This window comes from Physcomitrium patens, chromosome 26, assembly GCF_059467195.1.
Source record: "Physcomitrium patens ecotype Gransden chromosome 26, ASM5946719v1, whole genome shotgun sequence".
NCBI classification, from domain to species: domain Eukaryota; kingdom Viridiplantae; phylum Streptophyta; class Bryopsida; order Funariales; family Funariaceae; genus Physcomitrium; species Physcomitrium patens.
Window position 1 is genome coordinate 10954622 of NC_143435.1, and position 72089 is coordinate 11026710.

Sequence of the window (72089 nt, forward strand, 5' to 3'; positions counted from 1 at the left end):
ATTATTGTTTCTTGTAGATGAATGAAAATTATTTCCAATTCTTTGAAGATGACATCTAAGAAAATAACTTCTAAAATTTTGATATAACTTTGTCTTCTAAATATAATGTCAAGTAATTTTTTTTTGCATATAATACCTTTTCTTTATTATCTTTGTTTTTTTTTAATTAACAGTAGACTTCTTTTTACAAAAATAATTCTTTTAATTTGAAAAAATTAGATAATATAAGTTTTTTTTAAACCTATTTAAAAGTTAATCTATTTAAAAGTTAATCAACTTAAATTTAGAGTAACAATATATTTATTACAAATAGTAATTCTTATTCTACCTAATTGATTAAGTAGAAATTAATTTCTTACAAATATTCATTCAAATCCTTCATTTTTGGTAAGCAAATTGCATATAATTTTTCCTTCAAGGCAAGCTATTTCTTTACATTTTGTATATTATACAATATTTGTAATCTCTTTCAAATAGCTTATGAATTAATTATACCAATAATATGAAGAATAATAGACTCTCATATTGTAGAGGTGATAATACAACATGTTCTAATATGATCTTATATAATAGAAACTATTGTACATGTATTGATCTGATTTTGACTTGTAGTAGAGAGTGTAGGTGCAACTATGGTATTTACAGCTATTGTGGACTCTTTAGAATATTTAGCAAGCAATGGAGCTGTCTATATCAACCTCTTTAAGTTTTTGTATATTAGAATCATTTGAACTCTATAGCTCCTTAGCATGTAGTTCAAAGCTCTTTCTAATTTTATAAAAATTTTCATATTTTTTATATGTAGATTCTTATTTTTACACTCCAAATGAAAAAGAATAAATAATAAAGAATGAAAAAAAAAACATTTTTTTCTCTCTTTAAATGACACTACCTATTCAAGTTACAAAAAAAAAAAAAAAAAAAAAAAAATCTACAATATTCTTTCAATATCATAACTTTAATACCATGTTCAAAATCAAACTCAATGAGCTCTAGTACTATATTCACTTGCCTTAATAAAGAATATATATGCTTTAAGAATTATGAGAATTGAATAAAAAATAAACTAATATATTTGTTAATTAGGCATGGATGCAAAAGTACCTACTGGATAAAACCCTAATTGTAAGGATGGACAATGATACCACTTGCTGAAACCTAATCCTAAATGGATAAATGTTGGATAAATAATACCAACAAGCATACATCTTGTCCATAGATATCTCCCTAGGAAGAGACTTAGATGCTTTTTCAAGCTTGGCATCCTCATGTAATTTGTAGTCTGTGAAAAATTACAATGTCGTACTTGCAAGACCTTATGTTAATGCCTTTTGGTGGCAATCATTGATGCATGGACATTGCCATTGTTGCAACACTACTTGTTGTGGGTTACTACAAACAAAACGATCTACCAAGCATATAATATGTGTGTAAACATCACAAGCTTATTACCTCAGTACATACAAGATATCTACACCTTTTCAAAAGTTATTGCTATTCTCCATTCTAATATGCTTATATACCAAAAATCTCATCAAAATTCCAAAAATGTAACTATAAACATCTAGAGATGATCATGATATAGGCATATCAACTCTGAAATTAGATGTACTAGTCTAGATGAGACTTAAGAGAGCTAAATCGTAGGGTTGCAAAGCATCTTAAAGAAGACATTATTCTCTATCTAGCAATCCTTTGTGTTCTCTCACTTTTGCACAACGCCCTTGCAAAAGTAAAACCTTCAAAAAATCCATAATTGCACCAAATTTAACAACCATGTGCACTTCAAAGCCTCAGCACTTATGGGCTTGTTTTAATCTTAAATACACCCTCAACGATCTAATTATTAGTGCATGGGTTGTTGAACCCAATTAGTTTGCAGATTAGTCTGGCAATGCCATCAAAATATTTCACCTCATTGTCGTGTCCTACAAAATTACATTTTTATGTAGTTTTGATATGTTCATTCATTTAGAATTTGTAGAACTTTATTAAGGAGTTGATGAATTTTCGAATAAAATAATAAAAAAAAGGACACAAGAACTTATTTTTACAAAAGAAAAGTATAAAAATTTAAGTTTATTGTGTATTAAAATAAATTATAAGAAAAAAAGTGTAATATAAATTTATATTATTAATTATTATAAAAAAAACTTATTTGATAAAGTAATATTTCAAAAAAAAATTATCTTTAGATTTATATACAAATTAAAATTCTACTTGTTAAATGAAGTAGACAATAGAAAGTTGAATAGAAAAAAATATTTAAATATAAAATAATATCAATATATTTAAGCATCAAGTCTACTAAACATATTGTAAGTATTAAGATTCCTATCGCTTTTAAATAGTTTCTCTATTACTTGGTTTTATTTGATTTTGTTTGATAGTTAGATTTTAATAAGCTTTAATATTATATTATGAAATATTCTATAAATTTTGTAAAAATTTCTTGCAATAATCTAATATTCTTCAAAACATTTACAATTATAACTGATTTTTTTAAAAGACTTTAATATTATAAATAAGAAACTAGAGATAAAAATTAATTATTTTAATTTAATAGCAATCTAATTTCAAAAGAATTTTATTTTTCGATTAATTATTTAGTAATTATTTTGATAAATATGTTTATCAATCTAATATGCTTTTTATCTTAATTTTTTATTTTTAATTATTAAAATATATTATATAATAAAATATAATATTTTTTTAATTATCTATATTTTTAATTTTATAACTTATTTTTTATTTTTTATGTTATAATTTAATACCTCTATTAGATAAAAAAGAGGAAAAAATATTATATTATAAAAGAATTTATTTTAAATCATAGTAGCAAATTACCTTACAATCAAAAATAATTGTTAAAGAGGTAGTAAAACTAATAAGTATTATTATTGAATTTTTGTAAAAAGATTTCTACTTACTTTGTAGGACCAAAAATAAGGCAAAATAAGGTAGATAAATAAAAATAGTATTATAAGAATTTTTAGGTAGAAATAAAGAGAATCCAATTAGCTAAAATTACTTTGATAAATTTTAGGTTGATAACCATTGTAAGTCCTACCAATGGATCTTAAATAATAAAACTATTAAAAATATAGTTAATAGTTATTAAAATAAAAAATATTAAGATGAGAAAGTCTTTTGATTATTTAAGTATTTATTAGAATATAGAACGATTTGTAAGTCACAATAGTCTTATTGGAATTTTTTTATAAAAATTAAGTCTTAATAAGTCTTAGATGCAATTATTTTGAGTTTATTTAATATTTTTTTTCTTATTATTGAATTAAAATGTTATGTTATTAAGACCAATGTCTATATTTGCCTCTATCTACATGTATCACATATAAAAACCTATAAAATATTAGGTAGTAGTTAGAAGAATCATTAAAAAAAAAAAAAAAAAAAAAAAAAAAAAAAAAAACATCATATTTTTTAATTATTTATATAAAACATAGGATTTTTAGTTGATTTAAATTTATTTTATTAATATAAATATGTAATAAAGTAAAAAATACATCACTAATTTGATGTTAGTATTATAAAAATAATATATAGAATTTAGAATTAATTTAAAATATTACAAGAAGTTTTAGAGTAATTTCTAAGATATTGTTAAAAATATTTTTTACCACTTTGATAGGCCATTATGAAGAAATAAATCAAGATTTTAAGATTTTTTGAGATTTCCAAGATAATTGGATGTTTTTTAATACCATAAAAGAGTCAAAAATATAAAATATTCATATTACTAATAAAAAAAGACCAACATTTAGTATAGTCCTTGTAAAAAAGAAGATATAGAAATTCTACGTAGGTTGTAGCACCTTGGATGTAAATACAAGAATAAGACCAAGGCCTTATGGCTTCTCTAAAATACTCAAATATACTACTTATAAGCCTTAAGAATTGCTCAAATCCTTAATCTCTTAAGCAAATTACTTTTAAAGATAAACTTATTTATTTAAATTTAAATTTTATTTATTTTTTATCTTTAAATCTTTTATAATTTATTTATATTAACTTATATTTAATTTTTTTAACAACATTAGAAAGATAATAAAATTAATTATCAAAAAAATATACTTTTATCTTTTAATTTAATTTTTATTGAATAAAATTCTAATAAATAGACTATAATTAGTTTTATAATATGCAATTGGTTGATTGTAATTCTTTCACTTCCTTTGTAATATTTGTCTTTTTTTGTTATTTACTTCTTCCACTTTATACTACCAATTACGAGAAATTCTTAATTAATGCCATCTTATAATTTGGATTAAGGAGCAAATTTTAGATTTATACCTACCAAGCACTAGTTATAAAATAAGATCAAAATTAGACCTTGAGGCACAAAACCACATACTTAAGGCATATAAAACTTTCTTTTGTTGTAAGATTTTATAGTAAAATTAATAATGTTTCTATGAAATTTAATTTTAAAGAATTTAATTACATTATGACTTTGTAAGAGTTTTATAAAGTTAGAGCTATTTTGAATGGCTCTATTTTGGTTCACATAAAAAAAACTAATTAATTAATTTTAATAATTTATATAGATTTTTTTGGTAGATCTACAAATGAAATTTGGTGGGTTTGACACCGTCCTGGCCTTTATGGCTGTTGAAGGTTCTAGGTTGAAGTTAGAGTTGTTTCTCTCTGTTATCAGGATCTACAGCATAATCTCCCAAATCACGGGCATGTCCATGTCTTTCTGCTTGGTATGGTTACCCATGTACTTCCCTTATGACGCTGGAACTCGCGATCATAACCAGTCATAGAAGAAGAAAATCTTCTTGGCTCCCGTAACCGCAATAGCTCGTGCCTTCCTCTTTCTCTGGCTCACCGCCATTGCACTCTTCTTCCCTCTCAAGACAAACTAGAAGTAGATTGCGTGCTTGCTTTTCTTCCCATTGCCAATCTTAGTCAATGTAGTGCATCTACCCTTCGCGACACAATCTGAGCTGCATCAAGTCGAGCAGCATCGACCTGATGTTACAACATGTGAAGGCCGTTGTATTTTCGAAAACCACTAGATATCACAAAACAACCTACATTGAGACGCACTGTGTCAAAATGTGCAGAGGAGGGTTGGCCTATTTTTGTGCCAGAATTTGATTGGGCCCAGTTTCACTTTAAAAATGAACAATTAAGATAGCTTATGAGGTTGAGGGGTAGTTTTGATATTATGACAAAAGTGAGGGGTAGATTTGCTATTATTAAGAATATAAGAGTATGAATGATATTTCAACATATTTCAGGGGTATGAGTGATATTTTTTCTATAATTAATATGAAATAAAGAAGAACAAACACAAAGTAAGTGAAAGAAATCCAATCAAACAATTACTTATTTCAACAAATTAATCATAATGTATTCTTTAGATTTTCATCCAATAAAAAGTAAAAAAATATTTGTTTATATAGGTAATTTTTCTATCTTTCTAATAGCTTAAAAAAACATATAAATCTAAGTATGAGTATGTTATGATAATTTAAAGATAAAATCTATAAAATAAAAAAATCATGTGAATATGTTTTATTGCAAGAATAATTTATTTAAAATATCAAATGTTCAAGCCTCACCAGGGCTCACAAGTAGTATATATAGATGTTTTAAAGGGGCTACAAGGCCTTAGTCTTATCTTCTAACCTACATTCATCATGCTACAATCTATAAAGAACATGTACACCTTCTTTTTTACAATTACTACATTAATTGCTAATCTTCCACCTTTTTTTTTTTTTTTTTTTTTTTTGCTACTTCTTTTAATAAAATATGACCAATCAAGGCTTTCAAGCTAATATGATGTTTTTAATACCTTCATGAAGTCAAAATATAAAAATGTGACTTCAAATTCTTTGATTAGAATAGCTTTTGTCCCATATATCAATGAAAAAAGTATAGCCTTTGTACAAATTTTGTAAGTAGTTTGCTAAGTCCAAAGAGTAAATATAATTTTAAGATCACAATCACATTTAGAATCCATTAATGATTTTTTTAATATCTAAAATAATATTTTTTTTTATCCTTTTTGTAAATTATTTGTACAAATATAATAAGAAATATTCTTTTATAGTTATTGGTAAATAATGTAGTTATTTTTTTTAAAGCCACATTAAAAAAATGAATATCATCATTATTTACAATAATTTTTAGACAAAAAAAAAACAAGCTATAGTGTTTTATACAAAAATATGGTAGTTTCTTTTGTGTATGATACCTTGATCATTTTTGCTTCTCTCTACTTGATGAAATATTTTATAGTTAAAATTACATATTACATTCTATATAAATATGTAGAATAAATAAGTCCAACATAATAAATACTTTACTTTTTAAATAAAACAAGTCAAATATAGATATTTAAAAAAAATAAAAGATTTAAACCATTGTGCACATATTGTTGGCAAATATTACAATATTTGATAAAAGACTCTTAATTAGTTAACTTTTTAGGCCAAAAATAATATGATCTAAAACATTTTAAATTTTTTAAATAACCTAATAGTATCTACCATAAGTACTTTAATGATAAGCTTTTAAAACAAGTGGTACATCTTTATATGTAAGACACTATCTTAATATACAACCAATTCTCCAAAAATATAATTTCTTAGATATAAGAAAAAAAATAAATACTTTTCATTATAATCTTTTGTTGTTAATTATTTGATAAGACATTAGATAGTTCTTAAGTATTCAAAAAAATTACAATTTATTTGTACCATGTAAGTGCCACCATAACATAGAATAAATAGGTACTAAGAAGTTTATTATTTATTTCGTAGACATTTATAGTTATAGATAATTTTTTAGAGATGATTGGCTTTTTTTATTTATTTTCTCATTTTATGTTACACTATATAATAAATTTTTGCTAAAAGCAATATCTATCTTGCTAATCTACTACTTAAATCTAATTTATTCAATATATATCGAAGATATGTGTCATCTAAAAAGAAGATGATTTTATTTATCAAAAGTGAATGGCAAAAACTTTTGATATAAAAAAATATAACTAAACATTCTCATTTTGTGATTGTGTAGTTGTGTTCAGCACTTGTCAATTTTTTTTATTAACAATGGCTATAGGAAGGATCATACTTTTACCATCTAAATAACACAAGACACTACCTATTGCCAATTTAGAGGCATCACAATAAACATAGAAAGATTGATCCCAATCAAATTATAACAAATAATAATAATAAGATAGCAATTTTTCCTTTAATTACATCAAAATCAAATTTAAGTTTAAAAGCTCATTCAAATTTGGTAGTCTTCTTCAATAAGTTAGTCAATGGAGCAATAAAATACGATATAACTTATTTAAGTCTTAATACCAACTCATGTATTTTTATTTTTTTATTTTTTTTATTCCATTTATAAGTGGTAATTTTGTATTAATTTTTATTTTTAGGATTGTATTATTTTTTCTTATTTAAAATGATATATTCCAAAAAAAAATTCTTTTCAATTGCAAAAAAAACCATTCTTGAATCAAAAGAAATTCTTACTTATTTAGAACATTCGAAGCATAATTGAAGGCTTCGAAGATGATCATTCTTTAATATTTTGTAATTAAATTCATCAATAAAAATTGATATGGATTTTTGAAGAAGGTTTAAGAATACATAGATTATGATTATTTGAAAAGCTAAGGGAACATTGTCTAAATCAAAAGGCATTACTCCATAAACAAAATGTCGTGAAACATGAGATAAATGTAGTTATGTGCCAATCTTTAGAAGTTTTTGATACTTAATTGTAATTAGACTATTTATCAATAAAATTATATAAGTCATGACATATTACATTATCTATTTGAGATATAATGAAAATAATAATATTATAAAGGTACAATATTATATTTTAAATATTCTTCTTATTTTATAATATAAGAATATATAAGATCTAAAAATCCTATTATTTCTATTTTTATCTTTTATACTTTGTAGTATTTATTTGACAATCAAGAAGAGAATTTATTAGAAATTTGGCAAAAGTATTTGATAAATTTTTTGCCAAGTATCATAAGACATTGTTGGCACAAAAATTCAAGTATAAATATGTAAGCATTATAGATAGATGACCTTTATTTTTAGAAGATATTATACAAAATATTTACTAATTATAATATTCTACCTATTCAATTCTATAATTATTTTTATTTTTTTCTAATATTTTAAAATATTTTTTTTAGAAATTATGTATTTTTAATAATTATCTTCTTATAATATATTATTAGAAACATCATTATTATATTTATAATTATTTAAAAAATCAATAAATTATATTGACTTTTGTACTTTACATTTTTATCATAACAACCATTCAAACTCATACTATACATAATACAAGATATTTTCATTTAATGTGCTGCACATATATATTGCTTAAATCCATATGAATTTACTTTATATTAATGAGGACCTTAAAAACGTCTCATTAACCTACCAATGCAAAAATCAATTTGAATTTAAAGATATAAATTTTATATATTATCATTCAACTGCACAAGTTTAAAATATTTTATTGGTTTTGAAAATAATACAATATATTAATGTAATAATTTAAAATAAAATCTATGTATAATAAATTAAATATTATAATCATACTATAATATAATATTATTAATCAGATAATTATCATTTAAAGATTCAAACTATATATATATATATATAAAAATACAAATACATATGTAATTAGTCTAAGATGGTTTAGATGTAAATAGTTAAGATTATTAGAATATATAGATCTGTTTAACAATAGTTTTTTAATTATATTAAGTAGAAGTATGTGATAATATATTATACATTCTATTTACAATTATAACCATCCATAAAAATCTATTGTTTTTTTACAATTTGAAAACTATTATATGTTTTTTAGGTGAATATATATTAATTTACAAGTTAATTATAAATACATCAGAATAAATTCATTATCTTGTTGTTGGAGAGAATAATATTATACTTAAACCACTTTAAAATAGTTCATTGCTAATTAAGAATTTAATTAATTTTATTTAATATAATAATATTTGATCATAAAAATATATAAGTAAATTATAGTATCCATTCTTTTTTAAATCAAAAAGACCAAGAAGAAAATATTGATAAAATAAATAATAACTTTAGATTTTATTTCTTATTTTCTTATTTTCTTGGTAATATTTACAATTGTCTTAAAGAAATAGAATATAATAGTAGATTTAAAAAATTATATTTTAATTTATTTGAAGAGTATCTCTAAGTATCTTTACTGTTGTTTACACTACCATATTACAATAATTTTAAATTATTGTTCTTATCACCATAGTTTTAAAATCTTTTATAACATCTTTTTTATTTTTAATTATGTAGTGTACTAGAAAATAATATTGAATACTAAAGAAGAATATACATATCTATCTATCTATCTATCTATATATATATATATATGTTAGTATACATATTGATTCTGATAGTTTTAAATTTGAAATAAAAAAATTTCATAGATTTTTGTATTGTGTATATACAATAGAAGATTGTGTTTATGATATTTATTAGAAACAAACACATAGTCCATTATTGTATAAAAAATTTATAATTTTTAAATTTACAATAAAATTTCACATAAAGAATTGAAGATATAACTTTTATTGACTTATTTATATGAATAAAATGCAAAATAAATATGTTATAATTTAATTTATGAATATACTAATAAATTAGTATTTAAGAATAAAAAAACATTAATTAAATTTTTCATAGGTATAATGCAAAATATTAATTCTAATGTTAAAAAGTATTTATAAAAATCTCAAAAATTGCTAAGAAAAAATATTGCAGATTTAATTCAAATACCTAAAATATAAAATAAAGTATATCTATCTTTTATACATATGATCTATGACGTTTTGTTGTATGAATTTTAATTTAAGACGTTTTTTTTAAAACATTAGATTTTTAGTTATTTTTTTAATTATAATTTTTTGAATCATTGAAAATATTACCAGCCATTATTAAATATTGAAGCTATAAAAGAAATTAAACAAGCTTTCATTTTACCAATATCATAAAACACTATATTTTTACAAAACTTCTGATTGTGAATAATCCGAAAATTCAGGCTCTATTTATTTTATTTTTAAATCACATGATTAAATTCAAGCATAAGTGCATTCAACTAATCTTTTAGGCATCTAACATGATTTGGTATAAAAATATTCAAAAAAAAACGTAAGTATAATTTAGATACTCCATTGTTTGTTATTTTTACTTTTATATATTTTAAAAAAGGAAATCTGAAACAATTAGGATAAGACAAAGGAGTACACTGTATTGTACACATTGAAGGAATTGAGGGAAACTCTATACTTAGAAGATAAGGTATGAAGTCACAACTATTAAATTATTTAATTGATTAACATTGAGAAGTCTTGTTTAGTTAATTCTATATTCAAAAAAATTAAACCAAAAGCCCTGAGAAAAAAAAAAAAGAAAAAAAAAAGAAAAAAAAAAAAGAAGAAGAAGATAAGATAAGATAAAATATGTTTTTTTTTTTTTTTTTTTTTTTTTTTTTTTTTTCCTATATAGCATATATAATGATATTTCTCAAAATTTCCACTAAACCAATTTTTTCTTTTAAAAATAATTAAAAATTAGTGTAATTTTTTTCTTACAATAACTGCTATTTTTTTAAAAAAAACTATTAAAATTAATAAAAATTATTTATACTTTTTGTAATTTTTGAAATTAAGATACAACTTGATATTTTTAGAATTATGATAAAATAATGATTTGATGTATTTTATAGCTTCTTTTTACTTTATACTATATTCAAAAGTCAAGCTTTTAAAAAGAAGGTTTTTTTTTTTTTTTTTTTTTTTTTTTACTAAGTAGGAATTTTGGAAAGGATTTTGAACCATGCCCTTTTAAAGTGGTCTTTTAGATAGAAAGACTCTCTAAATCATCTTTGATATCTTCTTGTTTATCTAAAAAACAATTTTTTCTTTAAAAGCCTTGAGTTTTGGAGATTTTGCAGCTTATGTAAAGTGAGAAGAAGCTATTGTATTTATCAAATTATTTGTTTTATTATAGTTCTAAATACTATAGTTTATATTTTAATTGTGAAAATTTTAGGAATCCTTTTTTAAATGATTTAATTTCTCTAATGGATATGTTAAGGAACTTTTAATACATCTTTTTAACTTTTCATAAAAATTACACTTTAAAGTAGACTTAATACAAATTTAAGGAGAAAAAAAAATTTACATTGTGTAGAAAAAAAAATGCATTCTAATTTTCTACAATAAGTATAATATGATCAACTTGCAATAAGATCAATATGATTTACACTAATTTGAGTATTGTAGATTTACAAAAGAAGAAAAAAACAATATAATTAATAAAAATAGTTTTTTAGAATAAAAGTCTAAAGAACCATTGCTTTTCGTAACTTATGTTCAAATGGGCTTTGCATCACCAGTGCACCACATATAGACCATCCAATGTAAGTGCTTGTATCTTGATCATTTTGAATTTTATATAGTTTGTGTCTTACACAAAAAAAATTTAAAAAATTATTATTATGTATGTAATTAGAAATTGTGTGTGTGCAAGAAAATAAAAATAAAAATAAATTTTATTATATTCAAAAAATTGTATATCTTATGAGATTATTAAGGAGGAGTATCTATGTAGTGAAAGGGAGGTGTGCACCCAACAATTCTCTTATTCTATCAATATTCCGTTTTATTCTCTACATCTATGCAAATACTCATCCTCTAATATGCGGAATTATTTATTTGAAGATGATAGTGTTTAAACAAGCTGCAGATCACCATATTTCCAGCCTGAAGTGGAGCATTGCAGATGGTGGTAATCTGAAGAGTTTCTGTCACTCGTAACAAAGACGTAACAATAGCATGATTTTAGGCAAACAATTTGTTAGTGCTCAAGTGAAGAATCTGTCTATAAATAGAGTGTTTGTGTACTATAAAAAAAAATCTCTTCATTAATAGTTTGAAATAATAAATAAAGATATCAAGACAGTATACCATACAAATTACAATGAGAAATAATATAAGTATAAAACCATTGATAGGGTATGTTTTACTGATGTGTGGGGTAGAACCTACTTAATAAAGTATAAGTATTGTCAAAATAATGTTTTCTTCAAATCACTTAATTACAACTTGAAATGCAAGCTTATCAGAAACAGATCATGCCATGTCAATACTTCAGGATTTCCAACTACATTAAATTTTAATTTGTAAGAAATATATTTTTAATGGGTTTGTTCTGAAAAAGTTTACATGATGTAAAATGATAAGGTATTTATAAATGTATATATATACACATGAAGATATATATATATATATATATATATATATATAAATCAATTAATACAATGCACGAAGTGATACAAAATTTATATTTTGAAACAGAAAACCAGCACAAAATTAAACTGAAATTTAAATCATGTACGTAGTTTTTATCTCAATGTTTAAACATATCTCAGTAATGTATGTTTAGGAATCATAATCAATGTGATTCATTCTCGATGATTTTTGTTTTATGTAATTTTGACTTCCAAAAAAACCAAAATTTCAAGAAACGAACATGTAAACAATGAATTAAAAAATTGGACTAATTCTAGAAATTAGTTTATATATTTTTTGTGATTTCTGAGATTAATAAAAATCCAAAGATATATGTATTTTTTTAATCTATGGAATATAAAAGTTTCAAACTATTACAAAATAAATATTTTTCTCAAAATATACTACTGCTGATTTTGATTTAATGATCAGTTTTACAGCAAACTTCTATGTGTTAACTGTAAAGGTCTTTATGTACAGATATAATTATGATTTTCATTTATATCTGTATACATATTTTTATAGTATCACTTGATTTTTATAGTCTTCTAGTTGAAGGTTCATAAATATTAAATATTAAAGGAACACTTAACTTTACTGGGTTATAAAAGAAAACCAACATAACAAATAGAAGGTTTTCAAGCTTTGCACTCTTCTTAAGAATAAAGAACTATAATTAGACAATAAATTCCAATATTTAAATCTTGTCAAAGTACCAAACAAAAAAAAGATAAAACTTAGAAATTGGATTAAGAAATATGCAATCCGTTTGGAAAAAAACATATTTGTTCTTGTTTTCTTTTTAAAATTTATACATATAAACAAATTATTTGAGCGAAATACATATTTTCACTAAATCTAACACATTGAACATCATATATTCTGATTGGTATGATATGAAAAGCATGACATGAAAACTGTAGACATGCACTAGCTAAGTGTTGTTTAATTATTGTGAGAAGAGACCACGATGGGATGTGGCAAAATACCCGGCGGTTGTCAATACCGTGAGTTATCATATACCCGGGGTTCCCTTGCCAGGTTGGCATCCACGCTGGCAGGGTTCCAACCATTGTTGTCGTCGATCGCCATGTCTTCGTCGTCAGTTTTCGTCGAGGGCTTTTTCTTCGTCCTTACTTCCTTCCTGCTGTGCTTCCCTTCCTTATTTTACTCCTTCCTGGGCTTCGATTGCTTTCTGTTGTGGTTGTGGGAGACTCGGACACGAGCCCCGCTCTTGCAAAAGGACTTTTGGACAAGCTCCGCCTCAGTCTGCGTCTCTCGCGCTGTGCCGGCTCCTCGCTCCCTTCCCACGAATCAAGTCGCACGCCTCGTGATGATTCACAGCTTGGCTAAATTCGACCACAGAGGGGCGGAGTAGCAGCAGGTGGCGAGACGCGGGGTGAATTTTTCCTCTGTATTTCGTGGGGTTTGCGTTGGTGCGAATCCTGGTGGCGTTGGCGGTGGCTTGTGAAGCGTTAGCAAGGTGATTAGGGTTGAGTGGTCAATGTTCAGAAGCGCTTGTGGAGGAGGCGGTGATTCTAAGGGCAGGATTTTGGGGACAAGCAGTCGGGGGAGTGGTACAGGATTCGACGGGAGCAGGTGCATATGTCTGTCGGTATTTTCCGTGCCGCCTGTAGATTCTTTCCATGTTTGTGAAATCGCAGTCTCGGAAGAGAGTGTATTACTGATTTTAAAAAGGAAATTTGTCAGGGAATTTGGTGCCGCTAGGGTTTTGGCTTAGAGGAATTCTGGTATGCTTGGCCAAGGGAAGGTGCGGCGCAATTTTGCCCATTTTTACGTTCGTAATTGGAAAGCATTAACGAGCACGGTCGTGTTTAATTGGATCTGCTGATTGTGCGCTGCATTTAGAAGTCATACAGTTACTCTCAATTCTGTAGAGGTTGAGTGTGTTTAACGTATCGCGAAATTCACAGAGAGTTGATGCAAGGTTGATATGAGTCAATGGGAATTGGGAATAGTTCCTGTGCACCAACAGATGATTACATTAGAAATCACCCGAATCACTGCCTCGAAATGGTATCGGAATCCAGAGTACCCAGAACCCCTACAAGTTACCAGCTTGGATTCTGATAATTTCAAAGCGTAATAATCTTTCGGCAAGATGGCGCAAACCCTTGCATATTTTACATTCAGTCTCTGAGGGTTCATATTTTGTGTCAGTTCTAATTCATCTGGAGAAACTTGTTTGTGGTGTTGATCAGGTGGGTGCTTCGCTTGAATTAGTGCCCAATCGTTAAGGAACAACTCTTTATTCCAAGTGTTACTAGGGAGCAGATCGCAGTGAACAAGGCCAACATGGACAACTCTTCTTGGCGTTCGTCCTTGGCGCATGATTCTCGTCAAAAAATAGTGAAAAGAATGTAAGCATGCGAACTGTGAACCGCATCCGTGTCGCATATACTCTCGTGTATGTACCCGCGTTGGTGTACTCTAGGATGTGAAATGGTCACTGTGATGAGCTAATTAGAGTGCAACAAGATGTGTACAATTTTGTTTTGAGTTATTTCAGGGCTAACGTGTTCCAGTAGGACGACATGTTGCACTGACCCTGACATGCGTAGATTCTTGTGGGCAGCATGTATGGACGTTTCCGTGGATGTGAGTGGTAAAATTCGGCTTTAGGTTGGTGCGTAAGTTCTAAAAAGTTGGTTGCTGTTCTATTTGACAGCATGGACACGTTGCAACGCCACATGCCAGTTGCAGGTCAAGACGGGGTCGAAGAACTGCTGAAGATCGCTTGGCGATTTGAAGAGAAGATCTTCCAAGCAGCAACGGATCAGGTATTTGAAAGAGAGTTGAGATAGAGTTTTGGTCAATGAACAGAGAGAGTTTGTGTCGTGTGTTGGTTTTGTATACTTGGGGATTATATACAGCAAGTGGGTATTTATGATGTTCAAGATGTATGCAGTCATCGATGACAGGGTGACTGAATACATGCGTGGTAAGGAGCAAACAGATGTTGACACAGTCTGATGTCTTTTTTATTTGCAGCAAGATTATCTTCGCAAGATCTCGCTGAAGATGCTGTCCCTTGAGACTAAGGCCAACGGCAATCCGCTCCAACGACCTCCGCCAGGAGCACAGGGAGCAACGGGAGCGCCTGGAGCACCGGGAACAGGTGGTTTGCAGATGCGAAGTGTAGCTGCTTTGGGTAACGGGGTCCAGCTCGGGGGCCAGAACCAGCAGCAGCAACAGCTCCAGCAGCGGCAACAGCAGCAGCAGCTTTTGACACAATCTTTGCAGGGCAACGGAGCCGGCGGCATTCAAACCCCTGCCACTGGGCTGACCTCTAATCTGTCCGCAATGACCGGTGTGCCTCAGAATCCTATGGCAGCCATGGCTGGTCAAGTCATGAATCCGACGATGATGAATAATCGCCTACAACAAATGCAACAGCAGCAGCGACAAGCTGTTCAACAGCAGCAAGTCTCGCAGCAGCAGCAGCAGGTATGCACATTCTACTGCTGTTTCTCCTCCTCGAGGGTATTGGTTGGTGTCATGGGCATGATTTTCCAGATTGAGAATCTTAATTGCGGTTGAGGATGTCCGAAGTCATTGGACTTATTCTTTGTAATAACTTCCATTTATCTAAATTTTTTTTTTTAGTGTTATTATGAATGGAATTACCGACGAGCACATCCGGGGGTTTACGGAGCATGCGTATAGTTGAGCGTGAGGTCGTTGTGAAGACTCATAGTCAGTCAAGTCTTGTCAGAACTGGAGTTTAGATTGCTTGTCGTGTATCAGGCAGTTGCATTTTATGGTTCGTTTACCGTTTGTAACGAGTTCAATGGGGCCGTGGAGTACATTTAGTTTTTTTGTGTTTTCCATCTGAGATGACTTCCAGACATAAGTTTTGAGGGTGTGGATGATTTTTGGTGTTTTTTTGTTTTTTTTTCGTTTTCATTTTCATTTCATTCCGCCATCTGTCGTTCATCATCGCAAACTGCGATTGGCGAATGGGTGTAAAACGGCTTTGTAGTGCTAATTCATAGGTCCACTTGCGAACGCATGCAACTTTGTGAGGCATGAAAGTGTGTAATAAAAGATGTGATAAGGCGTTTGAAGCTTGGTTCTGTTATTTAAAGCTGCAATGATGGTTGGCTGGATCAGAACAATCAACAACAACAAATTTTGTATCAGCAGCAGCAAAGGCTGCAGCAACACCAAGCTATGATGAAGCAGAAATTGCAACAGCAGTCACTTCTTCAGCACCAACAGCACCAATCGCTGCAGCAGCAGCAGCAACAACAACAGGTGAGATCGTCGCGTATTACATATTTTAATCTTTAGAAAAAGGCAGTAGCTGTAGTAAAGCCTTGAAAGGAGTTTGTTGTTTCAAGGTTAATCATTCCATAGGCACTGTTTGGTGGTTTCCATCTAGGAGCGTATCTTTCTTCTTCCTCCTCTTCTTTTTGGCTGTCTGTAAATCATAGTTTCATCCCGGTTAAGGAATCTTGTCAATCTTCACATCATTTTTTGTGTTTCTTTTAAACAACTGATGTAATGAAATATGCAAGTTTTTTGAGTTTAGAATATTTGGAAACGTTATTTGTTTCCTGGTCGATTACAATGACTTGAGAACGTATGGTACATGACGATGAATCATGGTTTGTGATAATAATATGCATTTGATCTTTCATTATTGCTATCTATGAATACAAATGATATATTTTATCAGGTTTCTTCTTTGCAACAACAGCAACAGCAACCTGTAAGTCAGCTCATGAATCAAAACAATGCAGCGCTGCAGCAGCAGCAGCAGCAGATGCTTCAACAGCAGATGATGCAATCCAAGCAGCAGCAAGCCCAGCTGCAAGTAAGTGTTATAGTTTGTTGTGCCATGCTTCCGTTCTTTGGTGGAGAAGATTCCCTGAGTGGTTGTAGTGGAACAATGACATTGATATTGTGGTATGCTGATAATCTGTTACCTAAATAGCAGCAGCAGCAGCAGCAGCAGCAGCAACAGCAGCAGCAACAACAGCAATCTCAGCAGCAGCAGGTTGCTACACCTACTCAATCGCAACAGTCGCAACAATCACAACCTATTGGTCAGCAGCCTGGACAGCAGGGTCAACTTGGACAGCAGCAGTCTGGGTCAAATCAACAACCGCAGCAGCGTATTGGACAGTCAGGTAGTTTAACCGTTTAGTCAGATTTTTCTGATTTGGTTGATGGACACTCATAGTATAATAACGTGGGTTGTTCTTTTATTTGCTTCGCTGTTTAGAAATGCCTGACTTTACCTTCTTAAAGTCTCAGTAGAAATCATCTGGCAATAAAGCGCATCATGGGTTCTTGAAGTGGAAGAGGAATGATATTATGTTCTGTGTGATAGCTCTATCTGGTGAGATAGTAGGAACCGTTTTAATTGCAGGTTTATTTTGACATTATGTCATTTAGCAGTTGAAATCGTACTAAAAAATGGGTTGCACAAAATGCAGGCGGCCTGCAGCAGCAGCAACAACAACAGCAGCAACAGCAGCAGCAGACAAACATGCTACTTCAAGCTCAACAACAGCGTGCCATTCCTGACACTTCTACAGGTGTAGCTGCATTCTTTCTTTTAGCCCATTAAGAAAACTAATCTTTCTTCACACGATGGCGATGGTAAAACTTGAATTTTTGTGAGACGCCAAGCTATGAGAATGCCGAGCTTTACAGTGATTGTGACCTTCATTGCAGGTTTCTTCTGCTTCAAGCATATGTATGGAATGCTTGTTCAGAGAATCTTTTTAGAGTCGTTTTTGTTGTTAGGGACTAATGGGGGAGGTTTGCGAACTTGGCTTGTTATTCATTGTTGTGTATCTACATGACTAGTGTTGGTTGATGAAATCTTAAGTGATTTTGATAGCTAAATTCTGATATTGACATATGCTGGAAAATTCCAATCTTTAATTGCAGCATCTGTTGAGTCATCAGCTCAATCTGGGCCTACAGGAGCTGCTGCAGGGAATGTAGATCAACGTGAACTTGTCTGGAACAAGGTACTTGTAAACTTGTGTGAACTTACTAGATGGGCGTTTGCAAGTAGTTAAAAGTGGGCTGTTTTGAGGCTTTGTTGCTGTTGTACGCACCTGCATTTTGTAAATAACATTTGGTTGGTGTGGTTGCACAGCTTCAACTTTTGAAGGATAAGTATCTGCAAGATATGACCGAGTTGTTTAGGATGCTTTCGACTCGTAGCACTCAGGTATTCAGTTTTTTCCCTTAGAATCCTATTCAACGAAGTCACCAAATTAAAATTTCAATTTTTCGTATCTATTAAGTAAAATTACGCATCATCAAGTAATGTTCAAGACATTAAAAAGTAATTATATTCCATCCATGTTAAGTGACACTGATGAAATGCCATCATAGGAATTTTAAATTTAGTTTTCACAATTACAATATCAGAAATAATTCCAATTCAATTTTTCTGAGGAATCGTATAATTTATGACTGAAGGCTTACATCTGTGTGGCAGCCTATGCCTGCTGAGCAATTGCAAAAGTTGAAGCATTACAAAGATGTCCTGCATCGAATGATCCCCTACCTGCGTGTTCCCAAAGACAGAGTACCTAAAGAGTTCAATCAAGATAAAGTGGATGCTTTTGAAAAGCAAATTGTGAGTATTATGGAAACTTTCAAGAAGAGACGGCAGCCCCAAGCACCCCTACCTGCTGGGCCTACTGTTTCCGGTCCGCCTCCTACACAACAGACACCAGCTCAGGCAGTCCCTGCTCAGCATCCTGACCAAGTTAGTATGGCGCAAGCATCACAGCAACAGCCATCTCAAATGGTAATTTGCAACCCAATCATACTGTTCAATTTGTGTACCCAACTGAGATTACTTGATGGGCATGTAGAGTAAACTTCAAATGTAACTTGAAGGTATTTTATCTAGTCGATTCCTATTTACTTATCCCTTGTTTTTATCTTATTTTCTTAATTGGCCCTGGATTGGACTTTGTGGCACCGGACATGTTTAGCTATGTTAAGTCTGTCTTTGGGGTACAGCTGCAGAATGGTCAACCACTTCAACAAATTCCAAGTAATAGCCAAGGAATTCAATTAGTTCAGCAGCAGCAGCAGCAGCAACAACAACAGCATCAGCAACAGCATCAGCAACTTCAGCAGCAGCAGCATCAACAGCAACTTCAGCATCAGCAGCAGCTTCTTTCACAGATGCAGCAAGAGAAGCAGGTTCAGCATCAGCTGGCTGGGATAGGTTCACAGGCTGCAGGAACCATGATCCAGCCCACTAATAATGCACTAACATCACTTCAACAAAATCCAGGGACCTTACAGCAGACGCTTGCAGGGGCCCCGTTGCAAACAACTGTGGTGCCTACATCACAGTCTGTTGGAGCTGCAATGCCCACAAGCAGTACAGGGTCAATGGGACAAAGTGCACTGACCAGCTTGTCGGCGAATCCCGTAAGTTTCTGTTAGAAAGTCTTCTGATATTTATTGGGTGTGGTACATTTGGCATGCATGTGTCGTGAGGCTGCTTTCTCTTCCCTCGCATATATATATATATATATATATATATATATACATATACATATATTTATAGAAAATAAAATATCATCATTATTATGTTTTTTATTCAAAAGTATTAGTTTTAGGATTCTCTTTTAATAGAGGGAAAAAAGAACGAAATTCTTGATGGAATTATCGCAATATTTGTAACCTTGCGCTTATCGTTTTTGCTTTATTTCACCCCTTGTAAAATGCAGACCATCAATTTAACGCCTGATGTCGCATGCTTTCAATGTTTTCCTTCTGCAGAATGTACCTGGCAATGCCTCGCAATCTGGTATGAACCTACCGCAGTCCGACGGAGTCAGTTCGCAATCTGGGGTGAATACTTATCAGCAAAGCCTCAATAATACATTACAGCAAAGTGTGGTCGGAGGGTTACAGCAGAATGGTAGCAGTGTTACTTCGTTGCCGAATCAAAATAATGCACTTCAGCAGCAGATTCTGAAGCAGCAGCAAGAGCAGCATCAGCAGCAGCTTCTGCAAGCCCAACATCAGCGCATGATCCAGCAGGTGCGTTTATTTCTAGTTTTTGGGAACCTTCTCTTCTAGGCACCATTCTGACACTCTTATAGATTGAGCTCTTTCGTGTAGTGCTAGTTGAGGTTTTTCAGTCCCATTCTGTGAAAATAATACAGGATCTGCAGCAACGGAATCTGCAGCAACAACAGCAGCAAATGTTGCAGCAACAGCAACAGCAGCGTCAGATTCAGCAAAATCACCAGAAGAACCAGGTTGCCCAGCTTCAAGCGTTGCAAGCCCAGCAGGTCCGTCAACATTGCTCTGTCTTTCTCTGATATAAGTATCTTTAACAATATTATTGTATTGATTGAGCGAGTATTAACGCTCCAAACGTATCTTGAAACTGTGTGTGATGTTGGATCTCTTTTCTTATTCGTTTGCACAGCAGCAGCAGCAGCAACAGCAACAGCAACTGCTAGATCCATATGCAGATGTGAAGATAGATGCTTCCCTTAAGGCTAAACAAGCTTCCGTCAAGCAGGTACATGCTGTTTCTTTCCCTGTATTCACAGGCTATTATTTAATGGAGGGGTTGTGCAATTTGAATTCCTACTTTTTGCTTAATTATCTTAACCCCATGCCAGCCCCCCGACGTGCGGCGTTTTGAAATAGTACGAAGACGTAGTTTAGGTCCTTTGATGCAAGGTAGATAGGTAGGCAGATATGAAGATGACAAATACACCGTTTTGTATTCTAAAAGCGATCACCTGTTCGAATATTTCGTGGTTTTCTTTTTTGCCTGGTCCTCCAAATATCACTATCACTTGATCAATCCTAAATTCAATACTGAGTGAACATCATTGCGTGTTATGTTATTTCTTCTCGAAACTTTGGGAGTTGGAAGACTTGCCCTTGGATAATTATGGCAGTATTTAGCACAATTTTTTCCGGATATGTTGGCTGTTTATGTCATGAAGCTCTTGGTGTCCAGGCATTGTTACAGCAGCAGCAGCAGCAGCAACAACAACAACAACAACAGCAGCAGCAGCAACAGCAACTTAAACAGAGGCATATCATGCAATTTCAGCAGCAACAGCAGTCTCAGAAGACTGGATCTCCTCAACTGGTGACTTCTCCTCAAATATCGCAAGTGATGTCGCCCCAACCTGATCAAGCTTTTAATGCCATGCAGATGCATAAGGTTCTATTTTTGGTTCTCTGCTCCTTGTTTGATGAAATTCTTGCGTAATTTTATATTACTTGTGTTGGAACTAGATCGATAAATTTAGACCAATTCTAGTGATAGCCGCTGGGGAGTGTAGGACTATTGAGAGCTTGTACAAGGAATATGTGAACCGCATCTTGTTTATCATGGAAGTTACCTAGTAACTGAATGATCCGAAGCGATACTGACGTCGCTTTCCGTTCGAAATTTGTGATGAACTCTCAGACGGGCACACCGCCACAATCATTTCGGATACCATCCCCTTCAGCACTTCCAACCACGCCAACTCAAGACGATGCAGATCATAAGGGTCTTACACCTGCCCCGAGCAGTGGAACACCAGGCACAGTACAGGCTTTCCAAACAGCTATTCGTAACACTCCTGGTATGTCCGGTTCAATCAATACTCCTGGTATGTCGGTGTCTCCACTAATGGAGAACACATTGTCCCCAAGCCCTGCCCAGTTACTGATGGTTCATGATGCTGCCCAAGCGTTTTCTCCTGGGACGCCACTTATGGATAAGACCAACTCAACGGAACCTCCGCTTGAGCGATTGAAGAGAAAGGTACAGTTTCCTCTTTAAACGTCGTCGTTGCTTTTCCATGTGTTGCTCAACTTGCTTTACTCTTCTCCCTTGTATCTTGAACGTATAATGATTGAGCAAAGCATATTCTCAGCCTCATTCTTCTTGATCTGAATAGTAAGTGCTGAACCTTCTCGCTTGCGATACATCTTCCAGGTTGACTCCATGCCAAGGGAAATCCTTAAGAAAGCGGTAAATGAGATGAATGATATGGTCAGCTGTGGAGATAAACTGGGAGCCTCTGCTCCAGGTACTGGTTCTCGCGCTGCAATCGGGGAAGATCTATCAGCTAAGACAAGATCAACGATGCAGGCCCGAGCTCTCTCACACGATAATTGCAATGTCTCAAAGAAGAGGCGACGTGTAGATTCCATAGCTCTAAACATGATATCTTCTGATGGAACAATCTCCAACACTCTGCACAGGTCTTGCTACAACACAGATGCTGAGAATCATATGGTTTCACATATCAACAGCCCTCTGGTGAAGGTTGAAATTCTTACTTATGATCTTCTACAATGGTAGTGTTGGGTTCCGTTTTGCGTGAATACTGTCTTTGTTTCTCCCTTGGTTTATGATTTTTCTTTTGATGCCGCAGAATGATAAATGCTACGGGTTTGGTTATTACTTTGTGTCAGATTACAGCTAGTTTGGAGGAGGAGATAAGGGACATCAATAGCCGCTTGATTGATACGGTTGTTGAAGTCAGCCCAGAGGCTACAGAGGAGAATGCTGCACAGGGCGGAAATGGCATTGTGCTTTCTTGTTGTTACAAGGGCAATGCCTTGAGTCCAAATATATCTTTTCTTCAATCTAAAGAATATGCCCTGGTAATTTCTCTAGCTAGTGGTTGTTTGTGATGAATGTCATCGATGTTTTAATAGTATTTTCTGTTTTTGCTGATTCGCGAACTATATTGGATACTTTCTGCGATGGGTAAGCCCTTGTCAATCAGGAATTAATCTTGTGAATAACAGGTATCAAGGGCATCTCTGTATTTGACAGTGCCACCTACGTACCCTGTACATTTTCCGGATATTTGGTTTGATCAATCAAACCCTCAAGCGAAGTAAGCCATCAATGTACCTGTTTTTTTGTCTCCATTTAATTCGCTCTCGTTAATATTTTCGGTTTCCACATTCTATTTTCCTCACTACAAATTATAAAGTTATAATTTGTCTTTATGATGGACATTTCAGAACTGGTACAGGATTTAAAGTACATCGTTGATAGCCATGTCATAGCATTTGGGAGCCGATGCCATGCAGATTATGTATCTATATATAGATATGTGCGTGCGTGCGCGCGCGCGCGTGAAGTATTGTAAGAATGTGCTGATGCGAAGTTCCGGGTTGCTGCAGTCACCATTGTTTCAAGGGAGCACGAGAGGAATTTATGAGGAACCTCCGTTGCTTGCCTCCACCCGTATCTCTTGCTTCCATTGCAACTAGCTGGGATGAGTGTGCTCGAAAATCATTAACTGAGTATGCTCATCAGCAAGGTGGTGGCAGCTTTACCACTGCATATGGTACATGGGAGACGACGGCTCATCAAATTGCATGCTAATCAATTTTTTGAAGCCATATTGGTCCTCCCTAGTTACTGAAACACTAAGTAAGCAAGGTGAGTGAGTTTTTGAGAACGTTTGGTATATTATTGTATAGCTATGGGAATGTTTGTTGCCTTTCCTATTTGTTAAGGTGTGGGAGAGTAATGGCCCATAGTATCCTATTGCATGCGTCTCAATATATCCTGAGGGATTTGCATTGATTTAGTTGTGATAGGGGTAGAATCATCAATTTTTTGTAGATAGCGTACCAGCAAGGGGCGCTGCTTGGAATCGCCAGTAGCCGTCTTGTTCTAGATTGCAAGTAAATGTACAAAGCTTTTCATAGTAGTTAAAAGGTTAATGATAATTATTAAATTCGAGAAGCCGTGGCTTGTCTGCAAGTTCTTTGGCGTACTGCATACTTTAGAGGCTGCCTCTAAAGCATATTTCAACTCCTCTTATATATATATATATATATATATATATATATATGTATACCACGTCAATGCGACAATCATGAATTATCTGCTCTGATTGAATTTAACAATCAACAACGCCGATTGATTTTCATGCTGCATTTTTGCAGTGAATTTTCAGGAACGTATCCTCAGCATATATGCGTTGATCCCCTATATGCTGTTCTTCCACTGCCCAGACGCGGTATTTACTTCACCTTGAAAGTAATGCCCTGCGTTTGTGTAGCGTTGTAAGATATCTTAGTTTGACCCATTCATTAGTACATTTGATAAGTTGAAACTTACAGCTTGAAGAAATGACACAAAAATCGACACAGATAACATCAAATTTATTAAAACAGTCAAAAACCTTTCTTGCTGAAAAACTTATTAGAATCAGAATTATTTATATAACCAATTTAGTTTTTTAAAGTTGAAAAGGAAAAAAGAGGTTTTAATTTAGAAGTGGTCCAAATATGTAAAAGAAATTTGAGCAGGGCCTTCAAACATGCCACCTGTAAGCATAGAATCGACTAAAATAACGTAATGCAGAATTTGCCAATTGCATTTGCAATTGGTTTAGAGACAATACATCTACACCTTTTATAATAGACAACGTGACATCTGAAAATAACAATCAACTTATTTTATGTCAACTTGTCAGTTAACTCTTATAAAACTATACATATAAAAACATTATTATGTATTATAACTTTTCAGAATAATATAATGTATTTGTGATTTTGGAAGTAATCTTTAAAAAAAGTCCTGGTGTTTAAAAAGAGTAAATATAAATAGACATATTGATGTTTATAATGTTTGAATTAAAAATATTATCTTATTTTAAAGCTTTGAAATTATTAATATACAAATAATGTATTATAGAACTAAATTATATTTTTATTTATTATCTTAATATTTCATCATTTTTAAATTTAACTTGTTATTAAAGTGAAGTTTAGATTTTTAAAGTATGTTTTTATTACTTTCATTTTAATTTTTTTGAATTCTCCTGTTTATTTTAAACATTAATTTGTTTGCCATTATTTTAAAATAACTCATTTCTTTTGGTGTTGAATACAAAATTATAGTCTTTAAATTTTCATGTTTAGTACTATAGTACATTCTTTTAAAGAATATATATATATATATATATATATATATACATCACAATTATTTAAAAAGAACTCTAATTAGATATTTACTCAAATCATCTTGCAACATGTATAATTTGCAACAAGAGATGATATTTTTTAGGAATTACAATTTCACCATCCTACAGATTTTTTTAAAACATGGTTTTAGATTATTTGTTTTGGAATATATATATATATATATATATATATACTCTTCTAGTCACATGGTGCAATATTATTAGTAAGAACATACTTGTATCTTTTCTGATCTTCCATACACATGAAATTTCTATTATAAAATTTGTCAATAGCTACACCAATTAATTTATTTTTCTTTCTAATAATCTTGTGAAATTACTTACTTTATTATTGTACAACAGTGAAGTTCATTTTTATTTTTTAAGTTTTTTTTGCTCAAGGTAGAAAACACAAATCTACCCACTAAAATGATGTTATAAAAAGGTTTCTTTTATTAGTTTTTTATTTTACATAATTTTTTTAGATAAACATTTGGCAAAAGACATCATGTTATATAAGTTATATTTTCATAAATTTACAAGCACGGTTAATATGAAATAAATAAATAAATTAATAGATTATATTAAATAAATCTATTGTGCATTTGAAAATAAATTATTAATTCAACAACTTTAGTACTACTTTTAGTACTACTTAAATTTACATTTAGATTTTTCTTTTACTTTTTTGAGAATCAATAAAAAAATCCCAAACTTACATGCTCTCACTTCTATTATCACTTGCTAAAGCATATTTTGTGTTTACACAATATGCTTCTTTTGTCTCATGTTTATGGCATCTAATGTGCCTAAGAAGCAAAAAATTGTCTTAAAAAAATTCCTATTTTGGTCCATTTAATTAACCGTAATTTCTTGACTCAATTATGATAACTAAATATGTGTTAAGAAGTGATTTTTATAAAAATTTAGAAGAAGAATTTAAAATTTTTATTAAAAAAATTAATGTATGTGGAAACACACACACACACATATATATATATATATATATATATATATATATATATATTTATATATATTCAAAAATTAAAATAGCAAAAATGATGTAAAGTCAAAATGAGGTTTTAAGTTTTTTAATCTTTATTACAAAATTGATAGAGATGAAATAAAATAAATTTTTAAATTAAATATTCATTAATAATTATATAAAAACAAAAATATAATAAATTATTTAAAAAAATAATTTTAATGATATTTTGTTTGAAGTTAAATACATTTATAAACTAATAAATAATACTATGCAAGTATCAAAGATAATTGTAGTATGCTTGGTTTTGACTTAAGGAACGTTAGAAACAGTATTTTATTTATTTTTATTCTGTGCAATATTTTTTACGTTGAGTTTTACTTCTAATGTTGAAGATTTGTATTATGTCTTCGTTTTCAATTTCAAAGATTAGAAGACAAATTTGTTCAAGATTCATAATATTTGTTCAATTATATGTTAACATAATCATGTCTTATTATAAAACTAAAAAAATTTATTTCACCATAAGATCAATTTTTAAAATTTTAATCCTATTGAATTGTGCAATTTGAAATTAGAATCGATGCCAAACCAGAAAACACCAACCACTTGAAATCCATATTCTTAATTAGAATTTGACACACACACACACTCAAATCCCAGTGAGCATGTGCATTGAGCCAAGCATTTTGCTCATTATCCCATAGTTTTGCAAACAGACTTTCTCATCGAAATGTGTATCTCGGTGTAACCCAAGAGTCACTTCCAGAGACTGGAGCTCTTGTTCTGGAGCTGCAAGTGAAGGAATGCAGCATTTGGGTGCGACCCACTTTGCTGTGTGTCTAGAATATGAAGGATGCTTTCCATCACTTGTGACTCCCTTCAAGAGCCAGGGAACTGTTTTCTTGAAGTGGGAGAATGAAGCTGTGGAAGATCCCAAGGAAAACTCAGAATCTTCACTGAACCTGCTCCTCACCTTGCAGTATCACAGCAAAATCAAAGATTGCTATCACAGAATGCACCGGCACCGAACTGGTACATTCATGTGTCGGTGAGCTACCAGCTTACATGCAGGGAAGCAAATCAACCACCAGAACCATGCCTGCAATGTGAATCCCACCTCTTCAACTACTAATTTATGCAATGCAGATGATGGAAGTCGGCCATCGTCAAATCCTTCTTTATGCTTCGAACCTGAAGACTCGTTCATTTCCTCATCAACAGCGTTAAGTCTGCTTTGTTTTAGTTCATCTTCCCAAGCATCTTAGAAAACAATTGCAAATTACACTAACACAACAGGCCTTCTTCAGGGAAGCAAATCGGTCTCCAGCATACACCGCCACAATTGAGCACCTATCACCACTCCATCGATTCTCTTCCAACAAGTCAAAAAGGATCCGAAAGTCTCGTCTAGGTCGAATGAATTGGTGTGTGAGTACCAGTGCCATCTCCACTCTTTCTCACTATATTCGCAAACCAGCATCAAGTTTGAGATTTGGTGCTTATTGTATAGTTTTCATTTAACAGAATTATAGAATATCATAAGTCTAATGTTCTCAATTCCTACTCAGGTCAATTTATTTTAAGTTTCAAATTGCTAGGGCTCTGGGGAACGTGTTCTACAAGTGTACCGTGCACCAGCGACAGAATTAAAACGCTTTTTAGTGTAGATCACACTATGTCTCCACAAGACTTCCGATTCTGCAAGGTATTTGGTTTCGTACTCTACACTCTTCTCACTTATTTATCTAAACCTTCTCGACTACCCATGGAACTGTACTCAGTATTAGTGTGGCATTGAAGTTTCTTACGAAATGGTGTTCATTGCAGCCAGGTTGAGAATCAAGAGGATTTTGGATAAAGCCAACTAGGCCTTCAGAAGGTCGTGGGAGAAGTGCTTCATACATTCTGAACCTTAAAACCTGTCTCCCCTTGAGATGTATTTCACGAAATTATGTCTTAGTGTCTTGCAAATCGATGTGTTCCTCAGGTGAGTTACTCCAACAATCAACATTAAAGTCGGGAGCCACTTGAAACAGCTTCCGGAAACAGTAAACTTCCAAACAGAGTCTCCCGGAGGGAGGGACACTGATGATAGTCATAGACAGTAGCGGTAACTGTAATTCCTATTTGGGTCAGTTTCGATCAATTTTGCAGACGAGACAAAGGATTGTGACGAGGCTACAATCCTGTTTTTCTTTCCACTCGGTTGGCGACGTGTTGGATTTAGAAGAGTATACAAAAATAAAAAATCTCTACACGTTGACAACTTAGTTGGTTAGTGGTTGCTTCAAACTGAAACGTCTCATAAAAGTGATGTTCTGAATGCTCCATACCATCTGGTTCCTTGCATCCAACGGTTCACAAACCAACTTTCTTTTTAAAGCTATTCTGGCCCCACTTGACCAGAAACCGTCCTATTTGTGATGTAGTAGTGAAGTGTCCAGGGCATTAGGCTGTAGGGTTCAGCTCTGAGGCTAGAGTAGAATTAATCGTGTTCCCAGGCATGCTGCCCTTGTGTCGCATTTCCTGCAAAATCTGCAACAGTTCTAAAGCTGATTAACATTGCGACATATTACAGCTCCCTCTTCACGTCATTGGCGTCTTATTCGTGTATTGCGATATCTGATGAGGACGTCTAGACTTCTCAAATCATGGCCTCCACTCGAGGCTCATAAGCTAAAGTTGTGAATCGACGCGCAAATCCTTGCACGAATGGACAACGCGGCAGCCATCTCCACATCCTTCGGCTCATACTGTACACCAGGACTCTTCGTCTAGCGATAGTAAAACAGATGAGGTCGCCATGCCCGAAGTATGTGAACAGTCTCGTTCCTGTACATCATTTGAGCCAATGCAAAGTGCGTTATTTAAGACGTACATGAGCACGTTGGTCTGCGTGTGCATGCAGCTGACAATGCTACTCTGCTCGAGATATTGTCCCAAAAATAACAAACCTCATCCTTTTCAATCTTGTGCAAAGGGATCCAGGGGAAGAAGAACAAGATGGACATACGGAGAAGGGTTTATCTACCAGAGATACTGATGACTTCCTCAAGAATTTTGTGTGGCATGGAGGTCAGCTTAAACCACTGGTTGTCGAACTGCCGCAGTGCCCAAATGGAGACTCGGGACATGAGGAAGTGCTCGCTCACCACCTCGACCATAAGTAAGCAGCCATTGCACTCACAGATTTGTGGTAGCATGAGCTGCGTATTTTGCAGGGCAGGCCCTTTCAGCTCTCTCCATTTCTCCTGCTGCAGGTCGTAGGCTAGAATTGCATCAAATCCTGCATGGTGTCGATATGATTCAGTTAGTCCCGGTAAGGTCTGCACTCCAATGTATGTCCCCTAAATGGTGTCAGTCTAATGTAGTGAGACAAGTAGATCAGTTGATTGAGAGCTGAGAGTCGGAGAATGATTGTTACCTGCACTGTAGAGGTAACCATTGCAATGGATAGCACTGGTTTGATATAGATGTTGCACAGGATGACTTTCAACGACTTTCCATGCTCGGGTAAGTGAACTGTAAACCTCGGTGACAAGATTCTTGCCCCAGCTTGCGGAGTTGCTTCCTGCTACCACCACCTTGTACTCTTTCGTCTTCGTGTCCATTACCATTCCTTCTCACCCACAGCCCATTTAATCAAATACAAAAAGCATCAAGGTCCCATTTTCTAAAAATATCTTATTGACTGATTTACCTAATATAAGAAATCACAGAGAAGTTCAATGCAACTACCACGTCGGATTTTTTTTTCTGGTGGAGGGATTTCTGGGAGACCACGCTTAGATTCTGGATTTTGGATCGTAACGTGAGATGGTTAAAAGTGCAATACCAGTGCGAAAATCCAGACCGCAATCTCCATGTACTCACAAAGAAACCATTTCCATTGCAGGCCACAAATGTATAGGGTTGCTATTGCCTGTAACCAAGTGTCAGAACCGTACCAACGATTGGGAATTTCCATGTGTTCCGCTTGGGAGGAAGCTCCACCCACGTTTTGCTGAGAGGGTTGCAAATGATCATCTTCTCACCCTGTCGCATGCAGAGCAGCCCACCAGCGGTAGCAACAACTCTTCCCTTGGAGCTGGGCAGAAATCCAAGCGGGAGATTACACCAGCTATCAGCCTGCGGATTGAAGGCCACACATTCACGCCCCTCTCCTCGAAATAGATACCACGCTGTCGAACTACGAATCCGTCGCGAGGTCTCCCACAGACTTGGGGAGTAGACAATGTTGTTAAAACTTTTGCAGACGCAACGGAGTTTAAGCAAACTTGAGACTGGAAGCCAGGCTAGAATGGACTCCAGTAAGTGGAATGGGAGGTTTCCCCAGATCTGGGGATCCATAGGCGCTGCAGGGTGTGTGGTGCCGCCTTGCTTCTGCTCAATTTCGATTGAAAGTTGCTTTTTCGATCTGCGTCGCTCCATTTTAGCGTTGTTTGTATTTCTCTCCACCGTTGTACTATCTGTTCTAATATTGTTGCAGTCTTTAGGATGTCCTGGAAGATCGCGGCTACTGCAACCGAGAGCTCGGTCCACCGCATCTTTCCAGGACGACAGGCCGCCGGAATTCATCGATGAAGCTCTGTTGCAATCGGCTACGTTAGAACAACTAATCTAGGGCCTGATGTGACATGAAAAATCCAGCAGCCTCATGATTTTTGTGACTATCCTCGTGGAAACCACGAAGCAATTGGAAAATCAGTGGTCAACATGAGACGCCTCCACAAATGATTCACCAGCCAGGCGCCCCCGGGCTTTTTCCTCCAGAGATTTCTCTTTCCTCTGCGGTTGAATATCAATAGAGGCACTTGCCAAAATCAACCTAAAACTACAGTGACATTGACTTGTAGGATCACGCACCCCTCATGTCTTGAAAATCCATGGTCTGAACATCCCTTGAGGACACTACTTTTCTGTTTCCGGCCTAAGAGACGCCTTTATTCGATGATTCTGCGACGTTGGTTGCAACCAAAAAATTTACCGCCAAGCCTGCACCAAAAGTAATTGAGGCAATTTTGAAGTGTCGGAGGGATAGAATAGGCGCAGACAGCTGATGAATACGTAAAAAAGCGCGCAGAAGTGAAACAAGTCAACAGCTCGGACATGGAGCCGCTTGAGGGTTCCTTCACCACACACCGGGACAGCCAAACTTTGCCGCGAACACCCACTAAGAGGCCCAAGATGCAGCAGCCATATCCATGGCTTGAGACGCAAGAGCTCAGGGGAAGCATTCCACAAAAATCAGATGGCTACAACGTTTCGAATTTCCGCAGCACCCAAAAACATGCATGCGCCCAAAATCTGCATGGAGCTCACCTTGACTGGCCGATGCCACGACCTCAGCAGCGAGGAAGCCAAAGCTCGCTGACAAGCCACGCTCACGGTACGGTCACATTCTCTTTCTCTGGTTTCCTCCTGCTCGAAGCAAATGAAGTCAAACTGAATGCTGCACCGGAAACAAGGGAAATGTCCGAATCGTATGAATCTGCACTAAATACCCCCACCAAATATCCACTTCCCTAGCAGTTCAACGAACCGGATTATTCTTCGTTCGACGAGAGGACAGCAGCTTCCGTGCACGGAGGACGCTGTTCTCAACCCACACCTCGCTCCAGGTCAAGACATGCAGCAGATTAAGCGAAGTCAAAATGCATGCTTGCTCACTCACTGCATAATCGTTGAGATCGATCAATGTGTGGCGACCTGACCAAGGCTGGATGGATGGAGGGGAAGGGGCGGGGGTGCGATGCGAACTCCGCGAGATGTCTCGTTGACGGTCAACGGAGCTATGCAAATAGTGAGAAGCGCACTCCGCGAGGGTGGATTGTCATGTAGGCTTGGTGACGAGAGTGTTACTGGCACAGCGTGGATGCTGATGATGATGCCGTGCTCTCCTGCGTTCCTTCGTTCCTTCGTTCCTGCCCCCCTCTCTACCGTTTTCTCCACGATACCCCTCCTTTTTTGCCATCGCCTCGCAGGCAGATCAACTCCCTACGGTATCATTCGTCTGTTACGTGGATTCCACGCCGCAGACCGACAGAAAACACCAACCTCCGCGAATCTGCTGTTGGCCAGAAACTCGTACAGAATATGGGTTCTACTCTCCTCATATAAACAGACGTACCATTACGACAGCTTAACCGACTCTCACACCCAATGCAGCGCACTGCTGCGAAACACTTTTTTCTCACAAGATACAAAAGCTCTATTCGGGTCTAGAGCAAGGCTGCTGCTGATGCTAATCACGGAATGGTGTCAGGCTAGAGACAATTCCCCGCAGCCTTGCTTTGACACGTTCACGGCACATTGTGTTGCACCGCACGCGGTGATCAATGCTTGAGGAATAGGACAGCATCGGACAACACAGTTAGGAGCAGAGTTTTTCTATATATATATATATATATACATTTATATTTACCGTGTTAATCCGGGTTCCTCCAGTCAGACCACACCCCTTTGATATCTGCATCTAATATTACCTTTAATGACGCTGGTCTTAACAAACTTTTCATTCTAGACTCATCCACCATGGGTAAGTAGACTTGTGTGTCATCAGCAAACAGAATGTGTAACGTGGGTTGAACAGTATGCAATGAGTTTATTATTCGACATCGATTTGTGAGCAGAAGGGCCAATAGATTGTGCACAGATTGCAAGCAGGAGGAGGGTGAAGAATCTCTTATCAGTGTAGCTGTGGAGAAAGTAAGCACTAAGGAAGGAAGCAAGGAAGGAAAGGGAAGGGACCACCAAAGGGGAGGGGAGGCTCACACGGGATAAGCTTTTCCACTGACTGGGTCCATTGTGGTCGTTGGGTTGTGGGTGACTTGTTGTAGATACAAGTCCTTTCTCCTTTCTTTCCTTGGGCTTTCCCCTTTCCCCTTGGCCATTGCCATTGCCCTTGTTGGGTCCCTCATAGATATCCACACATTGCAGCTCCCACACACACACATCTCCTCCTCACTTGTGCTCCCACTCTCATTCCATGCCTCCCCTTGTCCCCCCCCCCTCCTTGTTGACTTCTAAGGCTGCCTGCTACCCCTCAAGGTGGCACTTTTAGGGTTTTGAAAGCCACATCATCTGATGCATGCCTATGTATGTATGTATGTATGTATGTATGTATATATATATATCAAAGCAGAACCCATGAAAAGTGAGTCTCTCTGTGTGTGTAGTGTGGAGGAAAATTGTTGGTTTTGATGGGTCAATAGAAGTTGGAGACTTACTCTGGTGCAAGAATTCTGACAAGTTGTCAACATACTTCAACAGTGTTGTCACCATCTTTGCCATGCACCCCCTCCAAGGTGTTCAAGCTTGCCTGTGTTGTATCCATATTATTAGCACAATGAAAGTCTGCTTTTTATGGCTCTTGTTATCCCAAATGAACAAATGAATGGCAACCATAACCTCCCATCTTAAGCCATATTTAGTCAAAGGTGTGAGAATGGAAAAGGTAGATGATTATGATTGAAAATACCTTTCTCTTGAACTATCTTCTTAAACTTTTACCCTAATTGCATTCCTTGATACAATCAATTAGACAAGAATGTTGAATTATGTCATATGGTATTGTTTCAATAGAGGAATTAACACCATCTTCTTCATTGTTGTTTAGAATAAATAATTTTTTTCTATGTGAAGAGACATCATTTTTCACAAAGTTCTTTTGTACTATGTTGTTGAGACTTTTAGAGCTTAATTAATAACCAATTTTTTAATAACCTTAGTAGAACCCAACCAACTTTATTGGTAGGCCATAAATATCCTACTAAGAATCACAAGAGGTAAAACCTTACTAAAAGTTTTGTACAACAAGATTCTTTAAGCACTCTTGCAGTAGCTTATAAGAATCTCTTCTACAACACCTTCTTTTTACAAGCTTATTCAATATATTTTTTGTAATGTTACTTTTACAAAAGTTTCTATAAATGTATATATGTATGTGTATATATATATATATATGTATGTATGTGTGTATATATATGTATATATGTATATATATTTAAATAAATAAATAAAAAATCTTATAACAAGATTTATTAAGAATGATTTGATTTTTATGATAACTTATTCAATGAAATGAATGGTTTAAAAATTAAAAATATAATATATTAATTTTTAGTACTTAATTTTTTTTATAAAAACGTAGCCTATTATTTTGAATTTATTAATATTTGTCAGTGTTATTCTTGTAACAAAGACTGAATGTTCTAAAATACTGATTTTAATAGAAAATTTTTATTTTTTTAGATATAAATGAATAAATAATTCTATGTGTTAATGAACCTTCTCTTTAAGTTGAAGACAAGACCTTTTAAAAGAATTAAGAATCAATTAATTTTAATTAGAGTAAAAATTACTTATTTATATAAAAATATTTTAATAATAATTAATATTAATAGCTTAAATTTTCATAATAATTTTTTTAAATAATTAATTTCTAAAAAAAAACTTATCAATTAAAAAAAATGATACTATAAAATATGTATCTAACATGTTAAAGCAAATATGAAGAAATCTTGTCAAACTTATTACAAAATCAGATGCAAATAAAACTAAATTCCATAATTTAATTTATATAATAATAATTATTCTGGTTGATGAAAAACCAGTATCAAATCTTATTATACTTTTCATAAATAAATAAATATATTTATATATATATATATATATAGATGAAACACATAAAGTAATACATTTTTTTAAATGGTATTTTTCACTCAAATTTAACGAGCTTAGATATTTAATATTTTAAAGAAATTAGTGTAATAATTGATTTTTCAATGAAATTTAATAAAATAAAAGGTTTTAAGGTGTATTATTAAATTATTAGAAAATATAAATCCTAATAGTAAAATACTAGAATAAAATTTTAATTATGAAATATTATTAAGCCAAATATTCATAGATTTAGTTTTCTATTTGTGCAATGTATTTTGTAAATAATTATGATTATTTTAATTTATTAAGATTTTTTCTTTAGGTTTTGTGTAACATGATTCATAATAAGACCACAAAAAGCACAATTTAATTTGGTTATGTTTATTGAATTGGGAAAACTGCAGCATCATTGGTTATGTACACTCACTATGTATTGGAAAAATTATGAGACTAGGATCTGAATATCCATTAATTTTACTATGATTTTTCTAGAAATATAACACATCACATGAAAATACTAAATCTAACACCATTTCATGTACAAATTAAATCAAACAACAACAAATCAAGAAAATTCATGCTTTTTAAGTGTTTAAGGTCTACACAAAATTTAAATATTCAAGGATTTCCTTGCCACCTTTATTTGCACATTTAGTTCTACTCAAGTTAATCTGCTTGAAATACACAAAATCCACATGAACAATGCATGGCTGCTAAACATTGATTAAAAATAATTGAGTTGACTTCATCATTCTTCACAAGCCAAAGTACCTAAACATCAACATCCCCACCAATAACAACCTCAAGCATTGTTCACATCCTCATCAAAAGCTTCAATTATAAAACAAACCAAATCCTAACTACCTACACAGAACACATTTTCAAAGCCAATGAAAATGATGTTGAACAAATCTTTAGTGTCCGAAACAATGATGTGCTCCTCAAGCAATGGTGCTTTGTACAAACAATTCAGATTTCCATGTACTGGCAAAGGAGTGTTCAGGAGGTGAACATGTGCAGTGTACAAACCCAGAAAAATAGCCTATTCTGTCACATTCACACATACACACATTTAAAGAAAGAAAGAAAGAAAGCAATTAAAGAGCAAAGCTCAGTACTTTTTCTCATGCAGCTGGGTTTTGTCAACAACAACAACAACAAAAAAATCACAAGTCCTGCACATCTTTCAAACTTGATGATGGGCAAGGGTCTTGATTTCTAGGGGGGGGGGGGGGGGGTCGTGTTTGGCAAGTTCGAAGGTGGATGTGCTGCATGGAGGAGGAAAGGAAGGCATGAGTCACTGTTTGGTTTTCATGCCCAACAGTCTGATGGAGCAGCAGCAGCAGCACAAGAAGATGAAGAATAAGAAGAAGAAGAAAAGGAAGGCCAGTGAAGGAGGATGCTTCATGTGCAACCTGATTTCCGGGGAGGAGAGACCCATAGATTAAAGCAGCCTCTAGGTGATGTTGACTGGACCCAGCAGTGGGTGGACACAACACTATCAGAGGAGGGTGAGGCATCACCTCAAACGCGCTTCACCATGCGGGACGATCACGGTTTGGTGGTACCTGTGCCGATGGCGTGATTCTTGCTGCTACGGCTGCTGCTGCTGCTGCTGCAGATTAGATGGCAACACTATGCGCACTCCAGACCAGGAGAAATCCAAGTACGAGTCCACGGTAGACAATCCAGTCTCCAACTCAAACTCAAGCTCAAGCAACGTCAACCTCCAGGAAAAGTGCCACGACAATGGTGCGAGGGGTGGAAATTGCAGGCCCTCTGACCCACTCCGTGACCTCGGGTTGCTAGGCTCTCACGGGAGCCCGGATATCGGTGCCCCCCCCCCCCCCCCCCCCCTAGGATTCACTCTCCTGGAGACTGCAAAGTCCCTGCATTTCTATCTGTGCATGATATTTAGTTATTTTTACAAATTTTCTGATGTTTGACACTGATTGGAAAACGAATGGCCGAAATTGGTTCTTTCTCTCTCTTTTTGCGTAAAAGCATCTGGTGAATCAGCACTCACGCAGAAGTTTGACATTGTTCAGTATATCTGAGGTGGAATTTTTCTTTTTTTAGATTTATTACCGACTGAGCCTCACGGATCAGCCGGTGAACAGGAAATACGAAACTGGTCTGCAGGTTGATGGATTGAAGCAGCCATGATGAGAACGGATTTTACAGACGGCAACAAACAAGTTCCATGGAAGGTTAGTAGGGCTTTTGCAACTGAGAAATTGTATTAAAAGAAATCATTTACATACTCAAGATGGAGACCTCACACCTGAGACCACCTGAGGCAATTGTGATTTTTGACTGTGCTTCACCAGATTTCAGGCAGGATCATCTTTCATGCACAATTCTAAACTCTTAGATTATTAATACGTGAGAACAAAAGAAGTGAATGATCACTCAATCTCTTGCGGATAGACTCAGCTGCACTTGTGGACGTAAGATTCAGACAACACACTACAGGTAAACTCTCTGTAGCGATGTTTAAATGATAAAGTTTTCTTCACCCCGAGCTTTTGTTGCAGGAAATGGACCGGTAAATGTGCTCTCTGAAGTGCAGCATCTTCATGGAAGCAGATAATTAAGCTCCATCATCCACACACACATACACACACTATCACATTTTCCTACAGATGATCAAAAGTTGCAGCCATGCTTCAACAAGCCTCGGTGGTTATTCCGGCCTTCCATTCTTCAAATAAACACAAAATGCGTCCCAATCACTCTCATATGTTTCAGCACGTGACCATACTGTCAATGTCCTTGATGGCTGATGTGAACGCAGTTAAGTGCCAGAGCTCCTTGGCAACAAGCCGAGACTGAACATGGAATGCAAGATTCATGTCAATATAGCAAAGAGAGTGGTAAAAACGGTGAATCCGGTAATGTTTAAAACAAGAAGAGGGGAAGGGGGCTAGACAGTGGGGAGCTGGGAGGCTTTATGGCCGGCGATAACGGAGGCATGAAGAGGGACAGCGGTGAGTAGTTCATTTGTGGCCAGCACCATGTGCTTGAAGTGGGAGTAGCACCACCCTGTCGAGGTGACTTGAGCAGAACCTCCAGAAAATTATTCAATTTCGAATCCTCCAACGCTTGTGCACAAGTCATCGTGCGATCAGGTACTGCGACTTCCATTTCGCGGCGTCCCTTGCTATTTCCTTCGGGCGATGATGCAGATAGCGAAGCAGCGGCAGCATCAAAGGTTGTGAGGTCGCAGGATTTCTTGCTGATAGTGCTGGAATCACCATCACCTTCGTGAGTGTTCAGAGGCCGCTTTTGCCCTCGAGGTTGATTTGAATTAATGCCGGACTTGTTTTGGGACTGTGATTCAGGCTTTCTGGAAGCTGGAGCCTGCTTGGGTGCCTTAGGTCTGCTCGTTGTCAGTAGCTGAACATTTCGCCCACTGGCTGCTCTAAGCGGAAAATTCAGTAGCGCACGGGATCCCCGGAGCCGAAGAGCGGCATCGTCATATGCGAGCGCTGCTTCTTCCGCAGTGTCGAAAGTTCCCAGCCATAACCGGGATCCCTGTCGGCTAGAATCACGAATTTCTGCCGCGAATTTGCCCCAAGGCCGCTGCCTTACCCCTCTGTAATGCATGTGAGACTGCCTGGGCGCACCTGCTTTCTGACTTGGAGTAGCCCCGTTTGATGTCTGGCTCTTCTTCGGTGCTGGAGCAGTAACTGGACGTTGAGTTTCATCGTTCGACGGTGCAATAGGCTCCGAAACATATACTAGCTCCTCCTTCACTGCCGTAAGTTGTGGTCTTGGGGATAGTTCCCTCCCGAGAGGTGATGGGAGATTAGGCATAGTACCAGCGGTCTTGAGTGGTGAAAGAATCGTCCAGTCATTCTTCATGCTGCTGAAGAGAAACGTGTCGTCAACGTCGTGTTCACTTAGGGGCGGCGTAACGCCGTCACCATACACCGAAAGATGTGCATTACCCATGTTCAATCCTTGTAGGTTGCTGCAGTGCACACGCTTTGATCGCCACGGACTAGCAGGGAGAGAAAACAGTTGACACCCAGACGATGACTCAGGATCCTGCAACACGCCTGCAAGGTCGCTGAACATCGACGATTTGATGTCAACCTCAGAGCAACTGGGTAGTGTGACAGTGAGGGAAGGGCTGGATCGGGATGCAGGTGCCACTTGCTGCGTCGAGCTTCGCCACGTCAAAAGTGCGTCACGCTGGTGAGTTTTGCTCAGAAGCGCTGAAGTTTGCACCTCGTCAAAATCATCCACGATGCAGCTGTGGTAAGGACATCCCAATTCATACTCTTGCTCGCTGTTGCTGTACACTTCGGAAAAACTCAAGGACGCCTGCATGATACCTCCCATTGTAGATACCTGAGGAGTTTGCAGTGACGGATAGAGATTAACCACCAGGTTTTCCTCGTTCAACTCCAACGTCCACGTCAAGTCGCAATCGATTCGAGTGCCAGAAGTCCACAATCCAACAAACATTCCTATGCTTCCAGCATCGTACACACTCAGATGTGCTCAAGCTCATCCAAAACTAAATTTTCCTGTGTTATGTCCTAGAAGCCACCTCAGAAATTTCATGTATCATGGACAAGATTTTCATGGATACACCTGCTGCAGTCAGACTTCTCAAATCCAGAAATGTGACACACTTCAAACTCGGCACATTTTTTTCATAAACTCTGTTACTTTTGTTTCCGTAAACTACGTTACAGCTCGCCTCCACCACGCAGTTCACCGTCGTGGTATACTGTGTCGAAGCGGCATGATCCAACTTGAGTGCTCTACAAGCGATCAATGCGCTGCAGAAACATAACACAGCAATACAACTTCGCAACTAGAAAGCTATTACTGGAACGAAGTTCATTCTGGAGCTGCTCGCTAGTGTTGGATGCTGACCAAGAGCGCCATCGACAGGCAGATTATAGAGCTCCAGGGGTCTTGGTCTTATAATGGTTACCAAGTCAAACAATGATATATGTCAAAACAATTAATCCATTCGATCCATATTTTAAAATGCATGTTTCTGGTTTTGTGAAACCCGATGTATAAAGCCAATGAATCTCTCAAGGAATTACCTGCGAACCAAACATCACCTTTGTTCACTAGTTATATGCAACACTGCCGAGTGAGTTGGAAGGAGGGGATAGTTTTACTCCAAGCCAGTAGGTCCAAGCCAAGGAATTCACGTCCACTTAGGTCACAAACATTGAATTTGTGTTTCTAGATGTTGTGACGTTTCCATGATCGATTTCTTCCTCTGCACCAACTAATCAATCATGTGCTACGACTTTCTTGACAATACTTCGAGAACCAGAAGTACTTAATTCAGTACACGAACAACATACAAAGACCACATTAGCACATTATATTTCCGAAGAATTATGGTGGATATCATAGAGTGATGCGCACATAAAACATGACGGTGACTCGTAAGAATACGCCGGTCACAGCACTGACTGGTTGATGTCATTGATAACAATACCAAGGGACTGGGAGTTTGCTCAAGCAGGACCAGCATTCAAGCGCGTCAAAGGGCTGTGGGCGTGTTCCGTATTCGCCACACGGGAGTAACTCACTCGAAAACGAGAATATCCCGTTTGAAAAGAGGATGATGATGGGAATGCAGAATTCAGAGGTGAGGACTTGTCAAGGGGCAAGTTGGGTGCGGATGACCATCGTCGTGTTGCAACTGGGTACACAACACGTTCCAGAAATTGCTATCATAATCAGGAGAGGAAGACAGCGATCCAGTTGCCACTGTAGTGACGTTGAAATGGATCACGATGCAGGGAAGGGAGCACAACGATCAACATGAGGAGCAACAAAAAGGGATAGTTTATCGGAGGTGCGACACGCACATGCATGGCTGGGGCGAGGTGCTGATGTCAAGGGGAGAAGCAGAAGCAGTGAAACAATGGCGAACTGGGGGAGGATCATGTCACGAACACATCCTAGCGCTGCGAGTCAAAGATTCGACCACCTTTAAAGATGGCTCGCCAATTGTTTCTGGCCCCGAGCTGCTCCGACGTGCACGTCCACTCTCTCTCGCTCGTCATCGCCGCCGTCACGGTGATGCTTTCTTCCTCCTCAATTCCCCCGTTTCATTCCATGTCGGATTCCCCTCCTTCACTACGTGGCAGCTGATGTGGCACTCCTTCTACTCCTCACCCCTTCCATGGCTTTCCATGTAAGTGAGAGTACATGGTGGGCAAATAAAAACTTTTCAGCAGCAGAGATTAACTACAAGATCCACAAGAAAGAACTTGTAATTGTGGATTTATTTCAAGAGATGGGTGGAATATGTACCTCTTTGATGTTTGATGAAAATTGGAGTAGATGGTGGGATTTATAGGATTATTATGTTATTTAAGGTATTGTATTATTATTATTATTTTGGAGATACTTTAATTAGTCATGGCTTCTTGTCTCTTGTTTTCTTCAAGAGTTCTTCTTTTTGACAATTCTCTTGCTTTGTAGCCTCTTAATTTGGTGGATAGTGTTATCTACAATAGAAATGTAGAAAGAACCTTAGGTGATATATACTAATAAGAAGTATATTTTCACACTCATAATATTTTTCTTCCAATGTAAAGTATGCAATAAATTGGGAAAGAAAACAAATAAATAAATGAATTTTAAATTTTTATTTATGATATTGCAAAAAAACTGCATATATTTTATAGAGTTGTATGTTTTAATAAAAGACAAGAAGATATAAATAATATATAAATTAGAATTTATTACAAAATTATTTAAACAATTTTTTCAATTGGTATTTAAAATAAGTGAGTTTTATTTCTCTATCAAAATTACATGCTCCTAAAATAGACAACAGACATAATATATATATATATATATATATATATAACATACTTCTAAAATTGAAATTTATAATTTTTTGTGAATATAATCTATAAGTGTGTTCTTGTGGAATTTCTTAATAAAAATATTCAAATTATTTAATAAAAAAACTTTTTTTTTCTATCAATTATCAAGATTCTTCTCCAAAAAATAAAAAAAATTATTATTGTTGTTATTGATTTTCAAACAATATCTGGAAATAGTAAAATTTACATCCGTAATAAAATTCTTGTATATAAAGTTATTAATATATGTCTTGATTAAAACCTTCTAATAACATTATATTATATAAATTCGATATTATTATTTATCCAAAAAAAACTCATCGTAAAAATTTCTCTTAATACAATCAAGGCACATAATGCATTTTTGGACATTGAGTTATTATAAACTACACCACATTCTATGCATTGCAAAATGTCATAAGTAATGAAACAAAGAATAAAACAATGATATCAAACCATTGTATGGAAACAGTGACTGCAAGATAGAATTGTCCCTTCAAGCATCCCAAAAATAGCTATGACGCCAACGCTCAGAAACTCCCTACTTCGACAAGTCGAATATTTCCATTTCACTCCTTCTATAATCCTGCTTTCGTTGCCGGTATCTACATCTACATATGAAATTTGGAACTTTCCGAACAGACAGGCGATTTCTTAGAACATACGAAGATGTATTTTTTTGGTCCTAGTGCTCAGTTGCTGAACACAAATGGTACAATTTCCATGTATGACATGGATAAATGGAAATTGACTACAGCAATCACACATTAATTTGTGTCACTCTTTCCATCTTCATATCAAAAACCGCCTACTAAATGGAATAGGCTGTATTGGCTTCCAACCAGATGCCACTTTTGCTTAAAGATGTCCACGAGATACAACAGCTTGCATTCAGAAACACGGAGGAAATTAAGGACTGCAACTGCACAAACACAAAGTAGAACACCTTCACAGGAAACATCGCAAACTTTAGTACAAAGGCATCTTGACAAAGTCTCTTTGAGGAAACGCCACTTGCATGCGTTTTATTATTACATGTTTTTAGATAAACACTATTTTCTACAATATTCTTTTGACCCCAACATCCAATGCAAAAGGCGTATTAGCACCTCAAGATAGAATGTTTCCTAGTCAAATGTAGAGGGCTCCCGTAACAGGAGGAAATTCGATGGTGTTCATACAACTCCCACCCAGTCAAACGCATCATAGTAAACTAAAGAAATCTAAGCTTGTGGCGTCAACTGTTTACAAACTGGTGCAGAGTGACGTGTCTTGCCAAGAAAGGAAATGCCCAACGCAGACTGCTCTCATCTCACTGCAAAAAGCTGGTAACGGCAACCAAACCCTCACACCTCTACGGCTTTAATGTTGGAAAAATAAAAATAAAAACAAACAAACAAACAATTAAAACATTATATACAAAAAAATATCGTGAAAAAATCATAAGCAACTCGCTTTACATGGGTAAGCAAAAAAAATAAGAGCGTGCAAAACTATGATAATTAGGCTGTTAATACCAATGGTAACTTTTGTCTCCAACATAGAATAACAACACATCTACTAGTAAATGTAATACATAGGATTAGGCAACTTGAAGACACGCTCTCCAGCGTGTCCCCCTGAACAGTCGCTCCATTGATCACCCAAACAACTTCTAATTCGATAGCCGTCCTTCTCCAGCATTTTCCGGTACTTAGACTTGTAATTAACCGCAGAAACGGTCTCCTCCTCTGGTGACCTGCATTCGAACGAAAAGTGAGCTTAACTTCGCACTTAACTATGTTCGCATGCAATAGCAACCCTGAATGCAAATAGCTACATAGAAATCTGAATGGCTACTCACTAAAAGTAGGGGTGACATGATATCTAGTATGCCCTATGCATAAAGCATGCACGCTGAAGTTCGAGGTTTAACAGAAAATGCAATTCTTGCAAAAGTATTGCAAACCTGCTCAACCACGACCATGATCACAAGCGTACATCAAGTCAAAATGTAAGTGTTACTGACCTGAAGATGAGAGGTCCCCAGTCCGAATATCCAGCATCAAGAAGATTCTGCTTGGTCTTCTCTGTCTGTGACTCAGGCCTTCCTGTGATGAAGGCAAAACTCCAATTCTGAGCCCGAAGGTCTCTGTACAGGGATACCATGGCATCTAGTGGTGGAGCGCTCGCATTGTTCACCCATTCGTTCCACGTTTCTTCGTTCCATCGTTCAACACTGAACAATCAAAGGTTACAGATTCACCAAGGTGCTGCTATATGATCTCCTTCCCTAAAATGGATATTTGAATAGTCTTGTCGTGAAATAGTTAATATAAAACTATTGCAGTAGAATATGAGAATAGATTTCAACTATTAGGAGGCGTAGGGGGGGCAGAACAGCTCACCCATAATGGTGGGCGATGTAATAAGGCATGTTCGACAAGGATGTCTCGTCAATATCCAACACAATGAGGTCCTTTCCGTCTTCATTTGCCTGAATTGCATTTAAATACGTCCTAGCAGCCTCAACAGCCACCGCAAAATCAGAATAGTATTGACCGGAGCCAACATATCCAGCAACAAAACCTTCACACTCCTGCGGTAGGAGGTACCCCTGAAGATTGTTAGTCTCAGCATTGAGAGAAAAACTCGCACACGAATTCGACACAGGCTTCTTCTGACATTTGCCCAACATCACAGCTAGAGTGACCACGAGTGTAAACAGAATGATCCCGATTATAGCCATGACGCCTGTAAGAAGAGTGACTGCAACCGACGAGAGGTAGACCCCAAGATCATCTACTTGTATGTATGCGTTCCCAAATCCATATCTGCTCCCATACACTGCACAAACCAAGCCAAACTCAAAAAACAGTAATTAGACACAAGAGCTGTGACGAAACCTTCTTTCGTTCACATTTAACGATACAATCACTCCGATTAAAGTAAATTAGAGTAACCGAGTCACTAGTTGATCAGCTCATGCCGCATACATTCGCAGTGTACATCGGTCTCCTTCGTTTTCGAGTGTAGCATAGATAGGCTTCCGACATTCAAAATGAGGGAACAGCTGATTAAATCCTCATGAAAAACCTAAAACAATATGCTCTGCAGGCATGTAAAGGGGGTTGTTTTTCATGATTCCAGTTTAAGTATGGATCACGTTTTTCGGCAGAAATTATACTCGCATTATACTGTTCAACTATTCCATAGCTTTTTAGTCTTGGGGCCTACCTTAATGTGAAACGGAATTCTACGTTGAACAACATTTCATATTTAAGAAGTAGGTAATTTCGGCTCCAGATGCAGTCCTATACCCGACTACTTTTACGCCACTTGAAGAAAGAATATTGCAATCGAAATAAACGAAGAAAAAAAAAACTTTCTTAAATACAGCTGGATAATAATGCAACATCCCTAATAAGTGACAGTACAAGCACAATGCCACTTACTCGAGTCTCGGCGGCTTCCAAGGAGCGACTCTCTTGAATTCATTCTGCTGCCGAGCAAAGAGTTTCCGGATGATCTCCCAGCCTCAAGTTCATTGTCGGATCCATAGCTGAAGGACCTGGGCAAGGATGTAGATGACCGCACGTCCGGAACTGAGGACGAGATTAGGGGCTGGTTGCTTTCGCCGGAGGGTTCATCCTCTGCTCCTGCCATCGCTGACCGACCGCTGTGAGTCTGAGATAAAAGAATGCTTGATAACCCACACTCAAAGTTCCAGTGAAGCGGAATAATGCACCGCCTGCACTACTGAAGCCAGATTTGAATATGGTTCGTCGGTCAGCACAGGTTTGGGCAAATGATCCCATCCATTGGTCCACAAACCCTAAAATTCAAATTTTCAAATTATCAGCATATAGGATTTTCAGAATATCAGCGCAGATTTGTCCTCGAGCTGATCTCCAAGCGAAGTCCAGGAACCGCTTCTTGCCTCACAACGACTAGACGCAGATCTGCAGCCAACCGAATGATCAAGCACATTCATAAGACATACAGGCATGATGGGCAACACAAGGACACTTCTATTCACTCCACAACAAGGAGAAGATCGTCGTCAGAATCTCCGGAGAGTTTCAAAATATTTCGAAGAGTTTCAAGCATGCACGACAACCATGACCAACAATGAGAAACTTGAATATAGCGTGTGTTGAGCAGCCAAGACAAGCCAACCCACGAGATCTTGATGTCAAGCTTAATGAGGCAGATCCAACGTTCACAAATATCGTGCCACTCAATCATCCCAAGGCATTCTCCTTCAAATACCACAACCAGACCAACACATTATCCAGGCAAGCACACGACGTCGTCATCATCCAAATTTATCACTCCATCGCACCACAGGTCTCGCAAACATCACCACGGAATTCAAGAGAAGAAACCCAACTCGTCGAACCTCAAAACCCTGCGAGGAGCTATAATCTCGACGATCGAAAGATTCCCCTCACCACAACACTCAGACCCCACATTCGAGCTACTTATCAAACTGGGATTCTGATCCACTGCAATGCATTGCACAGAGACGGGAATGGAGAGGTGACCTTGAAGCACACAGTGAGAGAGAGGGAAGGAAGAGAATGGGAGGAGGGGAGCAGGAAGGGTACGACGAAGGAGGAGGATCCACGGTGGGTGGTGCATGGTCCCATCGGCAGCAAGGGCAGTGAAGGGCAAATGCCAGACCTTTCTCTCGCTCTCTCTCTATCTCGATGTCACATTCAGGTTGTACACAGCCACGGCGTCCGTTGCTGGTTGCGGGTATTATAAGATAACCTGGGCACCACCATTCTGGACTGCCCTTTCGAATGGCTCCTGGAACAGCTCATTCTGATGCTGCAACTCCCATATTCAAACAATGGCGCCTTCACTGGGAACCCGCAAGTGGCTCTTGCTGGTCTGCAATTATTCCCATGCACCCGCATCCTCATCATCCTCATCGTCATCATCCTCTTCCTCCTCCTCTTCCTCCTTCCCCTCCTTCATTCTCGATCCGGGGAGTAGCTCCCGGCACCGCAGTTGGGGCGTCGTATGCGGTCGTAGGCTCGGCTACATATTGCCGCGCATGGGAAATAGGCCATGGGTTTCGTGGATCAGCGGTGAGCAGTTGCGCAAACCATGCTCTTTCCGGTGTGAAGAATCCCGAGAGAGTGAGTGAGTGTGTGTGACTGAGCTGACAACGAGGAGGAGGAATGGAGGTTTGTGCATGAAGGAGAGGTGTGGCAATGGCTGCTGCTTGCCATGTCCATATCCTGGGCAACTGTGAAGTGCCAGCAGTGCCCCAAAGGTCTCAAAACATCTACACCAACAGCCCATTCAGATTGCAAGTCTCAGCAGCTGATGACAGAGTGTGTGCATTCTTGGAATGGCTGCTGGGAGTTGCAGTGATCCAGTCCCCAATTGTCCCTCAATTGCGTCCTACTTCTTGATCACCTTCCCACTTACATGCATTCCTCCATTCTCTCTCTCTCCCTCTCAACTTTTTTCTTCATACAGTACTCATGGAAATAGCAATAGTATCACATTTTTATCATTCATAGGTGTATATTTTTTTTGTTTTGTGTTTCTACTTGTGGTGCAGTACGGATTAGTCTTGTGCAAGGATTCATCAAAAATGATTGAGACCTTATAGTCGTTAGATAAAACATTATTAAATTCTAGTACAAAAATGTCTATTCAATAAATCGCAGTTAAAAATGTGACTTGGATTAAAGATTTTAATTAAACTTCTAGAATGGTGTATGTTGCATTATTAAGATGTGTGCCTTATGTTTTTTTATTACAAGGTTTTGTATTTATATTATAATTTATGATGTTTCAGTTGTAATCAGATGTGCAGTTAGTAATTTTTTTACCATCCTTACTAATTTAAACCAACCTCTTCACCATCTAGTTTTAATATTTATAATATGACATCTAATCTTTTAAAAGTAAATGTTATTACATTAGAATTAGTAACACTATCATGTAAATATTTATATCATTTTAATTTTAGAATAATGTAATTTATTTTTTAAAATATAACAATATCAATCTTTATAATAAATTGCTATTTTATTTTTTAAAAAATTATACTCTTTTAGGGTACTAGAAATCTCATTATGTAATGATATCAGCATCATTGTTTTAGATGTTTTAAGAAAGCTAGAAATATAAAGTGCACAAATCCAAATCTTCTTCTAGTAGTGGTTTAAAAAATGTATAATTATACATAATATCACAATAATGTTTAACTTATACTAAAAAAATAAAATGAAAATATCACTTGCTGCTCTATATTTATATTTCAATAACTTGACTAGAATAATTGCTTAAAAGGAAATAAATTCTAATATCATAAAATAAATATGTTTATAGATTGTTAAGTTATTTATAGATTTTTAATTTTTCTTTACTATTTGATTTTTTTATTATTATTTTTTTATTAATAATATAATGATTTAAAATTTGAGACCTTAATTTTAAATATTATTATTTTTATAGATATAAATGCAAGGTATTAAAATAATTCAATTTTTTAATTGAATGAGATTTTAATCAAATAATAATTATTTATAAGATTGTGTAAGTTCCATCAATATATTTTAATTGGAAGAATTATTAAAAATAGGGTTTTAAGTCATTTAAAGATAAAAATACTAAGATTAAAGATTTATTTGATTATCTAAGTATTTATTCAAGTTTGAAAGGATTTATAAAGTATAAGAGTCTTATTAAAAAATAAGTCATAAAAATAGAGTCTTTGTGAGTCTACATTTTATTTTATTAAGACTCTATTTTATTGTCTAGATTTAAATTTTGTTTATGATATTAAAAAGATAAAAAAATACCTATATAGAAACATAACTTAAAATGTTTACTTTTATTTTTTATTGGATAGAAATCTAATAAATAGTTTGTGATTAGTTTTTGGAATGTGTAATTATTTGATTGCATTTCTTTTATTTGTTTTGTTCTTATTTTTCTTTGTTTCTTGTTAATTTTATCTCTCCTTTTATACCACCAATTACAAAAAAACTCTTGGTTGAAGCCATCTTATAATTTGGATTGAGAAGTGATAAAAATTGATATTATAATAGGTACTAAAATATCTAAGAAAACTTTATATCAGATAAATTAGCCAATTTTAATAGAATCAAATAAAAAACTTAATATATTTTTAGACATATGTTGTATAAGAAATTAAAATCATCTATTAAATATATTAATATTATTTTATAAAAAAAAGAAAAAAGAAAAAAGAAATTAATTTTTAAATTAACTTTTTATGACTAATATTAGATAATTATATTACTAAATTAAATATAAAATAGTATTTTAATAAAATTTAATTTAAATTATTATATTATTAAATTTTTATTATTAAAAGAGATACATAATAGAAAACAAGTATAATATGATTAGCTCATATAAAATTTTGTACTACCTTTTAAATTATATAATACAATAGGTACCTTCACTAATTTATTCAGTTAAATCTTTTTAAAAAAAAGTGATAAGTTTGTGGTAGTATATATTAATTACAGATTGATATTTTTTAGAAGTAAAGAAGAATATAAAAAACACTTATATTATCTTCACTAATTAAAAAATAATATATTATATATAAATCTAAAAAAATATTTTATAATTAAAAGATGATTTTTTAATGTACTATTTATAAAATAAAAATAATATCTAATTTTTAGAATCTCATTTTTATTTAAAGATTTAAAAAAATTAAAATTTTAAAATTTTAAAATCTATAGTATAAAAAGATGTTAGTGTATTTCTAATACTTACCAATTATTATTAAAATCTTATACTAAATCAAAGAAGTTTTTAACATGTTTTAATAAATTTTAAAAAGCTTTCAAAAGGTCATAGAAGATTCCAAAGAATCTTAGATAGTTGTAGAAGGTTTTTGGAGGCTTGCTTTATCTCCAATCAACAAAAAAACTTCTCAAGGAATTTCCTTACACCTAGTCCTTATATAAGAGTCATGTTGAAAGAATCTTTAGTCTTGAAAACACAATCTTTGTGGCTCTACTTAAACCTTTTGACCTTATTCTTCTACCTTATTGTAGAACTTTCTTTTTAAAATTAAAAGAAATATTTTATTATTATTATTTTTTTGTTTTGTTTTGTTTTGTTTTGTTTTGTTTTGTTAAACTTTTATAGACATATCTTATTTAAATAGTATGTTTGTAATGGTTTGTTAAAACTATCATAAGATAATATTGAAGTTTAGTTGCTTTGGATTGAAAGTGAAAAATCTCTCTTCTTCAAAGTATTACAATACTTTAGAGATTGCAAATTATCTTCTTTTATATCAATGTTCTTGATTTCTTATATTTCTTTTACTTATTTTATTTTTATGGCATAAAGTGAAGAATTTAATATGATAGATTTAAAAAAAATCAAATTAGATTTAATTATAAATTTGCAAAGCATTGAGAGTTTAAATAGAGATCTTCTTTAAGCAAAATAAAGAACTTTATATGATCATATATAATGGTTAAAGAGAAAAATAACCATGTCTATTTTTAAAATTCTATCATTAACATCTACTTTATAAAAAGACATTTATATTTGAGACAACAATTCAATGCCAACAATAAAAGAATTAAAATTATTCTTCTCAGGAAATTTAATGATTTAAAAAAAAAAAATTATGGCTTTATAAGTCAAGTATAACTTATTATTTTATTCCATCTTTAATTATTTTCCATAAAAGTATCTTGTATTGGTTTAATTGAAATTCTAATCTCATGCCAAGCTTTATCTAAGTGTTCTCTATTATTTAAGAAAAATTCTTTCATATTACATAATTTTGAAATATTTTTTATTACATTTGAAGAAATATTTAATAAACTTAATAATATTTTCTAAAAATAAATCAACATTCAAATCTTTTGATAAAAAATATATTTTAGATTAATTTATGCTGCAAATTTTTAAAAATTAGTTTATAATATAAATTAGAAAAATGATGCAATAATAAGCTAATTATATTAGGGATTGTAAGACTATGTAAAGGACCTATTTTTGTCTTTGTCTAATCTGTAATCACTCAATGAAACCATCAATCAAATTGTGAAGTACAATAGCATTTTTTTTAATATTATGAAGATAAAAGTCTATTATTTGTACTACTATTATATTTGGCATCTTCTACATACTCTAATAGGAGAAAAAATTTGAAAGCAAAAGATATCCAAATTAATACACTTTACTTCAAACTTCTTTTTGAACAAGAAAAGAAATGACAAAGAAAATATGATTTATGTTTGTGTTATAGAAAATTTAGCCAAAAGGTTGATAATTGCTACAAAAATTATTGACATTTATATTGAATAAAAAGTGACATCACATCATCAAATGATTTACAAGAAAACAATGATGTTTAACTTAATCATTACTATAATATATTCATGAGCCTTGTAAATTCTACCAATGCATCTTAATTGGTGGATTAGTTAAAAATATGATTTTAAATCATTTAATTATATAAATATTAAGATTAAAAATTGCTTTTAATTATTTAAATATTTATTAGAATTTAGAAATATTTATAAGTTATAAATGTCTTATTAGAAAAAAATGCCACAAATTTACAAAAATTACAATAAAGACAGAAAGTAAAATAAAATATTTCTTTTATAATAAATTATATTTCTTTTATAATAAAGATTTTTTTATTTTTCATCTTAGTTTTAATAGATGTTGATAAAAAACATCAATTTTTTTTTGTTTTATTAATAAAATTCTAAGCTGACTTCTATATGAATTTATCAATATCATATTTGCACCAATGAATAAGATATTTCAATCTATTTTGGCATTGCATTTAGTCTAAAAACTCTTCAATCTCATATTCTTAATTATTTTTCACTTATATGAAAAGAAGTGGCATTTGTCATCTTCTTGGTATATCTATTATTTTATATAGCTTAGAAAGAAATACATAGAATATTAGATGGATCTTTATAGATTCCAATAGATGGAATTAGTAAAAAACTTGATTAATTTTTTCACAAAAAAGAAATGGTTCAAGTCTATGATAATTCAACTTATCACAAGGACAAATAATCTTCATATTACAATGAAGTAATTATACTTTTTTGCCAATAGAGAATTGATATTTTTCCTTGTAATACACATCTCCATTTTTTTTTTTTTTTGTTCTTGAACTTCTTTTACTTAAGCCTTCATTATTGTATGTAGCTTTGATAAATGATTTGTCAAATCTTTTGCTACAAGATAATCAAGTTTTTAAAAGTTAAAAATATTAAATTATAGATAATAATCATAATTAATAAAAAAATATATTTTCATAATAGAAGAATATACTATATTATTATAATCAAACTCTACTAATGACAAAAAAAATTTCCAATCATCTTATTGGTAGTTGATGGTATACTTTAAATATTACTCCAAAACTTCATTCACTTCTTTTTTTTTCTTTATTAATTTAAAGATAAAAAGCCAAAAATAGTTTTTTTTTTTTTTTTTTTTTTTTTTTCTATCTTTAAAATCTTAAAAAGAATTTTCTGAAATCTTAATATAAATTGAGTCTCCTTATCTAATATAATATCTCTTTTTAATCCATCATAGTAATAGATGTTGTAAAAAAAAAGCTTAGATATTTTTTTTTTATCTATAGTAGATTTTGTATATAGTACAAAATGTGTCATTTTAGTGAATTGATCTACTATTACAAATATAGAGTTATAAGAGCCTAAGGTTGTAAGATTTTTGATAAAATCTATAGAAACAAAAAACCATGATTGTTCTAGAATAGATAATGGTTAAAAAAGTCCATCAGGTTGATAACTAGGAGTTTTTAATTTTAAACAAAAATCACATGATTGCACAATATCCTTGACTATCTTTCACATTTGAGGCCACCAAAAATCTCTAGATATTATCTCTAAAGTCTTATTGTATCCAAAATATCTAATTATTGGAAAGTCGTGATAAGCTTGAATAACACATAATTATGTTTAATCTTCTAAAATATATAAGCAATCCTAAAAATAAAATAGATTATTTTTGAACTCAAATGTAGAAGTATTATAAGATATAAAAAAATATTTTTGATATCTTAAACAAAAAGATTGGAGGACATATTTAATTTGAACTTCTTTAAAAAAAAATTGAATTAATAATCAATATTGATTTTATTGCTCAGAGATGAAAATGCTCTGATTTCAAGAGAATTATTTTTTTATTGGTCAAGAGTAGTATCTCCTTCTTTCAATACAAGATATAAATATTTAGAAAGGACATTTGACAAATCTTATTGCTTTTATGATTGATAAGTAATCTTAAAATCAAATCTTTATAACAACATACTCAAGCAAGCTTGGTAATAATTCAAAATATGTATTGAAATGAAATATTTGAAATTCTTATGATCTATATATACAACGACTAGATTGAAAATGCCTTCTAGATAATGAATTGATAATTATAAGAAAGTCTTTATTGTAGATCTCATAATTGATTTTGTATGTTGAAAATTTTATAGAATAAAAAACTATTAGATAGAATTTTTTTATTTATTCCTATTTATGAAAATATTAGTCTTTAAACAAATTTTGATGCATCTATTTTTATAGAGGGTGACTTAAAAAAGTCAATGCAATACAAGATTGATATAAAAACTAGATTTTTTTTAAAGCTTCAAAATATGCTTCAATTTCTTTATTCTATTTAATTTTATTTTTACGTGTAAGACATGTAAAAAGAGCCATAACTTAAAAAAAGTTCTTGATGAAGAATTGATAGTAAATTCCAAAACAAATTAATTATTTTTTTATTATTTTTGGAACCTTCCATCTTGTGATAGTCTTGATTTTTTTAGGATCCATCATAAGGCCATCATTTGAATTTATATATTCTAAGAATTGAACTTGTATAGTATAAAAAATATACTTTTTCATCTTGGCATATAATCTTGCATCTCTAAGTTTATGTAACATACAACAAACATGAAATTCATATTCTTTTGTAGTATTAAAATAGATTAGATTATTGTCTAAATGATAGATAATAAAATCATCAAATAAATCTTGAAAAATATCAATTAATAAATATTGAAAAGTAGTTTGTATATTTGTGAATCCAAAAAGTATGACATTATATTCAAAATATCCATACTTAATCCAAAATATAATTTTTTATTCATCTCTTTCTTTAATGCAATTTAGATTATATGTTCCTTATAGATCTATTTTTTTATAAATCTTTACTTGATTGAATTGATTAAAAAGTCATGAAATCAAAAATAAAGGATACATATTCTTGATGGTGATCTTGTTGAGTTTTCAATAGTCCATACACATCTACAATGATTTGTCTCTCTTTTTCATAAATATGATAATAACACCTATTAGAAATTTTGAATAGAAAATGAAGTTTTTAACTAAGTTTTTGTCAATGAATTCCTTGAATATAGCCAAGTCATTTTATAATAAGTTATAAGTTGGTCCAAATGGCAATTGAGTTTTTTTTTTTTTTTTTTTTTTTTTTTTTTAAATTAAATTAAATTGAATAATTACACAAATAATATTTTAAAAAAAATTGCATTCATCTTCTCATAAATATCTTAATAATCTTGATATTAACTGTCACGGACCAAAAATACAAACAAGAAATCTAAACAAGAAGTTCAAGAAGAAATGACAAGAACTAGATTATCAGATGAGTACAAGAGCAACGCCAAGAGAATTGAGCTAGAGCTTCAAGAGATGTGTTGTCGAGACTGAAGAACTCTTCAGCCTCAACTCCTATATATATTACTGGCCTATGGTTCTAAGGAAGCGCATCAAGAAGCTTCCCAAGAACTATGAAGCTTCTCGAGCAACTATCCAAGAGCTAGGAAGCTTCTCAAGTAACTTCTTAGAATCTACTAGAATATTCTAAGAATCTTCTAGAGCCTTCTAAGGGAGTCTTTAGAGAATCTTCAAAGAATCTTTAGGGAATTTTTGAAGAATATTCTAAGAAAATATTCAAGGAATCTTCTGGAAGTTTCTAGAGACTTTTTTCTAGAAGGTTCTAGAAACTTGTCTCTAGAAAGGTCTAAGGACTATGTCCCTAACATCACCTCCTCCTTTAGCTTCGAGGTCTTCGAGAAGCAATATTATCGTCATTCAATACCAATGCAAGAAAATGAGGATCTGTCGCATAACCTCTGCTATGAACTCCAATTGTTGTTCACGAGGCAAGTGATTCAATAGTCCTTGAAGCCAATGGTAGTGGCCCACGCCTTCAACTTCTGACCAAGCATGAACCTCCGTGTCTTCATTGTGAAATTATCCTACAAACACTCCTTTTGGCTGACCATTGTAGGCAGGCTCGACCTCAAATACAATCACCAGCGATCTGTTGCTCAAAATCCTTCGACGTCGTCGTAGTGCAAGCGGTTCTTCATCTCGCGGTCGTCTTTGTGAGCTAGTTGCTTGAGATGACATGACAAGTGTAGTATCTTGGCTATCCATATTCAAAGGCTAAAACAATAAGAACAAACTTGGGCTACTAACAAAGTTCTACGCTATCTTGGAGAGAATGACTACATCAACTATGGATTTTGGTGGTGCTCTCTCCTCTTTTCCGTTTTTTGGATGAGCAAGCTTCAGTAAGAAGCTATCGTCGAACCGACTTGGGTTTCTTAGGATATCGTCGATGAAACTCCTGTACCTTTTGCGGTGCATTCGCGAGATTTTTGGCCGGCTCCCATGTTCGTTCATTAATATCGTAACCGCTCCAATGCACAAAGTATTCTAATTTACCCCATCTTTGCCATGAATCCAGGACCTTTTCCACCTTGTATTCTTTGTGGTTCTCTATTTCTATGCTAGGTGGTAGACATTGTACTCTTCCAGGAAAAGACGATTCTCGATAAGGCTCCAACAAAGAAACATGAAAGACAGGATGTACCTTCATAGTAGCTGGTAACTCCAAACGATACGCTACAGGATTGATCTGCTTCTGGATAACAAATGGTCCCAATCTCCGATAGTCCAATTTGTCACATGGCCGCTTGGTCTTAATATTTCGTCGAAGCAGCCAAACTTTGTCTCCAATCGTGAATTTAGGTGCCTGATTCTGAAATTTGTCCACGGACGCCTTGTAAGATTCTTGGGCACTTTGCAATTGAAGCTTCAATGTAGTTTGAAGCTGCGAAAGCTCCTTCACCAATCTTTCAGCTGCCGGATTGTTAATCGTTGACGAACTCCATAAGTCAAGCTTCGGATGGTATCCATAATTGGAAAAGAATGGCGTTTGTTGAGTTGACGCATGAAGGGTGTTGTTATATGCAAACTCGGCTAGCGATAGATATGTGACCCAATCATCTTGTTGATAGTTGATGGTGCAACGTAAATATTGCTCTAAAACTTGATTCATCCGTTCTGTTTGGCCGTCCGTTTGAGAATGAAATGCCGAAGAAAGCTTGATATCCACCTTCAATATTTCAAAAAGAGATTTCCAAAACTTTGACACAAATTGGGTTCCTCGATTCGATACGATATCATCTGGTAGACCATGATATCGATACACATTATCAAGAAAGAGTCTTGCTGTGTCTTCGCTTGACGATGTCTTCTTGCAAGGGACAAAATGTGCCATCTTTGTAAGCCGGTCTACGACAACAAAAATGCTGTCAAATGAATTCGATGGTGGTAGATCCGTAATAAAGTCCATGGAAACCAAAGACCATGGTTGGCGCGGAATAGACAATGGCTGTAGAAGTCCATAAGGCCAATGTCGAGGGTTTTTGGATCTTGAACAAATGTCCCAAGATACAACAAAATCTTTCACATCCTTCCACATTTGAGGCCACCAGAAATCGCGAGAAATAAGTTCCAAGGTCTTATTGAATCCAAAATGTCCCGCAGCTGGAAAGTCATGACGAGATTGAAGAACTCGGAGTCGTGTTGGCCCTTTTGGGATATACAACCGCTCTTCGAAATATACTAGATCTCCTTCCATCTTGAATTTATCATCACTAGCATGTTGCTTGATATCAAGGGCTAGAGAATCTTCAATGGTTGCGGCCCGTACCTGGTCGAGGAAGTCAGCATCAATTGGTACAATAGCTGCGTTGAGCCAAAATTTCTCTGGCTTCAACAATGTCATGCACTGTTGATCAAATGCTGCATCTCCAGTCTTTGGCGCGAGATATGATCTCCTTGATAATGCATCGGACAACTCTTGTTGCTTCCCAGGCCGATAAGTAATAACAAAGTCGAACCTGAATAGCGACATACTCCATCGAGCTTGACGCCGATTCAAAACCCGAGCCGACATAAAATACTCCAAATTCTTGTGATCCGTATATATGGTCACTGGATGTGCAGTTCCTTCGAGAAAGTGGCGCCACTCTTGGAAAGAATCTACTATAGCAAGGAGTTCCTTATCGTGGATCTCATAGTTAATCTCAGCAGCAGAGAATTTTCGAGAATAGAACGCAACTAGATGGAGCTTCTTATCTACGCCCATCTGTGAAAGTACAACTCCCAAAGCAAAATCCGAAGCATTTGTCTCCAAATAAAAGGCCTTTGTAAAGTCCGGATGTACCAAGATTGGAGCTGTAGTAAATACCATCTTCAAATCTTAAAATGCTTTTTCTGCGATAGGTCTCCATTCAAGCTTGTCCTTACACGTTAACCGAGTGAGGGGGGCAGCAACTTGAAAATAATTCTTGATGAAGATCCGATAGTAGTTAGCAAATCTAAGAAAACATTGTACGTCCCTAACCGTCTTCGGAACTTCCCAAGACATGATTGCTTCCACCTTCTTTGGATCCATCTTCAAGCCTTCCGTAGTCGCAATGAATCTCAAAAATTCCATCTCAGTTTGGTGAAATAAGCACTTCTCCAATTTGGCATAGAGTCCTCGCTCCCATAGTTTTTTGAGTACCAGACGAACGTGCTTCTCACGTTCTTCCTCGTTCTTAGAAAATATCAAAATATCATCTAGATAGATGATAACAAAATCATCTAGATGCTCTCGAAAGATGTCATTCATCATGTGTTGAAAGACCGCTGGAGCATTAGTAAGACCAAATGGCATGACATTGTATTCAAAATGGCCATACCTTGTTCGGAACGTTGTCTTCCATTCATCTCCTTCCTTAATTCGCACAAGGTTGTAAGCTCCCCTTAGGTCAATCTTTGTAAAGATCCTTGCACGCCCAAGTTGTTCTAGAAGACCAGAGATCAAAGGCAGTGGATAGCGATTCTTTTTTGTCACCTTGTTGAGACCTCGATAGTCCACGCACATCCGTAGTGAGCCATCCTTCTTCTTCACAAATAAGATTGGTGCCCCAGCTGGCGACTTCGAATGGCGGATGAAGTTCTTGGCTAGATTCTCGTCAATGTACTTCCGCAACTCAGTCAACTCCGTCTGCAACAAATTGTAGATTGGTCCAAAAGGTGGTTGTGCTCTTTCTTGCAATTCAATGGCACAGTCATAGGGTCGATGCTCTGGCAGTATATCAGCATTCTTCTTTTCAAAGACATCTTTGAATTCTTCATACTGCTTTGGAATAACCAAAGTCGGAATTGCATCTTCTCGAGTCGGAGTTGCAAAGATGACAAGAGGTGTATTTTGCTTGGCTTCCTTCATGAAAGCCTTTGCACCTATAAACAAGGATTTGTTTCTAGACATTGTCTTGGCAGATTCCACCTTCAAGGAGTTTGTTGGAAATGTTACTTTCCGCAACTTCCAATCTATCAATGGATTATATCTATCAAGCCAAGATAGTCCCAAAATGATAGGACATGAAGGGGTCTTGATAACATTAAACACAATATTGCTCTCATGGTTTTCAAGATGTACCTTCAATGGTTTAGTTTCATGGATAACATTGCCCGAAGATAATGGTCGTCCGTCTATGACTTCTACATGGACAGGCTTAAGTTTCTTTACAAGAGAAATATTGTGAAGCTTGGCAAACTCTTCATCTATAAAGCAAGCGGATGCACCCGAGTCTAATAAAGCATCGACTTGTAGTTCTTGAATACCCAGATGTAAAGGTACTATAAAACAATCTGAAGGTTGAGCTAAGAGAAAGGGACCTTGATTAATTTTGGATGTTGAGATGTCCAGCCGCACGGTCCCTATTGTGGCTGGGCGTCCTTGTTTTCCTGCATGCTTGTACTCCTGAGTCTTGTTGTTTGAGGCTTCTGTTTCTTCCGACAATCTACAGCTTTATGGCCCGCTTCTCCGCAATATAAACACAAGTTTTGTTCAAATCGTCGCTTCCTTTTCTCAGCTGTAAGGGATTTGAAATGTATCGCATCAATTTGCATGGGTTCAGGATCTGTGGAGTGATTCTCTGGATCTTTTGAAAATGTAGCAAATGCTCCATCATTTCTCCAGCCTGATCGTCTTTCTTGTCGTAATTCAAAGAGGCGGTTGTCACAAATAATTGCCTGAGATATAAGTTCTTCTAAAGTATTCGCCTTAGGCATGGTGATGAATAAGTTCTTGACATCATCTCTCAGTCCATATCGAAATCGTGTCATGAACGCCTTATCATTCCAATCAAGATCACATGTAAGCTGTTGAAATTCTGCAGCATAGATTGCAGCAGAACGTGATCCTTGTCGTAGATTTTGTATCTTTCTTTCAGCCACTCTTTCTCGATCGCTATCTCCAAACGCAGCAGTAAGTCTCTCTATGAAAGCCTCTAGGTCGTACAATATTGGAGAATCCTTCTCCAATAATGGAGCAAACCAAGAGCGAGCATTTCCTGATAGAAGAGTACCTATGAAAGCAACCTGGATAAATCCATTCGGATAACGAGAAGGGTATAGGCGTAGGTAAAGCCGTACTTGTTGCACAAAACCTCGAAAGTTGGCTCTTGTTCTGTCAAACTTGTCTGGCATACTCGCTTTTGGTTCTTTCATACTAATCCTTGAAGTATCCATAGGAGTCGTATGTGACACATGTCTTGCTTCTCTCAGTCGAATAATCTCTTGTTGTAGGCTATGAATTTCGCGTCTAGCTTCTTCGGTCACTAGATCAATTTGAGGTTCTTTACTTGGATTGCGAAGAAATGCAATCTCCTTTCGTACACTATTCATAAGAGCTTGAAGATCTGCAAGAGTTGCCACTCTATTGTCTACTTGTGGAGATGCACTATCTATGACCTGGTCTACTTCTATATTTAGAGAATAGATGGATTAAAATTTTGAGAGAAGAAGAAATTGCTAAGTCTCTTGGAGAAAATTGTAGCACTACCTATCACTAAAACCTACTCGGAGAAAAGAAAAAAAACACTAAACGATTTCAATTTTAGAGGAGGATAATCCGCAACCTCTAAAAATGCCTCAATGCTTTTGAGAAGAGGGGTAATCCGCACTCTATCAAGAAGGCAAAGCTCTAAAATCGATGTTAACAGTCTTTTTTACTAGCTATGCTAAACAAAAAGAAGGAATTAATATCAGTCCAAGAGAGGGTAATCCGCAACCCTTAGAACGCTCAAGTATCTCCAAGGAAAGGGGTAGTCCACTCTCTGCCTCAAAGAACTAAGCTCTGATATTGTGATTGAGAAAATATCAGTTTAGAGGAAGGTAATCCGCAACCCCTAAAGCGCTAGAATACCTTCAAGAAGAGGGGTAATCCGCTCTCAAACAAGAAGGATTCAGCTCTGATATTAAGATAAAGGTAGTCTCGATAAACTGTCACGGACCAAAAATACAAACAAGAAATCTAAACAAGAAGTTCAAGAAGAAATGACAAGAACTAGATTATCAGATGAGTACAAGAGCAACGCCAAGAGAATTAAGCTAGAGCTTCAAGAGATGTGTTGTCGAGACTGAAGAACTCTTCAGCCTTGACTCCTATATATACTACTGGCCTATGGTTCTAAGGAAGCGCATCAAGAAGCTTCCCAAGAACTATGAAGCTTCTCGAGCAACTACCCAAGAGTTAGGAAGCTTCTCAAGTAACTTCCTAGAATCTACTAGAATATTCTAAAAATCTTCTAGAGCCTTCTAAGGGAATCTTTAAAGAATCTCTAGAAAATCTTTAGGGAATCTTTGAAGAATATTCTAAGAGAATATTCAAGGAATCTTCTGGAAGTTTCTAGAGACTTCTTTCTAGAAGGTTCTAGAAACTTGTCTCTAAAAAGGTCTAAGGACTATGTCCCTAACATTAACTTAGAATACTAGTTGTAATCTTTTAATTTTGAGAAATAGATATAGAATATATAACAAAAAGAATCATTTTTTTGCAGCATACATTAAAGCTCTTATATCTATTAATAAGGATTTGGTTATATTAGACTTTTGAATTTCTATTTTACTAATAAATTTTTCAATTAAACTACAAAAGAAAATCAAGATTATAAAAAATCTAATTTATTTGAAAGTTATACTTTTTTAGCCATAATAATTCTAAAATAACTAAGTTGAAAAAAGGTTTAATCACACTAAATATTATTGAGCTATTATGACCATTACTTATTGTATATATATATATATATATATCACATCTCCAAAAGACAGCCAGTGGTTATTTATTATTTTTACATGTATAAATTTGATTTTCTTGAATAAAGATATTTTTTATTTTTTGACAAAGTCTTTATCTATAAAATAAGTTAAGGCTCTTAATTCTAATAAGACATAATCTTTGTAATTTTTTGGTTCTAAATAAACTTCTATTGTAAACCAAGGTGAAGGATTTGAAGAAAAGATAGGACCTTTATTAGGTATTGTATAAGATTCTAGTCGCATGGTTCCTATTGTAGTTAAAAAAACTCGTTTTTTGATACATTATTACTTTTAACAACCATGTTTATTATTTTATAATTACATTATTTTTTTTGAAAAATATTGAATAATGTAGTTAGGTTTTTCAAAAGAATAAATATAAATCTTCTTGATAACATTAAGTCTTTTTTTGTTCAATAAGAACTTTGAAATATATTGTGCTAATTTATATAGATTTTGGTTTTGATAAATAAGCTTCAATGAACTTAAAAGATATCACTATGACTTAACTTGTACATCTTCAATCAAATCTTTATTCTTAGAATCTTTTAAAGAATTTATTTTTGTGTATAATAGCTTGAGTAATAAATTATTCTATTGAATTTTCTCTTGGAATTATCAATAGTAAATCCTTGATATTATCTTTTGTTCTATATCAAAATTGATTAATAAAAGTTTTATCATTCTAATTTACATTGCAAGTGAGATTTTTGAATTTAGTAGCACATATGATAGTTGAATATAATCTTTGTTGTAAAGTTATAAGTTTGATTTCTACTATCCTTTCTCAATCAATTTTTTTAGATATGATAGTAAAGATTTCGAAGAATGAATTCAAATCATAAAAAAGTTATGAATCCTTTTCTTTCAAAGATACATATCAAAAGATAGTGCTTTTAAAAAAAAGTATATCTATGAATTCAACTTGAATAAATCTATCAAAATATTGAGAAGGATGCAACCTTAATTAGAGCTTTATTTATTATAAAAATCCTTGAAACCTAGAACTTGTTTCATTGAACTTCTTCAACATACTTATCTTTGGTTCTTTCATACTTGTAGTAAGAAGACTTCTTAAATTCAATTATAAACTTAATCTACTTGCTTCTCTCAATTGCACAACTTTCTAGTATAGACTTTGAACTTCATTATTCATCTCTTCTATAGATATTGGAATACTACCTCTATAGTTGACATTAAAGATACATTAGAGTTTCATCCTAAAAGTATTAATATATTTATAAAGATCTGCAATAATTATAAATCTATTATTATTTGTGTCAAGAGTAGCATTTATAATTTTTTTCTTCTATAGGTAACTCAAACAAATCTACAAGTCAATTTAGAAGCAGTAAATCTACAATCTTAAATTTCAAATAAAAATACCTATAAAGAGAGGTAATTCAATCTCTTTAAAGAAAATAATCAATGTTAGAAAATTAACATCTTAATTTGAATGTGGATAGTCTAAAATTTTTAAAATACAATAATAGAAGTAAAATAATCCACTCACTTCTAAAAAAAATAAAATAATGAGTTAGTACTCTTATTAAACTGTTGAGGACATAAATTTTAAAGAACTAAAAGATCAATACACTATTGTGTTACTCAAAAAGACTAAAAAATCTCTCAAAGATGATTTAATATTAAACTAGAATGGCTATTGCTAAAAAAAAAGAAGACAAGAAGTCTTGAAATAAGACTAAGAACTTGAAAGGCATTGAAAAAATTGAAGAAGGCTTCACTTTTGTTTTCGTATGTACTATCTAACTAAAAGCATAATGGCATGCTATTCGACCTTTGACATATGTTCAATTTACAAAATATAAGTTTGATTTATCTATTTATATTTATTTTATATTTATTAAAATAGATAGTTGACCTTTATACTCTTAAGATGTTATAAATAAAACCAATCTATTAGAAGTAATTCAAAAAATAATTGTAGTGATATTATATTTAATGTTATTATATTTCTATCCAATCTCATTATTTGAGGACTTTTTAGATAAAAAAGATATTATTTCTATATATATTGGATATCTTTAAAAAAACTAAAATATCATAATCTATTTTTATTAAATTTGATAAAAAAAATTCTCATACATCTTTTAGATTTAAAACCATAAAACTTTTTTTAAAAATTAAAAAAAAATCTTTTATTAGAACAACCAAGAATAATACTTTTTTTGTTATTTATACAACTCCAACATCTAAAGCAATACATATTCTAACAATCTTCTAAAAAATATATATGTAGAATTTTAAGATATTTTTGAAATGAAGAATGTATACACCTTCTCAAATAATTGTCCATATAATTAAGCTATTAATCTTTAAGATGATATACAACCATTTTTTTGTCCAATTTATAACTTATTACAAAATGAATTTACATCATTGAAGGAATAAATTGATGAGAATTTAAGAAAGAAATATATCCAATGTTTCAAATCTCTTGTTGATGTATCTATATTCTTTTTAAAGTATAAAGATGGATCTTTTCAAATGTATATTAATTATTATAGTTTTAACAAAGTGATCATAAAAAAATATTATTTATTATTAATAATTTTTGGATTTTTTAACCAATTGAATCATATTAAGATTTAAACAAAAATAGATCTCCGTTGAGCCTATAATTTAGTATGCATCAAAGAAGATGACAAATAGAAAATTACTTTTTATATAAGATATAGATATTTCAATTATAATGTCATACCTTTTGGTTTTATAAATGCATTAGCCATTTTTTAATATTTGATGAATGATGTATTTTATGAATTCTTTAATGACTTTATTAAATAATATTTAGATAATATTTTAATTCATTTAAAGATCTTAAATAAAAATTAGTAATATGAAAATTATAAGATAGTAGATCATATGCCAAATTAAATTAATTCATAATTCATAAGCTCCAAGTCAAATTTATTAGCTATATTATACAAGATGAAGGCATGTAGAATAAGTAGTTATTTTCAGAATGTAGATATCTAGTGTATAGTGTAAACATGGATAGATGACTGTTGAAAAGGTGGTTCAGCAGATAGAATGGATGAATAGTCAAGAAAAGTAGTTATCATCCATAGTATAGGAGTTGGTATCTCGAGGTAGTATAAGGAGGATGGGAGAGAGGAAGAAAATGCCAGACTACGATAGTACTGAGCCAGGATAAGCTTGGTGCTATCTCTTCTTCTTAGTTTTCTTATTTCTTTTATATTAATGTTGATTCTAGTTAAGAGAATCGATTTAATGAATCAATGTTTGTTTTACGAAGTTATTTATGGATCACTGTTTATCAATTATTGTGAAAGATTGATGATATATGGAAGTTTCCAATCATTATTTATGGCAAGGTTGTGAGTTCAATCGAGAGGATTTGTAATCGAAGGAATTGTCTCAATCAGATTCTGTGGATTGGAAGTTGTTTGTTCCAGGGTTTGGGTTATGCTTGTGTGTTTGTGAATTACACAAGGTACTGAAATTGATATAGTGGTTGTTATCGTATTGATATGAGAGAGTGGACAATAGGAAGAAAAGTTAAGTATTCTTCAGTATTGTAAGCATTCAGTAGTAGCGGTTAATTGTGTGACTCTAACAATTGGAGCTCATATACATGGTCTTTTCATGTGTTTGAATTCCGATATATAGGTTCATTCTAGGAGGTTTCTTCCAGAATAAGTAAAATGACAATCATATTTTGGCACCGTTGCTGAGATTGACAACATTATTAAGTATTAGGAATTAACTACTGAAGTAGTAAAGGAAATTAAGAAGCAAACTCAGTAGAAATAATGAAAGAATATGGTTATTAAGAATGAGAATTTAACAACAAAGAGAATCAAACAATCAAAGGAAAGAACAGAGAGATCACAAGTAAGAAATTTATTGCGTAACGAGTGAGATTGCAAATTGAAAAAGAAGCATTGAAAAAGTTGGATTAAGCCGTGGTTGCATGCCTATCGGCATATTCGATCGTATCCAGAAGACAATCGACTTCTAATATTTCAGAAGTACATACCGTTAAAGAAATTGCCAAGAACACTCGCGAGGAGCATTGCTAATAGTCGAGCATATCTTTTGAAGCCGTTAACGGAAAGCAAGGAAGGCACAGAGGAATTAGGTATCCCATTGGGTATTTTTCCAATTGGAGATACATTCGATTCTAACAAGACTGGTTCTGAAGATCGACATAAATTACTTGCCAATAAAGACCAATTCAGAGTATATAAAAACTCATTATTTTCACCTCATATTCAACCAATAAAATTATTTGGGAATAATAATAGTCAATCGGGAAGGCCTGGAAGTCCGAAAAAGACTTTCGTAGGAGATAGTTTTTATTTTAATAAGGAATTGAGCGGAACATCGACATCTTTAATGGCGTCCAAAAGACCAATAGTTCCAATTGCAGTACAAATGGATAACGTGAGTGATCGCACAATGAGCATGGTTCCATTACTTACTTTTAGAGGTTTACTAAGAGTCAATTCTGATCAATATTTATCACAATTCTTGACTGCATGTGTAGCCAATAATGGCAGAACTGAAGATATTTGGTTAAGATGGCTGCCAACAACATTAAAGGACACAACATTTGAATGGTATAATCGCTAGTCCGTTTGTCAATTTCCTAATTGGGAGGCATTAAAAAATATATTTTTAATCCATCTTTCACTAATTGGATTTGAAGAGCGACTTAGGAAAAGATTGATGAATAGCAGAATGGTACCAAGAGAAGCGGTACAATCATATTATGGCCGAGTAGTAGATATTTTTAATAAATGGCCAAATAATCAAATACTTGATTCATTTATTTTGTCTATATTAGTTAACGGACTTTACTTAGCAGAATTAAAGTTATTCGTGAAGGAGGCCCAACCGACCACTGTTGCTTCCTCACTAGCGCGAGCAAAGGTATGAGAAGAATGTCACTATGATCAAAATTTAACAGTTGGAGCTACAATGATTTCATCTCAAGCAAGTTATCCAATATCAACCTGGAGTGAAATTGGGAGCATTTATCTAAGAATACTGGATTACAGTGCAAACCTTAGTGTTAATTCGCAAGGAGCAGTGAATGCTATTCCATTGCAAAACATACCACCAACAACTGCAGTCCCGTATTCTCTATACTCCCCATATCAAAAAGTAGTACCTGCAAAAGAGTTATCAAGTGAAACTGGACCAAAGGATCCAAATAAGGCTTTGTTGATAACTTTGACAATGAAAATGGAAGAATTGGCTATTATTTTAGCAAAAGACAAGAAAAAGAGGCATAAACCAACCAATATGCGTCCCAATGTCTAGTGCAGAAATTGTAAGGGGCAAGGTCATTTAGTAACAAAATGCTCTTCACCACCCCAAATGACGGTCCAATGTACATTTTGTGAGGGTAAGCATACCACTGCTAATTACTGGAATTTAAAGAAACAACAAGTCAAAAAATAGACCATGATTCAATCAACTTCATAGGATGTCAATCAAGTACAAACGAATAATAGGTTTGGCTGGAATGGAAATCGAGTGAATAAATAAAACAAGAATTATTTCAATTTTCTAAATTCCAAATTTCACCAAGAAGGTGTATCCAATATTCATGGATTGGCAATGAACCAACAAAGATACCATCAATATCCACCCATGACAAAGCCAATGCCAGAGTCTACAATACCAATAGGTCAACCAAGATCCTTTATTCATCCAATATGGAACAGACCTAGCCGTTATATACCAGTAGAAACACCCAATATCCCTGAAGGAGCTAAAAGGAGACCACTTCGTTGCTATCGTTGTAGACAAATCAGACATTGTGTGAGTGAATATCTTAATCCAAGGGCCAATGATGACTATGCTCTAATATGTGGAAATTATAAGTAGTCTAGTCACACTTATCAACAGTGCAATGTGCCCTTTAATTATAATAATCAGGACTAGCAAATACAAACAAGCCAACCGGTAGAGGACAAAGGTCCTATTCAACAGGACTCACCAGTACATCGTGTCGAGGTGGTGAATGCAGTGCTTATTAGAGGCCAACAAAAAGACAAGAATCCAATTCAAGTCCTAGATGAACCAATCGCAGGAGAGCAAGTAGCACTGTCCATGGGGCTAAACAAATCAGTATCAGTATTGACACGTGTCCCAATATTGAGACCTCAATAGACTGAGGAATCTAATTCGGTTCTATATGCCAATTTGTCGGGACCATTAAGATCGATCCCAACTGACTAAGTACCAATATCTGTACAGTCCAATAAAAGATCTTACGCATTAAAAGAACCTTTAGTGGTAGAAAAGTTGGCGAGTTTACCAACGACAATCCCAATCACCAGAAAAGAATTGCTACCGAACGGAGTAAAATCAAAACCAATGAAATACAAAAGAGCATTGGAAATTACTCTCAATATGGAATCCTACAATATTTTGAAGGATTTGGATGTTATTCAGCCTTCAATTATAATGAAGTAACTTTTGGCTGTAGCATCAGAATGTCGATCTACATTTAATTCAGCGTTAATATGACAAAGATCTCGCATTAAAGAAATTCATTAAGTTGTGCATCTAGAAGAACATCGTTTATTAGCTCATTATCTAGTATATTAGATAAATGGGATAAGTAATCTGTATTTGCATGTTGCTTGAGATTAAGATACACTAGATTAGACGTTCTTGATTAGGACCCCGAGTAAGCAGTTAGGAGCGGGGCACTCATAGAAGGTTTCATTGTTGTAAATTTCAGACATTGTGCTGTGAACTGTAAGCTTTACGACAATAATCAGCATAGTGTTAGCGCGATGAAGTATTGAGAGTTTGATTTTCACAATGTTGATGGAAAGAGCAAAGAGAGCAATGAAACGATCAAAAAGTCATCGCAATGTGAGGTCTAAGTACGATCTGGGATCGCCGTCTCTTGTAGTTATCACCAAGTTGGAATCGATGAAGTTAGATATCTGTTGGTCATTAAAAAGTCAAAAATATTTTAGAAATACACAGTTATTCATATTTTTGCAAAGATTGGATAAACTACCACCAATTGATGTAGAACGAGTGGCAGAACATATAAAAAATTATGATCCAAAGCATAGTTCGAGTGTGATAAGAGGAGTCCTGATTGGGATAGATGAGAATATCTTACATAAGGTCTTGCATTTACCAACTAGAGAGCTTGAGGTGGGAAGAGATGCGTCAAATGACTTTAGGCCAGGAAGCTACTTCAAAGGAGGAATGTCATCTCTCAAGCAAAATCAAGGATGGAAGATACGGGAGGCACTTACGCCTAAACTTATGAAATGGATGCGATTCGTTCAAAAGTGATTAGCATTGAATCGGCATACCACCTACATGGTAAAATAATTACTGTTTTTTATGATAGGAATACTAGAAGGCATGGTATTCAATTGGGCAGCTTATGTGGCCACAAAGATACATGCAGAAATGGGAGCTAAGCAGAAGACGGGGAAGTTTGCTTCACTATTATGTTCCAATTATGTAAACTCAGTGATTGAGTATATATTGAAATAGGAATCTCAACCAGTAGTTCCAAGTTTACGAACGGGAACAATTAGTCCAGGGGTAATGGTGTATGAAGTGAGAGAATCTAGCAAAGTGGTAGAACGGGAAGTAAGACCAATATCTACACCAGAGCAAGTTTCAATTTGACCGACAATAGAGATGACGACACCAATACCAATTCCAAAGGAAAGCAACCAATTAGGATTTCAACGGGGTGTAATGGAAGGATAGAATCTTAAGAAAGTTATATTGGATCAAATTTCCTAACTGTAAGTTCCGGTGAGTAAGCTCAAAGATGAGGGTAGCTTAAAAAGGTAAGAGGAAGTGAGCAAGAAAATAATATTGGAGTAAAATTGTAAAATAAGGAAACATAAATAAGTCATCAAAATAGAATCAAGATCCAAGATGCGAGTGAAGCATGAATTGGATGAGAGAGTGGAAAACTGGTCAAAGGAGAAACAAAGGATTCAGCATATCTTGAAAAATCAAAGACAAGAATTACTACAAACTTATAAATCATATAGATTGAAAAAAGAGAAGATGAATGCTCAATTGAAGATGGAACGAGAAAAGAAGGAAGCATTGGAGTTTGAAAAGAAATAATTGGGTGACCAATATCAAAACAAAACGGATGAGCTACAGGCAAAAATTGTTATTTTGAAAGAAACAATAATGAAATTGGAGAGTGATTTGGTCAGTATTGGTCAGTCATAGACATCTACTTCAATGGGAGTACGAATTGGAAAATTGGAGGAGAAATTGCAACAGTAGCAGCAACAAGTAAAAGCTAAAGATGTCAAAATATTCCAATTGGAAGCTTAGGTTCGAGAATTGGGAGCGTATAATGAAGATTTAACATCTCAATTAAGGACAGAGATTCAGAATGAGTCAGAGGAAGAAGATATAGTATTGGAACAAGACCAAATAGAGCCAGCACCAGAAATAGAAGAGATTGAACAATCCAGTTAAAAAGAAGAGAAGAAATAAAAAAAAAAAAAAGATTGATTTTTGTTTATTAATACTATGTTTGCGAGGACGTTGCACAGTTAGGAGTGAAGCTATGTAGAATAAGTAGTTATTTTCAGAATATAAATATCTAGTGTATAGTATAAACATGGATAGATGATTGTTGAAAAGGTGGTTCAGTGGATAGAATGGATGAATAGTCAAGAAAAGTAGTTATCATCTATAGTATAGGAGTTGGTATCTCGGGGTAGTATAAGGAAGATGGGAGAGAGGAAGAAAATACTAGACTACGATAGTACTGAACCAGGATAAGCTTGGTGCTATCTCTTCTTCTTAATTTTTTTGTTTCTTTTGTGTTAATGTTGATTCTAGTTAAGAGAATCGATTTAATGAATCAATGATTGATTTATGAAGTTATTTATGGATCACTGTTTATCAATTATTGTAAAAGATTGATGATATATGGAAATTTCCAGTCATTGTTTATGGCAAGGTTGTGAGTTCACTGGAGAGGATTTGTAATCGAAGGATTTGTCTCGATCAGATTCTGTAGATTGGATGTTGTTTGTTCTAGGGTTTGGATTATGCTTATAAGTTTGTGAATTACACACGGTATTGAAATTGATGTGGTGTCACGGACACAGAAATACAAACTTGAGATCTAACAAGAAGTTCAAGAAGAACTGGCAAGAACTAGATTAATCAGATGAATATAAGAACAATACCAGAGAGGTGAGCTAGAGCTCGAAGAGATGTGTTGTCGAGACTGAAGAACTCTTCAGCCTCGATTCCAATATATACTCCTATTTAGGAAGCTTCTCAAGTAACTTCTACCAATTAAGAAGCTTCTAGAAGGTTCTAAAAACTTGTCTCTAGAAGGTTCTAAGGATTATGTCCCTAACATCACCTCCTCCTTTAGCTTCGAGGTCTCTGAGAAGTAATGTTGTTGTAAATCAGTACTAATGCAAGAAAATAAAGATATGTTGCATAACGTCTGCTATGAACTCCAACTGTTGTTCACGAGGCAAGTGGTTCATTGGCCCTTGAAGTCAACAGTAGTGGCCCACTCCTTCAACTTCTAACCAAGCATGAACTTCCGTGTCGTCATTGTGAAATTATCCTGCAAACATGCCTTCTGGCTGACCATCGTAAGCAGGCTCGGACTCAAATAATCAGAAGGAAGCTATCGTCGAACCGACTTAGGTTTATGAGGATGTTGATGAAACTCTTGTACCTTTTGCGGCACATTGGTGAGATTTTTAGCTGGCTTCCACGTTCGCTCATTAATGTCATAGCTGCACCAATGAACAAGATACTCCAACTTGCCCCACCTTCGCCGTGAATCCAACACCTTTTGAACCTCGTATTCCTCGTGGTTCTCGATTTCAAGACTAGGTGGCAGACATTACACTCTTCTAGAAAAAGACGACTCTCGATAAGGCTCTAACATAGAAACATGAAAGACTGGATGTACCTTCATAGAGGCCGATAATTCCAGACGGTACGCCACTAGATTGATTTGCTTTTGGATGATAAATGGTCCCAATCTTCGATAGTTCAACTTATCACATGGTCGCTTGGTCTTGATATTCTATCAAAGAAGCCATGCTTTATTTCTAATTTTGAAAGTAGGTGCTTGATTCCAAAATCTATCTGCAGACGCCTTGTAGGATTCTTGAGTGGATTGTAATTGAAGCTTCAATATATTTTGAACCTCTGATAGTTGTTTCACAAATCCTTCAGCTGTTGGATTGTTATTTGTTGACGGACTCAATAAATCAAACTTTGGATGATACCCATAGTTGGAAAAGAATGGTGTGTATTGAGTCGATGCATAGATGGTGTTGTTATATGCAAACTCGGCTAGGAACAGATATGTAGTCCAATCATCTTGCTGATAGTTGATGCTACATCGTAAGTATTGTTCCAAGACTTGGTCCACCCGTTTCGTTTGGCCGTCAATTTGAGGATGTAAAGTTGATTTAGAACTCGAGCCGACATGAAATACTCCAAATTCTTGTGATCTGTGTATACGGTCACTGGGTGTGCAGCTCCTTCAAGAAAGTGATGCCATTCTTGGAAAGAATCTACTATAGCAAGAAGTTCCTTATCGTAGATCTTGTAACTGATTTCAGCAGCAGAGAATTTTTGAGAATAGAATGCAACTGGATGGAGCTTCTTGTCTTCTCCCATTTGTGAAAGTACAGCTCTCAAAGTAAAATCCGAAGCATCAGTTTCTAAATAAAAGGCCTTTGTAAAGTCTGG

At 34.2% G+C, this 72089-nt stretch overlaps 5 protein-coding genes across 25 annotated transcripts; 2 read left to right on the top strand and 3 right to left on the bottom strand.

The window, feature by feature from the left end:
• The first annotated feature begins 13581 nt into the window (after window positions 1–13581).
• Window positions 13582–24128, top strand: LOC112277898 (uncharacterized). Of its 14 annotated transcripts, XM_090247892.1 has the most exons (22): window positions 13839–13978; window positions 14090–14150; window positions 14602–14760; window positions 15069–15180; window positions 15392–15847; window positions 16514–16657; window positions 17082–17219; window positions 17340–17535; window positions 17845–17946; window positions 18305–18387; window positions 18519–18593; window positions 18867–19181; window positions 19400–19819; window positions 20174–20437; window positions 20563–20691; window positions 20835–20927; window positions 21378–21587; window positions 21837–22178; window positions 22353–22685; window positions 22835–23026; window positions 23174–23265; window positions 23558–24128. In XM_090247892.1, the coding sequence occupies exons 3-22, from the start codon at window positions 14696–14698 to the stop codon at window positions 23760–23762; spliced, it is 3966 nt and encodes a 1321-aa protein (XP_090104018.1). In that variant the 5' UTR covers window positions 13839–13978; window positions 14090–14150; window positions 14602–14695; the 3' UTR covers window positions 23763–24128. The 14 variants fall into 14 exon arrangements, with proteins under 14 accessions (XP_090104017.1, XP_090104020.1, XP_024366499.1 ...); XM_090247891.1 differs by lacking the exon at window positions 14090–14150 and having other exon boundaries at window positions 13582–13994; window positions 17343–17535; window positions 20832–20927; XM_090247894.1 differs by lacking the exon at window positions 14090–14150 and having other exon boundaries at window positions 13582–13994; window positions 17343–17535.
• A 4447-nt stretch (window positions 24129–28575) lies between these two features.
• On the bottom strand, window positions 28576–31336 carry LOC112278148 (F-box/kelch-repeat protein At5g15710). 2 transcript variants are annotated; one of them, XM_024511288.2, is made up of 5 exons: window positions 31208–31336; window positions 30289–30929; window positions 29766–29960; window positions 29373–29627; window positions 28576–29173 (listed from the first exon to the last, which is right to left on the bottom strand). In XM_024511288.2, exons 2-5 carry the CDS (start codon window positions 30917–30919, stop codon window positions 28986–28988), a joined length of 1269 nt encoding a protein of 422 aa, XP_024367056.1. In that variant the 5' UTR covers window positions 30920–30929; window positions 31208–31336; the 3' UTR covers window positions 28576–28985. The 2 variants fall into 2 exon arrangements, with proteins under 2 accessions (XP_024367056.1, XP_090104024.1); XM_090247898.1 differs by lacking the exon at window positions 31208–31336 and having other exon boundaries at window positions 30289–30975.
• Window positions 31337–36253: 4917 nt separating this feature from the next.
• LOC141044972 (uncharacterized) lies at window positions 36254–40016 on the top strand. Of its 2 annotated transcripts, none has more exons than XM_073531529.2 (4): window positions 36254–36838; window positions 37085–37215; window positions 37543–38136; window positions 38350–40016. In XM_073531529.2, the coding sequence occupies exons 1-2, from the start codon at window positions 36469–36471 to the stop codon at window positions 37150–37152; spliced, it is 438 nt and encodes a 145-aa protein (XP_073387630.1). In that variant the 5' UTR covers window positions 36254–36468; the 3' UTR covers window positions 37153–37215; window positions 37543–38136; window positions 38350–40016. The 2 variants fall into 2 exon arrangements, with proteins under 2 accessions (XP_073387630.1, XP_073387632.1); XM_073531531.2 differs by having other exon boundaries at window positions 37126–37215.
• On the bottom strand, window positions 37652–39481 carry LOC112277774 (uncharacterized). The gene has a single exon (XM_024510483.3). The coding sequence runs from the start codon at window positions 39479–39481 to the stop codon at window positions 37907–37909; it is 1575 nt and encodes a 524-aa protein (XP_024366251.1). The 3' UTR covers window positions 37652–37906.
• A 3264-nt stretch (window positions 40017–43280) lies between the features above and the next one.
• LOC112277701 (acid phosphatase 1) lies at window positions 43281–47094 on the bottom strand. 6 transcript variants are annotated; one of them, XM_024510330.3, is made up of 5 exons: window positions 46534–47094; window positions 45303–45809; window positions 44256–44694; window positions 43877–44086; window positions 43281–43606 (listed from the first exon to the last, which is right to left on the bottom strand). In XM_024510330.3, exons 2-5 carry the CDS (start codon window positions 45511–45513, stop codon window positions 43429–43431), a joined length of 1038 nt encoding a protein of 345 aa, XP_024366098.1. In that variant the 5' UTR covers window positions 45514–45809; window positions 46534–47094; the 3' UTR covers window positions 43281–43428. The 6 variants fall into 6 exon arrangements, with proteins under 6 accessions (XP_024366098.1, XP_024366096.1, XP_024366099.1 ...); XM_024510328.3 differs by having other exon boundaries at window positions 46395–46808; XM_024510331.3 differs by having other exon boundaries at window positions 46458–46714.
• Between the last annotated feature and the right edge of the window lie 24995 nt (window positions 47095–72089).

Excerpts from the sequence above, each read along its gene's own strand:
- LOC112277774 (XM_024510483.3), bottom strand. The coding sequence starts at position 39,481 with ATGTTTGTTGGATTGTGGACTTCTGGCACTCGAATCGATTGCGACTTG.
- LOC141044972 (XM_073531529.2), top strand. The coding sequence starts at position 36,469 with ATGTTGACTGGACCCAGCAGTGGGTGGACACAACACTATCAGAGGAGG. Across the intron at positions 36,839-37,084 it reads TCACGGGAGCCCGGATATCG|ATTTATTACCGACTGAGCCT; the intron begins GTGCCCCCCCCC and ends TTCTTTTTTTAG.
- LOC112277701 (XM_024510330.3), bottom strand. The coding sequence starts at position 45,513 with ATGGCAGGAGCAGAGGATGAACCCTCCGGCGAAAGCAACCAGCCCCTA. Across the intron at positions 44,087-44,255 it reads TACATCGCCCACCATTATGG|TGTTGAACGATGGAACGAAG; the intron begins GTGAGCTGTTCT and ends TTGATTGTTCAG. Across the intron at positions 43,607-43,876 it reads TGGGGACCTCTCATCTTCAG|GTCACCAGAGGAGGAGACCG; the intron begins GTCAGTAACACT and ends GTTCGAATGCAG.
- LOC112277898 (XM_024510731.3), top strand. The coding sequence starts at position 14,696 with ATGGACAACTCTTCTTGGCGTTCGTCCTTGGCGCATGATTCTCGTCAA. Across the intron at positions 19,820-20,173 it reads CCAGCTTGTCGGCGAATCCC|AATGTACCTGGCAATGCCTC; the intron begins GTAAGTTTCTGT and ends TTCCTTCTGCAG. Across the intron at positions 22,179-22,352 it reads TTGAGCGATTGAAGAGAAAG|GTTGACTCCATGCCAAGGGA; the intron begins GTACAGTTTCCT and ends TACATCTTCCAG.
- LOC112278148 (XM_024511288.2), bottom strand. The coding sequence starts at position 30,919 with ATGAATTCCGGCGGCCTGTCGTCCTGGAAAGATGCGGTGGACCGAGCT. Across the intron at positions 29,628-29,765 it reads TGGTTACCTCTACAGTGCAG|GATTTGATGCAATTCTAGCC; the intron begins GTAACAATCATT and ends GACACCATGCAG. Across the intron at positions 29,174-29,372 it reads GGAAGTCATCAGTATCTCTG|GAACGAGACTGTTCACATAC; the intron begins GTAGATAAACCC and ends AATGATGTACAG.